The sequence below is a fragment of the Neovison vison genome, chromosome 10, assembly GCF_020171115.1.
Source record: "Neovison vison isolate M4711 chromosome 10, ASM_NN_V1, whole genome shotgun sequence".
Taxonomy (NCBI): domain Eukaryota; kingdom Metazoa; phylum Chordata; class Mammalia; order Carnivora; family Mustelidae; genus Neogale; species Neogale vison.
The window spans coordinates 7299500-7371588 of record NC_058100.1 but is presented as its reverse complement, the minus strand read 5'-3'; the positions used below and the strand labels follow the sequence as shown (position 1 = coordinate 7371588).

The 72089-nt window shown below is 41.6% G+C and overlaps 1 protein-coding gene and 1 long non-coding RNA gene across 5 annotated transcripts; one reads left to right on the top strand and one right to left on the bottom strand.

Moving 5' to 3' along the window:
* Positions 1 to 14860: 14860 nt before the first annotated feature.
* Positions 14861 to 43420, bottom strand: NUF2 (NUF2 component of NDC80 kinetochore complex). Of its 4 annotated transcripts, none has more exons than XM_044266770.1 (14): positions 43298 to 43420; positions 39658 to 39795; positions 38352 to 38426; positions 37667 to 37743; positions 37101 to 37162; positions 33359 to 33456; positions 32098 to 32171; positions 30690 to 30786; positions 29185 to 29247; positions 26498 to 26635; positions 24188 to 24328; positions 23055 to 23230; positions 21993 to 22128; positions 14861 to 15259 (listed from the first exon to the last, which is right to left on the bottom strand). In XM_044266770.1, exons 2-14 carry the CDS (start codon positions 39778 to 39780, stop codon positions 15125 to 15127), a joined length of 1395 nt encoding a protein of 464 aa, XP_044122705.1. In that variant the 5' UTR covers positions 39781 to 39795; positions 43298 to 43420; the 3' UTR covers positions 14861 to 15124. The 4 variants fall into 4 exon arrangements, with proteins under 4 accessions (XP_044122705.1, XP_044122704.1, XP_044122706.1 ...); XM_044266769.1 differs by having other exon boundaries at positions 39658 to 39792; XM_044266771.1 differs by lacking the exon at positions 43298 to 43420 and adding an exon at positions 42893 to 43174.
* Positions 43421 to 43618: 198 nt separating this feature from the next.
* Positions 43619 to 45871, top strand: LOC122918396. Its single transcript, XR_006386591.1, has 2 exons — positions 43619 to 43738; positions 43970 to 45871. It is a non-coding gene; the product is annotated as an uncharacterized LOC122918396 (long non-coding RNA).
* Positions 45872 to 72089: the final 26218 nt, after the last annotated feature.

The following is a 72089-nucleotide window of genomic DNA, read 5'->3' as shown; positions in this document are numbered from 1 at the left end:
CAAAGGCCCTTCTTCAGAGAAACAGCGGGACTCTGAATGGACACGAGAGAATCCAGGTGGGAGGCCAGGTGTTGGAGTCAGCACAGCTATGGAGGAATTCCTGGTCTCCCCGAGCCCCCGCTGGATACTCTTTCCTCACAACACCCTGGTGCGCTTTGGTTGGGCAAGTCATTTCAGGGATTTCATTATCTTCCAAATGACTCCATTGAATTTTATGTAGCTTACCCGGAGAGAAATAAGCTTCTTTAAGCAAAACTATCTAATCTGCTGAGTTGAGAGCCAGAAGTTTGACTGTTGGAGTCACCGTAGCAGCTACCCAGTCCAAATGCACGAGGATATTGGAGTTCAGGAAAAAATGAGGACTTAAACCCTGAAGTATGAATAGCAACTGAACGTACTCACTTGGAAAGAAGTGAACGTCAGAGGAAGGACCCCCTGTAATCAGCCGGAGCAACCATAAAATAGGACTTGGAACCTCCTCTGCAGTTCCTTCCTCATTAAGAAGTTAGAAAAAAGGGGCATTTGGGTGGCTCAGTAGGTTAAGCGTCTGCCTTCTGCTCAGGTCATGATCCCAGGGCCCTGGGATTGAGCCCCACATTGGGCTACCCCTGCTCAGCGGGGAGCCTGTTTCCTCCCTCTCCCTCTGCCTGCCACTCTCCCTGCTTGTGCTCTCTCTCTCTGTGTCAAATACATAAATAAAATCTTAAAAAAAAATACCCTTCAGCTCTACGTGGCCAAGAGAAACAAAAACAATAACAACAAAACCCTCTGTTCTGGCAACAGCCAAATTCCTCTCTCATGTAGCCCTAATTTTGGAGACTCTGCCATATATTATATTCTGTCCTCACTCCCACACTGGTCTTTCTAGAGGGATGGTCCCAAATAACAAGGTCCTCGTGGCTCTGTGAAGATTTTTCTTAGTGACTGTCTGCCGTTGGGTCTTGTTTGTTCTCAGCTCTAAATCCTGAGTATTTTCCAAGAGTACTACGAAGGATGTTTGCTCCTTCCAATACATTCCTCCTTCCAACACACTCTGCCAAATGTGTGCTAATTACTTTCCACCCTAGGAATAGTTTCTGTGTCTGTCTGCTTGGTATGGAGCTCAGCGTTCTGCCCCATTGGGTCATCAGCATGCTGCGGTGACAGGGGACGTTTGTCCCCCCTCTTGGGAAAAAGCACCGTTTTTTATTTGGGGTCTGATCTGAAAATAAATTCCGACATTGACTTCATTCATGCATTTTTTTCACAAATTATTGCTGAGCCCTGATTATGTGCCAGGAACTACACAAGGCCATGGGAATAGAAATGAGAAAGAGAGGAAGGAAGGAAGGAATAAAGAAAGATAGAAAGAAAGATGTCCCCTATAGTCTAATACAGAAGGCAGATATTTAGTAATAATTTCAATAATGTTGAGTGTTTTGATAGGATGGTATATGTATATGTATATGGTATATGTGAGGATGCCACGGGAGGCTTAATCTCAATTAGGTTCTCTTTTCTTTTTTGTCTTGTGCAACTGGGTAGTTGGTGGTACCATCTGCTAAGAAGGGGAGATGAAAATGATGGATTATATTTTGGATGTGTTGGAATGGGGTCCCTATAGTACATCTAAGTAAGGGGGCTCAGAAGAAAGGTACATGCATAGGTCTGGGCTTAGAAGAAAGGTCTGGCACATGCAGCTATCGGAATAGCAGACTACAGAGCTGAGGGAAAGGGTAGACCTTGCATGGGGGACCTCAGACACAGCCCTGAGGACAGCCAGCTATAGTCACTCAGGAGCATGGCCATTTCCCATGTCCAATATTATGCCTGTAAGCTGGACGACCTCAGAACGTCTCCTGGCAGTTGTCCAAAGGCCTGGCACAGCTCAGGATGATGTTAATTTTGCAAAACTTATTATATACCTAGCATGATCAATGTCCTTTGTGAAACATGGTACAACACAGTAAATGTACCTCTTGGTAAGAATTGTGTATAGGAGGCCAGGGATGTGGGGTGACTCCCCCACCCTCCATATTGGTAATAACAGCAGTCATGAGTCATGGAGTGTTTCTACACCAGTCATGGTGCTGGATGTTGGAGATCAAACAGTGAATGGGCCCAAAAGCTCACAGATGGAGGTGGAGTTACTCATGTAGGAAAACAACAAGAAACCACTGTGACGCACAAAAAGATAGGGAAAGGATATTGTGGGACACAGAAGAGGGAGGGGTTAGTGGTGGTCTGGAACACAAAGGAGAGGTGGCATTGCACCTGACCCGTGGTTGTGGCCAAATGCCTAATACTAGGATGGAGAGATGGTACCAGGTAATGGTCATAGTCCTTATCAGGACTCGCAGAGATAAAGCCCTTAAAACTCTTGATGGTTCCTAAAATGCTTGTGGGCTGGTAGGCATTTTTTACCTATTTTCAAACATACCAAAAATGAAAGCCTCTATGGCAAAATGGTTGGATTGAATATCACCTGGTCCATACCTGGTCACTGATGGGGTCTAAAGAAGGAAAAACGGAGGCTGCTGTCGGGAACTGTTGGCAATTTTCTTCCTGCGTGTGGGCTACATACAAGACGTTTGGGATATCAAACTTCTCGGACCCTAAGTTCCTTCATCTGTAATCTAGGTGGGGGCACAGAGGAAGCATATGAAACACTCTCCACATAAGGACGATGTCATGATGTCCTCGAATCAGGCCACCCCCTTGGGAAGTGGCCCAGGATGTCCCAACTCTTCTAGTTACACCCGATAACACTGATTGATATTTCTAGATGTATCTTCAGTACAGGTATCGCATCTGAAGGACCTGGGTGTTGAATGTTGGGATTTCCCTTGATGCACTCAAGCAGCAACACTATCTATGCCTTACTTACTGAATTGAAAATATACGGACTATAGAAAACAGAATGAGCAAAACCACAGTACTGGGAGAGCAAGTCAGACTCTCCATGTGACTGATGTGGATTAAGAAAAACAATCTACAGAACAGGACCCAAATTGCCTGAAGTTGGGCTTAAATAGCAGAGATGATCCAGAATCGGGTGATAAGGTTGCAACTGCTCCAGGGTTAAGAGTTGCTGCTAATCCTAACAATGTCATTTTATTTAGAGTCCGTAGCAATGTTGGCTGAAGCCATCGTTTAAATGCTCACTATGTCCTCCACATTAATTTTTCAGTCTAGACTTTCCAAATTAATAAGAGCATTTGTTGATTAACCTCCCATTAATTTTTAGTTATTTTTGCTGTGTTAATGGTCTGCTCAAATCCATGGTTTTAGTCACAAGGACTAGGCACAGGGAAGGAGGTAATGGCAGCTTTGAGTGAGCTGGAAGGGTGACAAGGGACCAGCCGGCTGGTCGTGGTGCCCAGAAGTGAGCCAAGGGGAAGAATTTGAGACCAGAAGCTGTGGCTTTAGGTGACAAGTCTAGCAGACATTTGGGATCTGAGGGCTGGACCCTGCTCTGGTAGCCCCATCCAGGTGTCCATTGCAGCAACCGCCATGGTAGAGACGTGAATATTCTGTGATCTTTCAGCAGAAGGTGCACAGATCCAACGGGTCTGTCCCGGGGAGTGAAAGCAGGGTGTGGAGGTGTCTAGATAGTCTTCCTCACTGTCCAGCCTCTTGGGAAGATCTTCAGGAAGCAGTGGAAATCATGCAGAAAGATTTCATTTCCCCTGAGCATTGGGCTGATTTTCTCCTCCGGCTGCCTTCTCATGAGCCAGGAATTCGGATAAACGGTGGTGTATGTCTTGTTCTAACAGGTTAGTAATGTAAACCTCCAGCAGCCACACGGAACATTGTATCCAGTACAAAAATGAATCAGAGCATTTCACAACAACACTCTGTTCTCCTTTAAGGAAGGTGTTTATCTTTCAGAAATATGTCATGTTGCTACATCATGAATAATAATGGACATAGCTGTTACCATCACCAACGAAGAAAGGAAGCATTAGCAATCCAGCCAAGCCTTTACTCTAGCCCTCCGTGAGAACAAGGTACCTCACCATTCTCCAGTAATCACTAACCTGAAAGTGACTGAAGTTTAAAATGGAAAGAGGAGCCTCTGCCCCTGCGAGTCTTGGACGTGGTGTGAGAACTTCCAAGGCAGCCATAGCTCTGGGATGCGGTTTTCCAGAAGCCCAGGCCCCCTGAAGGCTGGTGAGATTCCCTCCCACCACCCCACAAATCCCTGTTGCCAAAGAATGCCAGGAAACTTTAAAACTGCAGCAAGCAAGTAGGGTTTAGTACATTTTTAAAAAATTCAAATTCATTACCATAAAAATGAGCCTCTTCTCTGTCACCGTTTGCAATTCTCTCTGACATTCAATTGACTGATCAGCAGACCTGTGCTTTATAGCAGGAGACTTCTTGCATTCCTCTTTGATCTGATTTCCCCCTATTTAATAGACAATTATAGGCTCTTTAAATCCCAAAGGTTCAGAGACAGCAAATAATTACCAGTAACAATTTTAGAATAAAGCCAATCTAAATGAGTTCAGTTAAATTATGCAATACTAAGTAGTGGCGTTTTTTATTTTAAATAAGGACAGCAAATCCAAACCCCAAACAATCCTTACAGTGCTTCAAATTCCTCCTGACAGCTGCCTGTTAAACTTCTGACCTGTTTGTAAAAATCTGCACACCATCTACCAAAGGGATATACACATGATTGCAAACTTCTGTTCTAAGGACATTAAATAAATTATTTCTTTAAGATCATATGGCAGATCTATAATTAATTAAACCCACCATAATATTACGGCAAAATAATTTAGCTTTTCTAAAAAGGTAAATGTAATTTGCCGATCCGGTATTTGGAAGAATGCTTTGCCCAAAATCAATCCCTTTAGTTTCTAGAGAATAGGAACTAGAGGCAATCTCATTTTAATTATATCTCTTTATTGCTAACAAAGGAATGATTTATGCAATTAAATTAACTGGCTAGAAAATTATTCTCAGCTGGGCTGTCCTAATTCTTTGCTTTCTGAATTGCAGGCTCTCACACTTTCCTACGTAGATTAATTTTCCTGATATGCAAACAATGCTTCTGTGTTCATCTTGTCCTTTTTTTTTCTTTTTTTAATTCAGAAGTACCCTTTTCTTCTTGCCAACGACATGAGTAATATTTGTTGAACTGCCGGGCTTTGACTAGTATTTTTTTAATGTTAAAAAGATGAAAAAGATCTTTTCTTTCCAATCTCATTATTACAGAACAGAGAGAGGTTTGAGGGTTTCTTATCTGGGGTGCTGGAAGAGCAGAAAAGACACGGAAAAATTGCAGAAATGTCAAAGGCTGCAAAATCTGAAAGTAGTTTCAGCAGCCCCAGAAGTTGTAAATTAGCAAATGCTTTCAGGAGGATCATTCTTCATTGCTTACCTCTGTCTCTCTGCCCCCTCCATACTCCCTCCCCACCCCCCCTTGGTCCCCTCTGTCTGCCCCAATTATTTCCTACAAAGTGCAACCAGGTAAATAACGTGCTATAATATCAGCAGCCCTAAGTCCTCATTTATGGAGCAATTTCCCTGCGCCCAGCACTGACTGCGGTGGGGCTGGGGGGGGGGGGCGCAGAGGGCTGGTGCTGGGAGGCAGGCAGGGGAGGGAGAGTGACAAAGGAATTCAAAGACACTTTCTCACTTCCTAAGTAGTTGGTGACAATGGAGGCAACTTTTGGTAGAAATTTTTAGGAAACAATAACCATTTCTGTATTGGAAGTTTGAAGATAGAATGATGGCATTGTTGAGGACCAACATTCATTTAGATTATTTTTATTTTATTTTTTAAAAGATTTTGTTTATTTATTTGAGAGAGAGAGAGAGAGATCACGAGTGGGGGGAGTGCCAGAGGGAGAGAGAGATGCAGACTCTGTTCTGAAGTGGAGCCTTCTGTGGGGGCTCCATCCCAGGACCCTCAGATCACGACCAGAGCCAAAATTAAGAGTCAGATGCTTAACCGACTAAGCCACCTAGGTGCCCCTAGATTATTTTAAAATATTCTGTATATTTTGTTATTGAGCTTTTAAAATAGGATGAGGTGAGGAGTTGTGACACACACACTACATACATAGGCTGGCGAGGTTGGGAAAGCGACGGAAGAGATTAGGTGCACTTTTTCTTTTGAAGGCGTGAGTGTGTGATCATCACATTCTTTCCATTACATCACCTTTATCTGCTGGATCAGGGGTTACAAGGGTCCTCTGTAAAGGGCCACATAATGGAGTCCAAGCTTGTCCTGCTCACCCCACAACAGGCCAGTAAGTTAAGAAGCAAGGTCAAGTTGGGGAAGGACAGCAACCTTACTGGGAAAGCCCGCAAACAGGGAACATGGTAGATCATTGTCCCAAAGAGCATCTTCCCTGGGCATGAAATTTGAGATTCTTTTATGTCAGGGGAAAGATTCTTTTATGACAGGAGGAGTTGGCCTCAACATGTGACTGACCTCTGTAGACACCAGAGGAAGATTGTGACCCCTTTGTCCTTGGTCAGTTGACCTTCATATGGGAATCTGGTCATGTCGTTCCCATAAATCTAGACATGCTTAGTCTTTTCTGCACCCACCTCCTTATCTCCTCAAGAGGTAGTTATGGGTAAAAAGTTGATTTTGCAAATCGCAGCTATAACATGCAAATGTGCAGGGCTCAGCGGAAGTTTCTAAGCTCTAGGTCACAGCAGCAAGGGAAAAAGAAGCAATATGGAGTCAGAAACACGAAGTTTCTCCCTGGTACAGCCAGACATTAAATATTTTTGGCCCCGTGGCCCTTGCGGTCTCTATCCCCACTACTGAATTCTGCCACAGTAACAAGAGAGCAGCCATAGATAATCTATAAGCAATGAGTATGACTGTGTTCTAATATAACTATTTCCAAAAGCCGGGAGCAGTGTGGTCTGGCCCATGGGCTGTGGTTTACCAAACCCTGGACTACTCCCTACTTGCTGATTTCATTCTGTCTGAGGGCAGAGCCCTATCCATTTCAAAAATCAAAATCAAAAGTATTTACTGGGCCCCAGTACGTACAAGGCACCACGAATGATAGGAACCATGGCTTCAAGAACTCCACAATGTGGTGGCTGAGATATTTTTAATGGATTTAATGGATGTAATGGATTTTAAAATTACAGCTCAGGGACACCTGGGTGGCTCAGTGGATTAAACCTCTGCCTTCAGCTCAGGTCATGATCCCAGGGTCCTGGGGTCAAGCCCTGCATCGGGCTCTCTGCTCAGCAGGGAGCTTCCTTCCCCCTCTCTCTCTGCCTGCCTCTCTGCCTACTTGTGATCTCTGCCAAATAAGTGCATAAAATCTTTAAAAAAAAATTACAGCTCAATGTAATAAGTACTACAGTGCAAGATTTTAAAAAATACTACGGGGAGAAGAAAATGAAAAGACAAGCCACAAATGGAATAAGACATTCGTAAAGCTGACAAAGGCTGGTACCCAGAATTAAAAATACATATATTCTTGAAAGCAGTATGGGGAAAAAAAATAAATAACCAAAGAGAAAAGTGGTCAAAAAATATGAACAGGTAATTCGCCAAAGAAGAAATCCAAATGGTCAATAAACATATGAGAAGATGTTTATCCTCAACAACAAACAGGAAGATAAAAAATGAAAACCACAGTGAAATATCATTTCACATCTCAATGGCCAACATAATTCTGATTATACCTAGTGTGAAAAACAAAGGAAATCTCCAGAATGCACAAAAATCACTGGCACGAAGATAAAATGGCAGCCCATTTCGGGGAGTCCATCATTCTACTGCTTGATGTATATTCCAGAAATGTCACTATGTGCATAGGAAGGTGAACAAATTTTCATAGTGCATAGCATGTCTATAATAGCAAAAAAAAAAAAAAAAAAAAAGGAAATGCTCTAACTGTGCCCTTCGATAGGAGTATACAATAGAACCAGGCAGTGAAATACTACACAGAAGTAAAAGTGAAACAAGAGCTATCCATATAAATAGTTCAAGAATGTAATGCTGATTCGGTCCAGGAAGACTTGAGTGTCCGCTGTGTTCGCTGTTTTGGGCACAAAGTTTTAGGTGCTGTGGATATAACAGTGAACAAAACAGAGCCATCCCTTGTAAGTCATTCCCAGTAAGTGAAAAAAAAAAACAAATTGCAGAAGAACATATAAAACATGATATTCAACATTAGGCCCGTGTATTGTTAGGGATGTTTCCTATTACTAGTAAAAGTATAAAGAAATTCATGGAAATAATAAACTACAATTTCAAGATAATGGTTACCTGAGAGCAGCGAGGGGGTTTGTTATCATGGGGCTTTAGTTGCATTTGTGCTCTCTCTTTAAAATTAGGGGACGCTACAGGGAAGTTTATTATTATTCGCCATGTAGTAGCCTTGTCTATTTCTGAAATACAATACCTTTCTTTTAGGATAACAGAAGTGTCTTCGCATTCAATCATTATGTAAAGATTTTGATTATTAAGTGTCACAACCAAACATTTTAAACACTAAAGAGTCTGCCTGATATTCTGACTATCCAGAATAGCTTCAACTAGCTCTTGAGAAAGTAACATTCTAGAGTTTTCATTACTTTGAAACTAGTGCTGTGATTTGGTAGCAATAGACATTAAATTGTAACCTGTTGTATCAGGGTTTCTGGGCTAGGACGCCATGTCTGATATTTATAAATAGAAATTCCCTTGTAACCAGGAAGAAAAAGGAAAAAAAAAAAAAAAAAAAAGATGGTAGCCTTCAGGGAAGTAGAAAATGAGGAGTAATTTGATCTGTAAGAGTTGGGGAAAACTTCTCAGTGGGTGCTCCAAGCCTGACCTGGATTCTTAGCCCTGTTTCATTTACAGCAGTGTTATCTGTCCATGCTTGCCAACGATCTACTTCAAAGACTTCAAGGAGACATTTCTCCTGGGGTTGACAGAGGCAGAACTGACTTAGGGGGCCTGTTTTATCCTGAAACCACCTTTGGAAAGTAAGTCAACTATCTGGGACATGCTATGTAACTGTCAAATCACTGGGACTAGGGCAGGATGGACTGGTCTTGAGTGTCAAAGGAAAACTGAAGTGACCCAAGATACATATGGGGCAGGGGGTTAGTGGTAACCTCCGAGGGCCGTGATAGAAACGGAAGTTGGAAAAGAGCCGTATTTGTATTTCTTATAAGGGAACCCCAACTCGGGAGCCAAACAGTGCTTCCCAGAATCTATATATCTATATCTCCAGAATCATACCTGGCTGTAGTTTATCCTCCAGGCTCCAAAATTCTGGAAATATGGCTAATAGATTCCTGATTTCTTCTGTTAAAAGTTTAAAAATGTCGGATCCTATATGGAAGAAAATAGTTTTTTCAAATAATTAAATCTTTAATATCTTTATATGTTTAATTGCAGATAAAGAGAAATTAGAGTTGCATGACAGAATCCTAGAACACTACCAGCTTTCAAGACATGAGGTACATCGATGCGTAGTTAAAAAGTCACAGCAGGAGGGAGACTCTCTAGCTAAAATTCCAATGTTTGCTTCTTTTTTTCCTTTCCATTTGCTTAAGAAAGGGGGGCAGCTAGGATGTGTTGCCAGGGCTGGGAGGACTCTGACAGGAGCTTTTTCCTTGAATGCCTAGATCCCACAGATAGACGGGTGTGAGGGAGCACGGCGGTGTACCTCTAGGCATACGCTCTGTAGGGTGGGAGGGCATGTGGGGCCCTGACTTTGCTTCTGGGCAGTTGGAAAAAGAATCTTCACTCATAGGAACTTTAGCAGTTTCCCTTTCCCTGAATATAAAACTTGAGCAAAAAAAGTCATCCTTCTCTGCATTGGCAGAGGATGGCCTTGCTCTCTCCCAGAGAATCTGGGGCCTTGTGACCTAAGGTGTTACAGAGCCATGGATCACTAACACAAGGATTGGAGCAAAAAGAAGACTAGCAACATTTGGATGGAGATCAAGTCTTTAAGAGTTGACAATATCGGATGCCTGGGTGGCACAGTCAGTTAAGTGTCTGATTCTTGATTTTAACTCAGGTCATGATCTCAGGGGCATGAGATTGAGCCCCATGTTGGGCTCCATGCTCAGCGCAGAGTCTGCTTGAAATTCTCTCTCTCCTTCTGCCCCCCATCCACCTCCTGCTTTCTTCCTCTCTCTAAAAAAAAAGTGAATAACATCTTTTTTTTTTTTTAGATAGATAAATAAAATCTTTAAAAAAAAGTTGACAATATCCATGGACACTTCTGGAGAGCAGAAATTATGCTTTCACTTCTCTCCAGGCGCCCGGTTTAGACCTGTTGTATCACAGATTCTTGGTAGCTGTCGCTTGAATTATTGAGCAAAGGTGGGGGACTAAACTTTGTGCAAATAAAGAGAGCCCGACCACGGAGGGGAGCCTGGGGTGAATAGGACTTCATGGATAAGAAATGTCTAGGGAGACCAACCATCTTGGCTTGCCTAGAATGCAGGCGTTCCCTGAATGTGGGACATGAGCACTGAAACTGTAACAGAGGGAGCCCCGTTAGAGGAACCTTCCAGGGAAAGCAGAGAGTTCATGTAAGAACCTACTGAGGGGCAGCCTACTATGCCTTTGAAGACGGTGAAGTCTCTTCACCAAATATTATTTCGCTTCCTTTATGCTCTAGGTTCTGACGATGAAAACATGAATCCTAGCCTCCGAAAGAGAACTGATAGGAAGTTGCCTTGGTTACACGGAACAGCTTCGCCCTCCTGGAAAAACGCAGTTGATTTCTGAGAACTTTTTAGAAGATATTAATGTCCCCGTGACATTATTTTTTCCTTCCGATCTCGTCAAAAGGATGGCTTTCAGCATCTCCATAGTTCCCGAATCCCCTCTCCTTTGCCTGGCAACAGAGCCCATAGCCATAAACAAACACTGGTGCGGGTAGAGGGTGTCACAATCCCGAGTCAGAATCCCACAAACAGTGAGGCTTGTTCTTCCGCTTGGATTCTCTTTCTTTCCAGCTGTAAGAGCTCACCGGGGGCCACAGCCAGTTTGGTCAACTCAGTGTCTCCAGCTTTACCAGTAACAACAGCCATTTACAAAGGGTGCTACGTAGTCCGCATTTATTATCTGATTTAATCCTTAGAGCAGCTTAAAGACACTATAATTTCCGACTCACACGCGAGAAACCCAAGGCTCAGCGCCGTTCCCTAACGCGCCGCGTTCTCTGGGCTGGTCATCGGGAAGCCCGGATTTCCAAGGTCTTTCCAAAACCCGCGCCCTGACCTGCTGGGCTGCATTCCAACGATGTACAAGGGGGGCCACATGGCGGGTCTTCACGACCACGAGCGCACGTCGTGTGTGACCAGGGCCTGGCCGTTGCGCCAAAGGCTTCGCGCGCATCAGCTCAGCCTCGAAGGGCCCAGAACCGGCAGCAGGAGGAATCAACGACAAGAGGCTGTTAATGTCCTATTTCAAGTGTGGCCCAGCGGCGCCCGGATCGTCTGCGAGCTCTGTAGGATGCAGGTTATGGTTATGTCTCACCCAGACCGACCACGTGAGCATTTCCACCTTCACAAGACGCTGGGGGACCTGAACACACCGGAGACCTGTAAAAACCCCAATCCGGCTGTGGGTGGCTTCCCCTAAAGCTTTAACTGGGACCCCGAATCAGCAACATCAGCTTCTCCTGGGAACTTGACTGAAAGGCACGTTCTAGAGCCTCACCCCGGCCCTTCTGAACCAGAAGCTCCGGGTCTGGGGCGGGAAGCTGGTGTGGAGCGCGCAGGTGGCTCAGTGAGGCGACCTCCGCACCTCGGCTCTACCTGGAAAGAAGAGCGAGCAGCGACACCCTGTGGACTCCGGGGAGGTTTGCATCTTCTCAGAAATGCACCTGCAGCTTTTCCCGGGTAAGGTAAGGTGACACTGTCCTGAGGTTTGTTCTTTGTACCAAAAATACAAAACTGATGTCTTCCCCGAGAACTGTTTGCTTTGGGATCTTGTGCCCATTGTGATCGAGCAAATTGGATCCTTTAGTTCAGAGAACATTTACTCATTCATCACCAACTGGGTGTCAGGGCTTGCCGTGGAGGTCGTGCAGAAGGTAGAAAGCCTGTCAGATCGGTCCCCGGAGCAGTGCACTAACAATCGTATTTGTAAGGGCACCTGCTTCCCCTGGAATACTGGCCATGTGGCAGGCACTGTGCTAATTGTTTTCCCAAACTCCCTCAGTCCTTACGAGCTAGAGATGCAGCTACTTTTGCCATTTTATAATAAAGAGAGTAACGTGAGGGCTGGTTCTGAGGCCAAGTGCTTGATCACCTAGAAGCACTTCTTAAAGTGATCCCAGAGGATCAAGGTTCTGAGAGCCACTTAGTGAGCTTGTCTTACGTGTAGGTTCCCAGGGACCCGACACATCAAGGCACGTGTGACAAGTACCCCAGGCAAAAGTTAAGACTCCCCCAGTCTGAGCTGCACTGAACTCCCTCCATCGCAACCTTGTCCTTCCAAGGGCTGTGGACTGTTCCCAGAATGGGAACGGAATGGGAAAAGCAGTCAGGGAGAGATGACCAAAGGGACCTCCAAACGGAGATCTATGGGGTGGCGGTAGGGATGGATTAGAGAAGGATGTGGTGGTAGAGACTGATTTAATCATCCTATAAGAAAAAAAGGATGTCCCCAGAGTCCTCAATGCCGGTGGCTATCGAGCGTCGTTTCCTAAGTCACTTGCTTATCCTCGAATGGGGTGTCTCAAATTCTTGTCTCAGGGAAACTCTATTTTAATACTTGCATGAAATCTGAGCCAGAAATCCAGCACCAAGCATTAGAAGGATGATTTAGATAAAATAAGCTTAAAAAGATAATAAAATTGGGTCTGAAATTGGTGAGCAAAATTTTAAGTAATTTTAAGTTACCTCTTAAAACCCATTTTGAGTGTAAATAGATTGTCTCCGGATTCTTTCTGACACTTTTTTTTTTTTTTTGAGCTGTAACTATCCCTTTAAATTTTCTAGCTTCCAAATCTTAAAATCAAGTTATTCTGGCATTGGTCATGCAAGCTCTGTTATGCCCCCTGGTGGCAATATGGGTAGGAAGATGAGAGGCCGGTTTCAATCAAAGGGAGAGAGCAGACTTAATTGAAGTCGGTGGCGGGCCCTGAATTTGAAATGGAATTTCATATGAAACTTTTCTGGTCTTACTAAAAATAGGAAACATCCCGTTAAGTTAAAATCAGATGTATTAACTTCAGCCTGCAAGGTGCATATTTCAATTTCCCTTGCTTTGTCATAAAATGGATTAGTTCCTTGAAATATGCCAGTTGAATATGAAATTAAATATTTGCTCTACATATAGCTACGAGCCGGACTCATAAAAGATGCCTACAGTCTAAATATGGGGAGAAGTTCCTTCGCGATCAGGCCTCAGCCTATGTCACATACACATTGGTCTCTCCTTTCATTCAGGACAGTCATTGCCCTGTTAATATGGTTTTTAAAAAGCTATACGGCCCAAGGACGTCATATATATTCAAGGAGACTTTGGGGAAAAAATTCAAATTTTGTAGTGTAGTCTTCAACTGAAACAGCCACGTATAGGTTTAAATGTAGATTATACTGAGGGCTTCTTGAATGTGGCTTTTTATGTATCTGGGTGGGGAGAGGGAAATTTGGAAATTCTTTCACTGTGCCCCTTGTCCAAAAAAAAACAACAAACACTCAATAGTTCCATCATTAAGTAGTTAGATTAAAACAGTGTAATGGGCATTTCTGTTCTAACAATGTGTGTTTAAGAAAAATAACACAAAAACTGCAGGTATTTTTATTCTACTCTTAAATAACCAATTAATTGGATGTCACCACCCTCATTTCTTATTCCCTAAGAACATGATACTTATCACAGCAAACGCCAGAAACCCACTTCATCAAGATGTTTTCATTGAAAGGAATGCAGCGCGATCTAACTGAAACGGTGAGCTACCCTGGGCTAGCAGTTTGCAACGGCGTCCAATAAAGCCACTATCTCTATGCTTCCCTTACAAATTTCAACTATGCCCTGTGGGGTCACCACAGCATCCCAGCAGCAGTTTGAAAATCCAAAACACTTTGTACAAATCACTGACATAATCTAACTTGCAAGTTTAGAATGCCCCAATGCCTTTGTAGGGTGGGTAGAGACCGGCAGCCTGGTGAGATCAGCGTAAGCTTCTCAGGCAGGAAAGGACAATGCAAACTGCGGCATGGGGGAAGCACGGGGGAAGACACGAGAAGGGGCAGAGCTGGGTACCTCGGTCCACAGTTCTGCTAACTGAATGTTACAAAGGAGTGAGGTGCACAGAGGGAAAGTGGAAGGTTTCCGACTAAGTGTAGTGAGCCATACTATTTGGCAGAACATGCGTTAAGTATCTTGACAATCTTGTTTGAATCTCATTGGTTCCCCTTACAATCCTGTATTTCATTTCATGCATGAAAAACATGCATGAGACTATCCATTAGGCTCCAACAGAATGCCAAAAGGTTAAAAACATCTACTGACTATTGACATGCAAGTGTGAAATTCAAGACAAAAAGGCAAAATGTAATTGCATGTACTCAATGCAGAAAAAGTTGCATGGATGTCTCGGTGATTGGAGCTGTGGGTGTAGATACAAGTTTTCAAGCCGAGTCAGAGGTTGAGGATCAAGGGCAGAAGCCCACACTCAAACTTTCTTTCAAATGATACGTGAGAAAGCGTGATGTAGGGGGCATGTTCCCGGCTCCAGCATCATGCAGAGCACCGTGTAAGCTCAGGACCCTCACGGCTTCTTCACCCATAAAGCAGTAATAAAAGTGTGTACCCAGAGTGCACCAAGAAGGATCAAATGAGATCCCCACCGCAATGCTCAGGAACACGACACTGCTTGATGGCCACGAACAAAGCCCGACAGCCAGGACAACAACAGGAAAATTGCATCTTCCAAATGCACCTCTTCTGGCTTTATTCCGACTACGTACAGCGGTGGAGATATGAATGGCTACACAAGTTATTTGAATTACAAGTTAATAAACGTCTACATTAAATGCATTATCTTACAAAAGAACAGCCTATGAGAGTATACAGAACATTATGTGTTGCTTCTGATACTTCTGTTGACTTCAGTTTAACTCTTCCCTTTCCAAAGGTGAAATGAAGGCGGTGAGCTGTTCACAGGAAGACAAGTGACTGCGCCCGTCAGGCCGACGTCCTGAACATCCTCTTCCGCAGTTCAGCCGTCTTCTGCTCTAGCTGAGCACCGCAGTCCTCCGTGGCCTTTTCAATGCCTTCATGGTATTTCTCCAGAGCAGCTTTCAAACTCAGAAATATTTCCTAAGTGGAAAATGAAATGGAGTAAGAATTATCCCATGCATCATCCTAAACTAATAAGAGTTACAAGAATTCTAATCATCTCTTTAAGACTTCTTAATATTTTAAAGCCTAAACAATCTCACATGCACTCCCGACACCCCCCCCCCCCGACACCCACATGTGCCTGTTCATTTCTAAAGTTCCTTCTTTAGGTGGTACAGGCACATCGAAGTCTGCTATTTAGAAGGAGCAGAGCAGAGACATGTAACAATGACTTGGATTCAAAACGTGAAGAACGTATTTGTAATTGCCATGGAAAAGCTTTTATTTTGGAACTTTTCGTGTCCAGACAAGTCTCTGGGTTACTGCAGACTCCTAGACCCTCTGCGTCTGGCCCCGGTCACCACTGAAAGATAGGTCAACAGATGTGCTAAGTCATCTGTACGACCAAAAAATACATGTGAGAGACATTTTAGTAAACCCACTGGGTAATTCTACTATAAGCAATGATGAGTTTTCATAGGAACCTATGTGAATGTGCTAAGAATGAAGGAAAAAATGAAAGAACCACGTTTACAGATGGACTAGAGTAACAGAAGAAGCCTGCAAACACTTTCTTCTATCATCCTCATCCAGTGCAATTTTGATCCTTGTATTATTCATTTTTCTTGAACAAAATAACTCTCAAATCTAGACACAAGAAGAAGTGGTACTCTTAAGTTGATCGGTTTTTTTATCACTGAAATAAAACAGCAGTTCTCTTCCAGTGGGAGGAAGGAGCAGTAAATGAGTATAATGTCCTCAATTTTAATTGTCCCTGCCATTAAATTTTTCTTAAAACCTATAGTTTGGCTACTACTTACCTTAGTTTAAATTTTAGTGTAGATATTTTCCGATTTTGAACAACTTACAGAGATTATAATTTATTACAATTCATAGTGTTTCAAAAAAAGAACCAAACTATTTCCAGACTCGCATGTATGCAAGTTTGAGAGCTATTGCTTAAGATTCAGCAAATATAAATAGATGCTTAAGGCTAGACACTCTCCAAAAATCCAGACACAGATCGTTATTAAGTCCTGATATAAAAATACAAGAGTCTATTTAGATTTCTAAGATCTGATTGGGCATCACATTACTACAACAATGATGGAGTACGAATTATTAAGAAAATAAATCAAACATTTTTGAAAGCTTTATTTCTTCAATCTTAAAAGAAAAACAAGGAGAATTAGTTGCTAACTTGTATAAACACCATTAAAAAAAAAAACAAAAACTCGGCACATTCAGCAGCTATAGATCAATTTAACTTCCTAGTTCCAGGAACTGTATGTTTATTCTTACTAAAAAGGATGCTGAGTAAATTTGGCAGAAGATAGTACGTCTAAGAAACTGTTAAAACTCAGTGTGGTTAGATAAAGATACACAATCTCAACACCTAACCAGCCACTTCAACACACCTAAAGAAACCATTTCCTTCCACGAACAAAGACACTCTCGTGGAGGAACCAAACCCAACAGGTAGAGCCACCAGATGCGACAAGTGGAAGCCCACTCCGGAGGCACCTGGATGGCTCAGGGAGATAAGCATCTGACTCTTGATCTCACCTCAGGTTCTGATCTCAGGGTCGGGCGCTTGAGCCCCACGCTGAACTGCACACCAGACATGGAGCCGACTTAAGGAAAAAAAGCAAAGCCCACTCCAGGGCACATCAACAGAAAGAAGCAAGCGCACATTTGAAGTTACAAGCAACCTTCGAGGACGTTAGCGGGAACAAGCACAGCCCTCACAAATGCTATTTCAGGTTCCCGTTAAATTCCGTATCCAAGTGGAACTTTACATTTTTAATCCACAAAACAAATCCACCTTACGGTGATGACTTCACTAGACTGAAATACTTTTAAAATCCAAGTCTGGTTCTGTGGTGTCTGTGTGGTACCCGCCGGGTGCTTGTGGCTAGAAAACGGACATTTTAAGACCTCCAGGCCCCTGGGCTGCACTAACCCCACATCAGCTCCTCCGCAGACACAGGGACCCAGTGGCTGCCGTACTGAGCAGGACAGAAGAGTATCCCCATCACTGCACAAAGGTCCACCGGACTGCACCAGTCCGGGGAACTTCCTCACTTTGGCATCAGATAAATTTAAGAGGACAGTTGACCCTTGAGCAACATGGGTTTGAACTGCATGGGTCGTCCACGCATACACGGATTTTGTACAGTATCGGATTAGAACAGTATTTTCTCTTCCTCATGATTTTCTTTCTAACATTTTCTTTGCTATGGCCTCCATAATGTCAGGATACAGTACACAATACATATAGCATACAGAACACGTGTTAATTGGCTGTTTGTGTTACTAGTAGACTATTAGTCAACAGCAGGCTATTAATAGCTAAGGTTTTAGCAAGTAAGAAGTTACATGTGGATTTTCAACTGCATGCTGTTGGCACCCCGAGTCCCTGGGTTGTTCAAGGTTCAATTGTATATAATATACATGGGGTTTTACAGCTAGTCATTACCCTACAAGTACGTATTTAATTCATCAACCAAATACATTACTGAGTACCTTCTAGAAGTAGCACTGTGCCTAAGTACACTAGAAAATGCAGATGTGCTTTTTACCCTGAAAGAACATATAATCCAGACCAGACTGGATACCAAGAGCTTAAAGGATGGCTAAAATTATGTACTAAATTTTAAATTTCAGTATTTTTTCATTACAATTAATTTAAATGTAAAGGCAAATAGCCATATGCTGCCAGTAGCTACAAACTGGACAGCACAAACCCAGATTATCTAGAATCAACTAAAAGCACTCTAGGAGTATTTGAGGGAGGAGAGAGATCGAAGATATGTCATAGTAATCGAGAAAGTTATACAGAGGCTATCCTTTCTAGTAAATTGTAAATAATGGAAATGATTAAGCCTAGATCTAAAGCTTTAAAAGCCTAGAAGGCAGGGATCATGCCTTCCTTATTCACTACTAACTCCAAGTCAGGGGGCGCCCAGAAGGTGCACAGGCCATAGGTGAACGAGGGACAGAGTGAGTGCTCTACAGGGAAACCGGGAGCTCCCATTTTAAGCAGGAAAGTACAGCAACAGGGATAGTTTAGTAGGATAAATCTGGCAGCCCTTAGCATTCAGAGCAGATGTGATGCACAGAATCTTGGGTCAAGAAGAAATTTAGCAAGTTTTTGCCACAATCCATGAGCATTACAAAATTAGGTGACAGGAGTAGAACAGAAAGGGGTCGTGGTGCACAGGATCAACGGCGTTTAAGAAAATCCGAACACTAACCTGGTGCTTGTCTGGATGTCAGGATTATCTACAGAAAGTCCAAAATATCAACTCTTTGTGATGGACAAATGACGATGCCATCGAAGCATAAGAAGAAATTTGTGAAGAAGGGCAGTAAAAGGGGAAGAGAGAAAGGAGAGCGAGGAGGAGAGACGCTGGAAGCTGCTGGAAGCCAGTCTCTAAATGCTATTCTGTCGCGAGAACGAGCACAGTGACAGCATCCGACAGGCGGCTCCACCAAGGAGAAGAGTTGGGGTGAGCAGACAGAACAGGACACCAATTTAGAAGCCGATCTAAATAAAGGTGTTAACGGAAAGCAGTAGAGATAAGGATCTCTGGGAAAGAATATTTAAGGAGAGAAGGGGTGTGAAGATCATTAGGATTTCACAGAAACTGCACCCAGAACAAATGGGCAACTGTAGCCCATCTTTTCCTTCCCATGGAGGGGGATGAGGAAGGAAGCTAAAAGGAACTCTTGAGAAAAATGCATCATGATTCACTACAGTAATTTTAGACTCTCCCACGCTGTCAGGACACACGGGTATCACAATGCAGACTGGGAAAAGTTACAACTTAGCAACTTCCAACAACTGTATCCAAAGTTCTACTCAGTGCTCTAAGTCAGTCTGAAGGAAGACATGCCTACTGTATCCAAGGGCCCAATTCTACTCAACACTTTTATTTTGGAGAAAAAGGCAGGTTAATCAAATGTGCAAGTGACGCTAAGCCATGAAATATCATTAATGTGAATGATACAAAGATTTAGAATGACCTTGATACTTTGAAATCCACACAGAAGTAAACAGATGAAGCCTTAGAGAAATACTAGTAAAATTCTGATTTAAAAGTCCCAAGAAATGGCTGCATTCAAGTATGGTGAAGCAATTTAACCAGGCAGAACTACATGTGGAACGGATCAGGGTCATTTAATTGATCACCAGCTCAATATGAGCCAAGGGCGAGATGTTGCTGCTAAAACTCCAAGCCAGTATTACACTTCATTAACAGAAGCACAGCGCTTTGGGACTGGTCACAGCATTATCTGGAAGGCTATGTTTAGTACTGGGTCCTACATTTTAAACAGAATAATGACAAACAGGAAACAGAGGGGAGAAGACAGTAAACAGGATAGTAATGAATCTGAAAATTAAGCTATATAAAGAATGGCTGGGAAACTGGGGCTCATTAACCCAGATGAGAAGGCTGGAGGAACCCATGATCATTATCCTCGAGTGTCTGAAGTGATATTAAGCAGAGGACGATACAGATTTGTTCCAGAGAGATCTTGGTTCACTTGAGTACAGAAATTATATTTTAAATTCGAAATAAGAAATAACATTTTCACCACTAAAGCGGTCCTAGCAGAACAGCCTGGGTGGTTATGAGCTCGATGATATTGAAAACAATGAAGCAGAACGTATCAATGGTTCTCAAAAGCCACAGTAAAAAATTCCGGTTCATGAACCCCGTTGCTGATGATCCTAATTCAGGACATTTGGGGCGGGCGGCTGTTTGTTCATTTCTGAATTCTAATATGTAGATGACCATCCAAGTTTACAAATACTGATGAAAAACATACTACACATAAGGAGCCATTCCAGGCATGGTCTGACAGGACATACTACTGTAGCCAAGTACATGATCACTACTGTTGAGAAACTGAACATGTTCTTGGTGAGACAGACAGATCCAGCACAGTGAGGGAAGGCCGGCAGGGGTGCCTTTACGACTGACAGGCCAGAAGTGCTGAGGCACATGGTAGCAGGTTCACGAGCTAAGCCTGACCACGTGATAACAAATAAATATTAACTTATTTATTACTTTGATTAAGAAGTAGGATTAAATATCTCCCATGATCTTTCTAACCCACATTCTAGAGATAAACAGAGAGCTGGGCCTTGGGGAATATCCAGTTCAGGGGCAGGAAAAAGTAGTTGAAATGTGGAAAGAAAGGGAAGAACACAAAAAGTCAGGACAGCAGATTGGGTCAACCACGGCAGGAAAGACAGTCCTTCACTTCTGTTTTCCTTTGTTCCGTCCATCCTTCCTTTGTCCCTTTCTCACAGCCTCGAGACAGCGCTCAGGTATGTCTACGCAGCTTCCATGGGCACAGGCAGCGATGCCAGCTCTGGAGGGGATACAAGTTCCAGAGAATGGGCGAGGGGATGGGGTGCGGTGGCTTTTAGTATCAGGACTACTCGCAAATTGGATGTGGATGGTGGACAGTAGAGACAGCAAGTACTTAAATATTTCCCAGGTATCAGGGTTTTAGGAAACCTGGATCCAATATGTTAACAAAGGGAAGGGGAAAAAGAATGAGGGGGAAGAAAAGAGGCCATGGGATTTCACCCAATAAAGGGCTGTTTTTAGTGATTTCTAGTAGAGCATTTTGGGATAATCTGGAAAATATAGGCCAAACTTCAAAAGTTCAGAGAAAATGAGATATAACACACACATCAGGAGCAGACTTCTTGGAGACACGGTGGTTAAGAAAAAGATAGAAAGAGGTCAACACTTATGTTTGGTGCTGTCCTGACATTCTGGAAGGACACAAATGTGGGCGTCTGTCCTCATTAAACTTAGGACTGCTTATGAAACGATAAAATATATTGAAACAAGGCAAGAATAAAAGCAGTAACATTAGGCAATTACAATAAAGAGATCATGGAAGGTCTCATCACATAGGGACTGCCCTCAGCTGCTCTGTTTCAGGTAACAACTCAAAGATATTTAACACTGATGGTGACAAATTTTTTTTTTTAATATTTTATTTATTTATTTGTCAGAGAGAGAGAGAGAGCACAAGCAGGGAAAGCAGCAGAGGGAGAAGGAGAAGCAGACTCCCCGCTGAGCAGAGGGCCTGATGCAGGGCTCGATCCCAGAACCCTGGGATCATGACCTGAACAGAAGGGAGATGCTTAACTGACTGAGCTACCCAGGAACCTCTAGAAATACTTTTGAGATCCTTTTATCGGGACCAAAAAAACCCCCAAAACTGCAGAAACTTTTCAGAGGACATTACTTAAAAATCGCTATCCAAGTTCATCTACCAAAGAAGCTCAGAATGAGCACAGGGTATTATATAAGACTGACGAATCACTGACCTCTACCTCTGAAACCAATAATACATTATACGTTAATTAACTGAATGGAAGTTAAAAAAATAAAATTAATTAAAAACAAAAGCTCAGGATCCTTCTGGAGCACCGCACTCTTACTGCAGAGCACGATGCTTGGCTAAGTCAGGGGAAGGACGTGGAGGGGAAAATGTAAGGAGGAGGCATACATCCCAACGAACACTGGTAATGGAAAAGGGGCTGTAAATGCAATCAGAACCAAGGCCCTGGGGGTCCATCTCTACCTCAGAGAGCCGGCAGTGTCCTGAGTGAGGCTGGCAGAGTCGCCGCCGTGAGCTGCTGAGACCACCAGAACCGCCCCTGTGGCCACCCACTCACCTGAGACTTCAGCCTCTCCCTCTCAGTGGCATCTTTCAGTTGCTGGATTCCGAATTTGATTTTTTGAATTTCTTGATTAATTGTGGTTACTCGCTCGTAGACAGCTCCTCTTTTTTCTTGAACTTTATTGCAATCTCTAAAGGAAAACAGACAGCTAAATTTTAATTCCGCTCAAGCATCTGAAAAGGAAAACATGAAACTCTTAATTTTGGTTCCAAAGAGATCACATATGTTTGTTTGACAAGCCTAAACTCCTTCTCGGACATTAAAAACCAAGAGCTGAGAACCCCAGTGGGTGCTGTGGCCGAGGGTTGTCATTTACACCGGAGACTTGAAGGTTGAAGGTGCACTCCCCCAGCCAAGCTCACGAGTGTACTACTGGGCATGAGGGGGCGGGGAGTGGATGTGACTCGGACAACTTGTCTGCGAGGCGGTTTGGCAGCAAATACAAAATCCGCCAATTCTGCCCTTTGTCTTCATCTGCATGAGCCAGAACAAAGGAAATCTTCATGACGTGCAGGCTGAAACACGGACATTTCATACACTATCTGGGGAGTGTATTCTAAAAATACATTCTTAGAACTGACAGGAAGAAGGCTCTACCACAGGAATACCCCAGCATGCTGGCTAACAACGTCCATAAAACACTTAGTGAAATATTACTTGTTACCTGGATTTTAAAAAAAAAGGACCTTTTCTCAGTACACAGATACTATAATGCCAGAGCCCAGCTATACGCATAAGATGGACAGGTTAACTCCTCCGCTGCAGCCCCAGCCCACTCCCCTAAATGCGCTGAAACAGGCAGGGGCACCAGAACCCTTCTGGGGAATCCTGCAAAGGATCTGGAAGGGTGGTATCTGGACAGGGAAAAATCGAGAACTGAAAACAGCTCTAAATCTCGACCTAACATTGTAAGATTCATAATTAATTAATCTTTTCTAGTCACCTAAAGGTGGAATACCTTGTTGAAATTATAGGAGTTTTGGGATCCTAGGGGAGAAAGTGGACTAGCTTTTCCCAATTACTGTCTAACACATTAAACTGAAAACAAGTTCATACTCAATCACTGTGCGTTTGTACTGCTTGACATCCTCGTGCTTCTTATTTATTTTGAATTGTGCTGTGGCGAGTTTTTCCTTCTTCACAATCATCAGTCTTTTGAAGGAATTTTCTTCTGTCTTCAACTTCTTCAACTCTGACTCATCACTCTCAATTTGGTCCTCCAAGTTCAGGCTCTATAGTTGACGGGAAGTATTTAAAGTTGATACAACCAATTAGGATCTAAAAACAAAACGAACATCTATTCCCTGGGATGAGCTATACGGAGATACAGTTTGAAAGTGAGATAAAACCATTTAAGCCCTAAAGCTGAGCAGGAGAAGACAATGTCAGGAAGAGAACAGAGCAGGACGCTGGGGACGCTGGGAAAGCTACACAAAGAGGGTTCGGGTCTGAACTAAGGTAGGAGGAGTAAAAGAGAAAAGGAGAAATCCTAGAACCATTAAAAGCAACCTTTTGCTGACTCAGGATGGCAGACAAGGGAGTGTAGATTGGGATAGAGTATCTCAGACCACCTCACCTTCTAACCCCTACTTTCTCAAAAAAAAAGAAAGAAATCCTTTGTCAAATGCACTGTTAGTGATCCTGGGGATAATGTGGGTTACTATGATAAAGTGAAGAAGCAGAGAAGGATTTTCAAGCTTTCGGCCTGGGAAAATGAGCATTGGCACTGGCTCTCTATCTTCAAGGCAGGCACTAAGCATAAACTTAAATCCCAGGAATGGTGTGAGGCCGTGAGTTGGGACTTGGGGCTTACTGGTGGAAGATCATTTCCAACTGTTAGAACAGGTTTAAAATTCCGTGACCTTCCTCCAAAATACACACGGCAACATGCCATGTTAATTAATCATTCATTTCATCTGAAGGTTAACACAGGTCTTACCACTGCTGTGTTTAAGAAGAGAGATGTTTCCTGCTCAGCGTGTACTGCCACATCTGTTATACTCTCGCAGGATTTTGCCTTCCTTTCAGCAAACAGTAACACAAAGTAAAAGCAAAGCCACGGAACTACAGTAAACCTATTTATTATTCTACAGTAAACCTATTTACTTACTATTTGTTTACTACAGTAAACCTATTTATTATTTTTATTATTCCATAATAAAAACATTGAAATTCCACATAACACAAACCTCCTTTAAGATGCTGGCTAACTTTTCCCGGTTATCCGCCAGGTCCCGTATTTTCTTCTGATATAACTGCACCTCCAACTGACATGAAGGCAAACAGTCCACAGAGTCTCTGTAGATCTCATACTTTTCCATCACTTCTTGCTTTCAAAGAAAGAAACATAAAAACCAGTTTGATAGTCTCCTTCATAAAACTGCAGTCCTGTCAGTTTGTTTGCTCTTAAATAATTTCTGCACTTAATACTGAAAGCTTAAGAGCAGAGAACAATTAAGTTTCTAGGTCACTAAGAAAGCGCTATTACTGACATGTGTCTAAGTACATATAATTATGCTTCTTAATTGCCAAATATCCTTACACAAAGGAAAACTGCCACAATTTTACTAAATCACTCACTGAAGTACCTTCCACGGATTATTCACAATGATTTGAAAAGCGTTCGTGTCTGCTAATACTCAAACTGCTCCTAATTGCTCCTGGGCAATTGTATTTCCAATTATGATCTTCCTATTCATCTGTATAATAACTATTCCTATGGCTGATTTTTTTTTAAAAGATTAATTCCTCTTCTAAAATTAGAAAATGAATGTGTTCCCCACAACCACTGTAACAATACGGACTTACTTTTCTTCTCCCCACCAGCCTATCCCTCCGCCCACCTTCTTAATCAATTGGATTTTGTCTTCAGTGAAGTCCTTACTCATACCATTGCTCATTTTTGTTGTCCTTTTCTTACCAATCGGTAACCACTCTTTGCATCTTTGCACGTCATGGATATAATCCCTTTCCCTCTCATATGCCTTATGAACATGTTCCATTGATCTCCTTTTCTCTATATTAATTTTTTTAAAGATTTTATTTATTTATTTGACAGAGAGAGATCACAAGTAGGCAGAGAGGCAGGCAGAGAGAGGGGGGAAGCAGGCTCCCCGCCGAGCAGAGAGCCCGATGTGGGGCTCGATCCCAGGACCCTGGGATCACGACCTGAGCTCAAGGCAGAGGCTTTAACCCACTGAGCCACCCAGGTGCCCCTCTCTATATTAATTAAAAAAAAAAAATTATCCCAGTTCAAGATTATACAAACATTATCCTAAAATTTCTAAAATTGTTCAACTCACATAAATTTTTTGGTAAATGGTGCAAGATGTAGACCCAGCTCCCTTTTCTTCTAAGTGAACAGCCAATTGAACCAAAACTGTTTTTTATTAAATAAACTATACTTTTCTCATAAATACTCAGATATAGTTTTTGACTCTCATTTCTGTTCTGGTAATCTTTGTCTATTCCTGGGTGATAATTCTTAATTATTAGAAATGACTAGAACAGCAAATTCAGGAATAAACCAGAAAAGTTCTAGTAATTGATGGTTTAAAAGCCCTGCCCCACCAAGGATGCTAACTTATCTGCCCACTTCTACTTCTGTCCCACTGAGCCTCCATCCATCTCCCACAGACACCCATCATCTTGTTAAACATAAATTGTATCACGTTCCAACATCCCCCTTTTAAACTAAACAGCAGTGTACCCTTGCTCCTAAAGTAAAACCCAGAGCACCCTGAATAATCTGTCCATGGCTTATTTTCCTATGGTCACCTCATGCCACTCCCCTTCTTATGCATGAGGCTTTGTTCCTAGAATATACTTCGCTTCCTTCTCCCTCGAAGAATTTGCACATGCTGTTTCTCTGCCTCCAAGGGTCTTCCATGCACAAATTTAGGAGGATAACCAATTTATTCTTCAGATGTCAACATCAATTTCTACTTCCTTCCCCTTCCCACCCCCAGATTTCCAAAACATTAAATTAGGCTACCCTCATTACATTATTTCAAAGAAGTCTATACTTTTTTTTATTTCTTTTTGGTGCTTTTTAAAAAAATATTTTTAGAGCAGTTTTAAATTCACAGCAGAACTGAACAGAAGGTACAGGGATTTCCCATGTACTTCCGATCCCAACATGTACACACCCTATATATTTTAATAATATATACCTGTAATTATATAATTAATTATAAACTTAAAACTTTTCTCCCTTATATAAAGTAAGCCTCAGGAGAACAGAGAATTTTTGTTCTGATCACTCAGGGCAAAGTCCCCCAAACTTTTTGCATCATTGGACAAATGTCTCAAAATTATACTTCTTTTCCATACACCTGCTTTCCAGGAGAGCTACATATCAGCGACAAGGGCAAAAATCTTAAGAGGAAAAGAAGTATAGATAAACTGGAAATCACAAAATGAACACACAATTAAACAGAAGTTGCTAAAAAGAAAAAAAATATATAGAAAAGCATTAAAATCAAAAAAAGGAAATTCACCCTGGAATTTTTAAGTTTCTGGACTGTATCTTTCATTTTTTCTTTATAATTCTTTAGCTTCTCTGGAGAATCCACAATTTTTGTTTTCAAACTCTCTTGTACTTCTTTCAAAGAAACTACTGACAATTTTAGTTCATTCTGTTGAGAAAACATATTTACATATTAGATACAATAACAAAATTGTTCACTTACCATTATAATAATGGAAAAGAACAAAGAAACTGGGCCTGTGCTCGTTGTAGTGGGGGAAAAATTTAGATCCCCTGTTTATTTGCTCCCTTTTGTCTATGGGCCAAAGACCGAGCCCCTTAGCAGAACATTCAAGGTCCTTCATTGTGTACTCCTCTTGTCCTCACGGGGTCCTCTGCTGCCAGTGCCCTCTGTACCTACAGCCTGCTAATACCAGTCCTGGGTTTGAGCAGGTGCAAGCGATCTCTCTGATCAGGACGGTCCTCCTGAACACCATCATGTCACCCCTGTACCACCCCTGAGTTTCATTAATCCTTGGAAATCCTGCTTCCACTTCCTCTGCGGTCCTTCTATGAACAGTACAATCACTGTACATGCAATGCTATAATTATGTACTTAATCTGTGTGACTGAATTTGACTGCACAGCTTGGAGTGCTGAGAAGTTATCTTTGTTCTCCCAGAACACAGACAAAGCCATGGCACTGAGGAGGCACTTAGTACGTGCCGGCTGAATTAAAACCCATTTTCCCTTACTCTCCTGAATTTAAACCATTCGGGGAATTGAAGTGAAGGGCATCAGAGAATTTGGTGAAAACTTTTTTATAAATCTAAAATTATATAAAAAGATTAAAAAATATTCATATGAACATCCTCCCTAAGTATTAGCTGATGAATTGTGTTTACTTTATTTTGAGATACTATGTATCAATATGGGAAAATTTCCAGGAAATATTAAGTGAAAGAATCAGTTACAGATCAACAAACAACACAAGCCCATTTCTAGGAACTAAATAATGAAACAGCAAGATAACTGCATGAGTCTGCATTAGAGCACATAATGTCATGGAAAGGATGGGAGGGAGGAGCCTACGGGGGAAGCAGGCCTAGGGAAGAGGCCTTCTGTGTCTGACTCCCTCTCTCACTATACATACACCTACGCATACACAAAGGTATGTCATTGAGTATTTTATAACAGGACTATGTTACTGGACGGCTTCTGTAATTTGTCCGCCGATGATTTTCAACCAAAGAATCACAAATGATCTTACATTTTGATCAGCTAACACTGAGGCCAAAATTGAACGTTTGACACAACTTATCTGTAATTTCAACAAATGGCCATACGTGTTTCATCGTCTACAAAACCAGAGGTCACCCTCCTTACAACTGATGTTGACTTTCATTACGTTTCTTCACTTTATAAGAAGCCTAAACCTGATATTGTAATCAGAAAATGATTTTGTTTAACAGTAGATTTAGGTGGGACAGAAAGAAATGAATAAAAACATTGTCAGTACTACTCAGGTGAAAGCATTTGCTAATCAAACGAGAGACAGAAAAATAAGGACTATATTACATCAAAGTAAATTTCTGGTGGTTCTAGAGCGTAAGTGTTAATAGGGAAGACATAACAGTACAATGGGGCTAAAAACATGAGAAATAGGACATGTATAGAATTAAAGCCACAAACCATAAAGGCCCTGTTTATAAATTTTACATTAAAAACCTAAGCCTTCTAATGAAAAAAAAAAATCATGAATTTAAAAGAGAAGTAGTTAATATCCCCAATTCATAAAGTTCCTTAAAAAAAACCAAAAGAAGCCAGGAATACAGGGAGTTTACAAAATAAGACATAACCACAAACCATTGAATAAGATGTCATAATCATTAAGAAGCAAAAAAATCAAAATGAAAATTAGGGTTTTTTTTTTCCCCCTATAAAAGCAATAGAGAAAGCAAACTACAAACCTCCCATTTTGGCAAGACGGTGGGGAAAAGAACACTCATACTGTGTTGGTAGGAATGTAAACGGGTATCTTTTTAGAAGTCAGTTTGGCAAAGTGGGTCAGTTTTAAATGTGTATTCCCTTTGACCCAGAAATCCTACAAGTACGAATATGGCCTAAGAAAAAAAGCAGCCCCGTACACAGATCTCAGGGTGTGTGTGTGTGTGTGTGTGTGTGTGTGTGTGTACAGCACACACACTGCTGCTGTCCAGTAGCAGAAACATCAGAAGCCAGTGCGTGTCCACCAACAGGACACCGGAAAGATCGACCTCAGTGTGACGCACAACCATAAGCACAACCATAAGCAGCCGATAAGACAATGAGTGTCTCCGGTGGCGTGTGAGCATTTATGCTCTTTTGGGTTCAGTGAAAAAAGACAGGTGTGAGACATGAAGAGTCACGCTCTGACGTTACATTGCACCTGGCTCTGCATAGAGAAATGTCGTCTACGCACATCTCAGACCATGTGGTGAGCCTTCAGGTGATTTTCACTCTCCTACACATTTCTGTGTTTCCATTAAAAAAAAAAAAACACACACACACAAAAAAACAGTAGTCAGCTATTATATTTAACCTGAAAAAAAGTTAAACTAGATTCATTTTAAGGAAAAAGGAAGGAAGAAACTTTGACTGTAACAACGCACACAGTTAACATACTCCGCCACAGAAAATATTCAAAACGTAAATCTGGTTATATGAAAAGATGCTTACCAAACGCTTGGTTTTCTCTGAAATATCAGACTTCTTTTGGGAATTTCCATCCTGGAGCACTATCTAAGGAAAAAAGCCCACAACTGTTTTCTGTGATGATCCAAAACAAATTTAAATTTAGCCTCTCAGTGCTTTCTCATAAAATAAAGGTAAGGAAGTAGAGGAGTTAAATGGATTAGAGCAGATATTCTCAAACTTTCTGTTTACGACGCCCCAGGCCACAAGAAATACCTAAAGATTCCTTTAGTAAGCAGTGGAGTCCTAGTACGGTGTAAGTCCTGAGTCCTAACAACTTAGTAGCTCTTTGAAAACGTCATGCATACAAATTGGGAAAAAATAATGCTTATTTCATTCTTAAATAACCACAACTACTTCTAAATTGGATGGGTACCTATTGGGCACTGCACTAATTCACAAAGGTTGGATTCGGACTGGACAAAGACTTCCTCATTTCCTGTTCTGTGAGGTTGTTCAGGTACTGGTTCTTCACCAGGACAAATGCCAGAACCCAGGTTTACAAAGACACGGATGGAAGGCGCCTGAGCTGCTGGAACTGTGGACTGCCTTGAACCAGGAGTTCAAGCAGAGTACGACGTGCTGACCTTCAGTTTCCCATGAAATTCCGAAATATCCTGCAGTGCCCCCCCACCACCCCGCAGGGTTTCCTGCCAAGTCCAGGGTGCTCCCTTACAGTTTGGGAACAGCAAGTTTAGAAAATGGCAAATCCTAAAAAATTCCAGTCAACAAGACAGCACAGGACTTGGGCAACACAAATAGATAACCACGCTTGACAGAAGTTCGTATCTGTGACAAGGAGCACAAATGGGCACAGCAACATACCCTAGAGCTTTCGTAACTAAAAGTAAGGAACGTGCTCTTACCGCTCCCATCCACCCCCCCCCCAAAAAAAGTTTGTTTTTTTAAGCAAACAACACGCACATGGAGTGGAGAGGCCAGGAGGGGGAGCTCTCACCCTGCAGTAGGCCCAGTGGATGCCAAAGGGCCTCACCAACTAGGTCCCCCGCGCAGGGCAAGAGGTCCCCCATGTCTCTACAGGACAGCCACTACCCCTGCGGCTTCCCCAGTGAGAAACCGTCACCATCCTGTGCTAGGTTAGTCTTTTCAGAGCCCAAGAAAGGTGGTTCTCTGAGCGTTCTCCAAGTTCTAGCATAGCAATTACTTTGTCGTGCTTTCTGCTCGTGTTCCCTAGCTTTGAGCAAAAACAAAGTGTCTGAAGGGAAGAATTTTTTTTGTGATATAATGAATCAGACTCTGTGTTTGGACTGTTGCTTTTCTTCCAAGGACTCTGATTCCAAGCAACCCCTCCTAACCTCCTCCTCCTCCTTCATAAAATAACATCTCTCTCCTTTGTTTGTTGGACTCGTCTATGATTTTTCCTACAGCTCACTTGTACCAAATTGCAATCCTCTGCTATTCCCAAATAAACCCATTTTTGCTGATAAGATAGCTGGCTGTTTAATTTTTAAGGTCAACACAGCTGATACCGTTTTTTGACGAAATTCTTGATTCAGTGACTGCTGCAGCTCCTGAATGTCATCCGAAAGCTGCTTGAACTCTGCCTGCTCTTCAACTGGAACAGAACTAAACATAGCAAAACAGATGAAAATAACATATATCGGGTCCTTAACTCTGCAAGGCCAAAATAGTCTCTGTCCTCAAATGACTCAAGTTAAAAAAAAAAAAAACCAGAAAACTATCTTTCATGTTTCTGAATTCTCACCCTTCCATGTGACAGAGATTTAAAATAGATGACCTGGCCTCCGCAACACAGAAAATAAAGATCCGATGAGCTCCTTCCACCAGCGAGTCGGCGTACGGACTCATCTGCATTCGTACCTGCCTTTTCTAACTTGGCTCCTAATAAAAGCAGTGGGACGTTCCCTTCCCTGTCCAGTGCCAGCTCCCGCCTGGCTCCTCGCCTCGCCTCCCTCGCCCAGATCAGCCACTCCCTTCGCTCTGCCCATCCATCTTAACAGCCCCTATCTGTGTAAAAGTTTCTGCCGTGCACATGGTTCTCAACTTGTTTTGAGACATGGCATAGAATTATGCTTTTAATGATCATTTCCCTGACTGCTAATAAGTTTAATAATCTTTACCTATTTTTAATTATCTATTTGTAGTCATTCTTCTATAAATCCCCTGTTCTTAGCCTTTGTGCATTTTTCTATTATCCTTTTGTCCTTGGTTTGTAGGAGTTCTCCACGTGTTAGGAATATTACTCAGGCTTTCTCACTAGGGATGGTGCTGCTCTGCTGCGTAGGCTACAAATACCCACACCCCAGTTTGTCATTTATCTCTTAACCTTATTTACATTAAATTTTCCTGTGAGATTTTAGTATCTGCCTCCTGTTCCCAGTCTTTGCAGCCTACTGCTGTCTCTGAGACACTCTATACCAGGGCAGGTTAGGAAAGTTCTCCAGTCAAACAAAGAAACTCAGAGCCAGCAAGAAAGTACAAAAAATAGAAAATCCTTCTGCTCAAAATCGATCTGTCTGGCCAAGAACTCATAACTACAATGGGACCAATGAGGCAAAACAAAACAAAGCTCTCTTAACAGAATTAACTGGCTTTAAGAAAGAAAGAAAGTCCACTTAATTACTGCTCACCTATACAAGATAACTACTTCCAGACATAACTTAGGAGGTAAGTTAATGGCTTTAAACATCTCATGCTAATTCACTAATAACAAGAATAAAGTAAAAGAACATATACACTAACAGAAAGAAGGAGAACGAGTTTTTCTTTCTCTGGAAAAGATAAACTTAAATAGTCTGCTCTTTAGTGAGGAAGGAGAAGGAGACTTGAGGTATCCTGCAGGGTTGTCAAATACTATTCATGATTCATTCTGCATCTTGAAATTATACTCATTTAATTTGTAAAACTCCTACTTACTCAAGTCTCTCCAATTTCATTAACGCTTCCTGGTGTGCAGTATTTAACTGGTGCATTTTGTCCAGAGAAGATTTCTATGAAAGCAATTTTCATATTAGTGCTTTTCAACACAAACACAACATGTGTTTAAAAAAAAGAGAGAAAACTACCGGTACACACTGAAAAATGCTTAGTCCTAAGCTTTCACCATCAGAATTAAGACATGTTTAAGAGACAACAGGCATCTGTGACGAGTGAATGAAAAATTTCTTTATTCGCACATAAATGCTGAGACCTTACCATGGTCAGGTACTGGGCTAAGTGCCAAGAATAATACCCAAGAAGTAGTAGTTATAGTTGGGACTTAAGTAGCACATTCTCCTCGAAGGGTCAGATACATGCATGTAAGTCCACAAACCAACTTGCTACAGGACTAAAGATAACGACACCAGCCAGCCAGGGTCATGGCTGGGGAGGAACATCAAGGGACGCTTCGTGAATATGATAGACTCTGAGCTGTGTCTTAAAAGAATGAGGAAAAATGAGCCAAGCAAAACTGTATGTTTCTGTGTGTGTGTTAGCAAATCCACATGAAGCTTTGGAGAGTATGTGATATTTGAGAAGTTTAAGCTTGACATGATTTGTACAAGGAAGTTTCTATCTATACAACTCAGTGTTGCTGGAGGGGAAGTTCTAATAGTCTGGTGTTACTTTGGCACTTTCCTAAGAATATGATAACCCAAGACTGGGACAGACGGAAACAAATCACATGGATGACCCGTAATCTTTCCAAATTCTCTAAATTGTTGATGAAATGAGTTTCCATCTGTTAAAGTGATTTACTTGGACTGGATCTTATAATGCAATGTTGGGCCAGCATGATAAACAAAACATCATTTTAGGCCGTTCTTTAGAAAGCAAACATAAACCTCAAATATCTCAATTAAATAAAGAACACTACAGTATAACTCCAAAGCAAAAAACATGCATTTGTCACTATTTCTCCCCTTACATAACCTAATATAGGAAAAGGTTCCTCAGCTATAAGATTAGAACAAAAAACCCCAGCCTTTCCCTAATGTTATCCAATAGCGATGAAAATCTCATTCTGATACATGCTTTCCATTAACAAAAATCTGCAACTTACATAAATATTAAAATAAATGATTCTAACAGCCATATGACAATTAGTTATCTATGACTACTATTTCAAAATAGTTTAGTAGTTCATTAGTGATATTACTAATCTGGTATGTGACTCAAAAATATATTTAAATCTTACATATTGCCAAAGAAATTCCATATATGTCTCACGGCATGCTTCTCTGAAGTGAATGAAGTTGATAATGCCACTTAAAAACCGACTTGTCCGTTTTGCCTCTAAAACAGAAAGCAAGACTTCTTAAGTAAATCTTTGAAACAATGTAAAAATAAAAATTCATCCTCTCCCACGATATACTTTGCTCATGTCGCATAGAACAAAACTGCACACATGCTATAATTAACCAAAGCACAAAAAATGTGCTCTATTATAAAGATCAGAATTATCTTTGCATTAATAACTTTAAAAAATAAATAAATAAGTAAATAAATAAAATAAATAAAAATAAATCATTTTTGGTCAAGAGAGAATAATAAGGAACAGACTTATTCTCCCATCTTAAACAACAAGAAAACCAGATAAAATACACAAAGTTAAAAATTTTAGACACCAGACAACGGGCAATACAGGACAGCGATCCATAAGAGAAACAAATGAGGTGATCTTTGGCTAGTGATAACCCTGGAACAACTGCCAACAGCAGAAAGTATCCCAGGAGGGATGTGGCCTCAACCCCAGGAGCAGAAGATCACAGGGCTACCCTGCTGAAGACAAGATTACATTTATAATCCAAAGGCATGTGGGCATATGCATCCACACATACAGAAGAAACAATCGGTCCTCAGTTTGTGGGATGCAGCTAAAGCTGACAAAAGGGAAATTTATAGCATTAAACACCTGTATTAGGAAAGAAGAAAAGTCAAATGAGTTCAGCTTCTACCTAAAAAAAAGGGGTGGGGAGAGAGGAAACAGTAAATCCAAACTATACGTGAAAGAAAGGAATAGCAATATAAGCACAGAAAACAAGAGAACAAAAACATAAATAAAATACAGAAAAACCAATGAAACCAAAAGCCGTTCTTTGAAAGGATAAACAAAATTGATAAGCCTCTGGCCAGACTGGTCTGGGAAAACTACAAGAGTGAAAAAACAAATGAAAAACATCAGAATGAAAGAGGGGACATCACTACTGAACCCCAAAACTGTTAAAAAAGATACAGGAAGGGGTGCATGGGTGGCTCAGTGGGTTAAGCCTCTGCCTTCGGCTCAGGTCATGATCTCAGGGTCCTGGGATCGAGCCCAGCATCAGGTTCTCTGCTCAGCAGGGAACCTGTTTCCCCCTCTCTCACTCTGCCTACTTCTCTGCCTACTCATGATCTCTCTCTCTAATAAATAAAATATTTAAAAAGAAAGATACAGGAAAATTATGAACAACTTTATGTTAATAACTTGCCAACTGAAAAGAAGTGGATAAATTCCCTGAAAAAAGGAAACACCACAGCTCACTCAGGAGCGCTGGCAGTAAACCGCCAGCATTTGATACTATCAGTGTTTGGATGTGTGCTAGTCTAATAGGTGTGTGGTGGTTGGTCAATTGATTTTTGACAAAACTGCCACAGTAATTCAATGGGAAAAAAAAGAATCTTTTCAATAAGTGATGCTGAAATAATTTGATAACTCTATGCAAAAAAGAAAAAAAAAAAACTATAAAAAAGAAAGACCCTGACCTTGTATCATATATAAAAATCCAAGTGTTAAATAACAAAAGCCAGAACAATATGCTTGGGGCACCTGGGTGGTTCAGTCAGTTAAGCGTCCAACACTCAATTTTGGCTCAGGTCATGATCTCAGCGTTGTGAGATTGAACCCAACGAACCTCAAGGAGATTCTCCCTCCATCCCTCCCTTCCCCGCTTCGCATACACACTCTCGCTCGCTCTTTCTCATAAGTGAATAAATAATAAATCAATAAAACTATGATACGCTTAAAACATATGAGTAAAATCTTAGCATCTCTGAGGCCAAGATTTCTTAATAGTACACACCAAAAATGGTCTAATGAATCATTTTTATGAAAACAAAAAACAATGATTAGAACCTTCAAAATGGAAATATATTTTGCTCTTCAAAGGACACTGTTACAATATTCAAAAGGCAAGTAATAGACTGGGAGTAAACATCTGCATAATACCTATCTGATAAACTATGTGTTTTTATAACATCTGAAGAAGACTTATAATTCAATAATAAGACAAACAATTCCAAAAACACAACAGCAACAACACTAGGGTGCCTGGCTGCCTCAGTCGGGGGAGCATGTGACTCTTAATCTCAGGGTTATGGGTTTTAGCCCCACACTGGGTGCAGAGATTACTTTAAAAAAAAAAAAACAAAATCTTAAAAAAATGATTCAAAAAGACAATTCACCAAAGAAAATATACAGATAGCAAATAAGCATATGGAAATATGCTGCTTTTAGTCATCAGGGAAATAAAAATTAAAACCATGAGATACAGTGATACAGCCACTAGAATGGCTAAAATTAAAACTTTCCAATATCAGTGCAGGGGAGGACGTGGAGCAATTGAACTTAACAGATGCCGTGGATGGTATGAGGCAGCCATGTGAGAAAACAGTTCGGCAGTTTCTTAAAACATTAAGAATATACTGAACACATGAGCCAGTATTTCTACTGCTAGGTAGAAATGAAAACACATGACCTCAGGAAGACTTGTAACCTATGTTCAGAGCAGCCTTGTTCACAATGGCCAGAATGTGGAAACAGTGCAAATGTCTACCAATTGGCCACCAGGTAAATAAATCGCAGTTTTTATTTACAATAGAATACTATTCCAGGGGCGCCTGGGTGGCTCAGTGGGTTAAAGCCTCTGCCTTCGGCTCAGGTCGTGATCTCAGGGTCCTGGGATCGAGCCCCGCATCGGGCTCTCTGCTCAGCGGGGAGCCTGCTTCCTCCTCCTCTCTCTCTCTGCTTGCTTGTGCTCTCTCTCTCTCAAATAAATGAATAAATAAAATATTAAAAAAAAAAAGAATACCATTCCAAAATAAAAAGAAATGGATTACTGATAAATGCAACGAACACGGATGAATCTCAGAAGCATTCGGCTAAGACGCCAGACACAAAAGAATACGGACTATTATTTCATTTACATCAAATATCAGACAAGTCAAGAAACAACAGTGACAGAAAGCAGGTCAGTGGTTGCCAGGGAAGAGGGCTCGGTCAGAAGTAATCAGCTGCGAGGGGACCCGAGGGAACTTTTATAGGGCCATCGAAACTTCTACACAGGATCGTGGCAGTGGCTATACAACCATGTACCTCTGTTAAAATTCATTGAGTTACACATTTAAAATTGTTGAAATTTTATTTTGTGTAAATTATAGATCAATAAACAAAACGAAAAGATAGATGAGAAAGAGGAAAAAAACATTTTTAAATAGCAAACTGAATCTCTTGCAACAGAAAATAACTTGATGCATAAATATGAGTCAAAAGAATTAAGGGACATTTAAATAAAGTTAAGACAAATTGATATGTTAATATCATATCAAGACTCTTCTTATCACTGTTAAAAGATATTTTCTTCAGAGTAAAAAGTAATTGCTACACTGGAGAAAATTGTATGATGAATCCACAATTCAGCTTGCATATTACTCACATTCATGCTTTCAAATTTACAGAATGTCCCTTAAATGTGAGGAGTTAAGACAAATGGATCAGAAAAACAGCTTTCCTATGGACCTTCAAAGGAAAACAATTCAGTAAGAGGATATGAAAAAACTCATACTTAAAATTGACTTTCTAACGCCAATTACCTGTAGTTTGTTACTTTTTTCTACATTTATTGATGGAGAAGTAAAATATTAAAGTCAGATATTAAAAATTGTTTTGAATTCTCACTTACTTGGATACAGAATATCAGCAATCTCAAAGTCATTCACCCGACAGATGGGCAGAAAGGAGTCCCTTAAAGATGAAGTGGACAAAGAATATTTTAAGTTATATATAAACCATTTGATATAAACATTTTATTTTCCAAGAGATTCCTGGATATGTTTCCCAATGTCCAAAGACCAAGTCAGAAGTCTACGACCATGCGAAACTCTGTAGCACAGAAATCTATGTTATCTGTACCCTATGCCAGTATTCAAGCAATGCCAAGGTATAGTTATAAATTCTAATAAGCGACACACGATTTTGGAGGTACTAGGACTCTTTAAAAACTCAAAACCTCCAAAGCAATTTTAGATTCACAACATCTTAAAATTCCACTGAAAGCGGAATTTAAAGTGCCACAGAGGGAAGCAATTAGTTCTATTTGAAGGAAGTCTACAATTTTCAGTGTACTGATGGAGTGGAGAGGGAGTTGACAGAAATTCTTTCTCCAAGAAAATCCTGACATTAAGGAAGCTTAATGCAAAGAAAACAATGAATGTTTATAGTCTCGGAAAAATAAAACCCCTTACTCACAGATGAATAAATAAGTTGCTGACTGGTAAGAAGCCTTCCATGATATGTGGATACATGACTTCTAAGTTCACCGGCATCTAAATGTAATATCACAAGATCTAAGTTACACATTGATTAGAAAAAATGAGAAAAATTTTCAACCTCAAAATTACCTTCTCTTCCCCTTAAGTAGGCTCCCTAAATTCATGGCCCTTAAATCAAGAGTCATACGCTCCCCGGAGCACCCCCTGTTAATCATAAATTAAGATCAAAATAACATTTATCATTAAATGTTGAAAACTTAGTTAACAATAAAGATCCTAGCACAGAACTAGAGTCGTTACTAATAATGCTAGGTTCACAGTACATGCTCAGTAAGGTTTTTTTAAGTGAATGAACAAAGGGGTAAAGTCAGCATCTACTACGTCAGGAACTATGTTGAGAATTTTACATGTATTCTTCTTTTATTTTCATAACTAACCTAAAACACTGTGTCACTTAAGTCTTTTAGTACTGTTGTCTTACTAAAGCTATCAATATATGCCACTATTACGCCTAAGATTTTTCTGCAAATGACATTAATTTTACATAAGCCTTTTGATTTTGTTAAAAATAAAGTCGAGAACTTCCTATCCTGAAACCAGTATGCCATGTGAACAAGGGAAATGCAGCAAAACAAAGTAATTTTGCCTCATCTGAAACGCACCATGTAAAAATGCTCCAGCCGAATTCCATATACTATTTGCAAGGCTCTCATGTAGATCATGTGCAAGACTTCAGGCTACAACAGAAAAACAACCTTTTAATACTCCGATGCAGGACTCTCCAGCTGAATCACCGTCAGCTGCCACTGTAGACAATGGATGCAAAGAATAGAGTAATAAAATTACTCTATTTCTCTTGAAATATTTTATTTTTCCAAATTTTAGAATACCTGTGTACTTACCAGTTTGCTCAGGTGTAACAAGTGCTCAGTAAGATCAACCGTTTAAGCTTACATGCAGAATGAGAGCCAGTATACCCAAAACCAATCCAAGCAATCCCTCCGCATCAGGGAAGACGGTTTAGTCTTTCAAAATAGATTGCAGGTATGAGGCAGACATAATGGCACGCTGAGAGTGTTTTTGTTTTTGTTTTCATTTTTTTTTTTTGGTTTTTCTTTTTTAAGATCATGGGCAAACTTATTTCATGCTTTAGATGTTAAGGTTTCCTGAGATGTTAAAGTTTAAGTGAACACTATAATCCTAGGGATATAAATTTAATAGAGTAGCAAGGCATTTTCAAAAGTTTTCTCTTTTAATTCAGGAGCTCCTAAATACTGGCCTGTAGAACTTGCTCTGATCCATATGCAAGTTCATTTATTTTGAGATTATTCCTTCCATTGTAAAGAATTAAAAAGGGACTGAGATCAAAAAGTTTGAGTTCTATACCATTAAATCAGGTTTTATTATGTTATCACTTCAAGATGAGCACAGGAAAATGGAAGGAGACTTTGGGATTTTCTGTGACATATAAATAGTTCATTTTTGCATTTAATAACTAAAGAAATAAGAATGACTTGTCAAAACAAGTCAATCCCCCCTTGGGGCATAATGCAAGAAAATTAATCTGTAAGCTTCCAAAGAGAATTGTTTCAAAGCACTTTTTATGGTTGGAAACCACTTGGAATAGGTTCCTTCAAGCCCTACCAATAAATGATACACTCAGACCACCACTCCAATAGTAATAAAAAATTTAATATACTTTAATACATCTATGATTAAGAAGTGTTCTTTTTTTTAAAGAAAACAACCATATTAAGGAATCGAATTCCTAATGGAAATGTAGATGTCACCTCACACATAAACTTAACATTATTTTAAAATTACATTTGGTGAGAGATTGCTTCTGGATTAAAATGACTGGCCCACATCAAGTAGTAGGGTACATGCCCTTCTGCAAATACTATAGGCCGAGTAGTTTCATTTCTCTTTAAATACCATCATCCACATGCAAACACAACCACTTCATACCTTTGGATTTGGATAAAGATCATTCTTGGAGAGGTTTTTACCATCAGCTCCTGTTAAGATTTTGTTGCGAATATGAATCACGATCTCAGCTACATTATATCTGGGGAAAGACAAAGTTTCCATCTTGGGAATCTCCTGCTGGTTGGAAGGAAGAAAAAGCAAAGGTCAGAAACATGGCACAACTAGCTGTCCTCTTTCCCTGGAAGCTGATAAACAGAAGCAAAACTAACAAGCCAATGTCGAACCATTCATAGTCGTGTTAACTATCAGCAAACACCCTCATAAGATAACATAAAGCACATACATGTGTATATCCTAAATTATAAGAGTGTGTGTGTATTTGTGTGTGTGTGTGTGTGTATCTGTCCTGAAATATCTTTTATTCTGAAATGGCTCAGTCATTCTCTAATTTCCTAATGCTATTCTCTTTCATATGGGAAAGAGGACTTTGCTTGAATATATGTGAAAATTCCCGTTTTTTTTTTCCTTTGTTAAATTTGGGGGACTTAGGGTTTAACAAGATTGGTCCTGAGAATTAATCCTCAAGGCAAGATATATAGGCAATACTATCAGCAGAAGTGTTACATATAAAGAGTATCAACATAAGGATAATAAAACTGTACTCTGATCTAACATCCTATTTGATGTATACATAGTGAGATGGGTAATAAGATTTAAGATGCATATGGGAGGAGAGAGGTGAAAAAATATAGTAAAAACAGAATGCTGTAATTGGTGGGAATTGCAGTCACCAGAAAGAGAACTTAAAACAACCACCACCACCACTTTCCCCTAATGTCCTCAGATGTGAGCTACTCCCATCTGTGTCCCCCTACAGCAGTTGTTCTCACAATTTCGCACCTCCCCTCCCAGGTGGGGAGACATCTTTGGGGGTCAGGACTGGAATGGGTGCTACTAGAATCTAGTGGTAAGTGTCCCAACATGCTGCTGAACAACGTACAACACACAGAAGTGCCCCCCCCACCTCCACTGCAGCAAAGAATTATTCAGTCCAAATGTCAATAATGCTGAGGTTAAGAAATCATGTCCTAGAGCCTTGCATTTAACTGCTATAATGCCTGCCACAGTGTATTGTGATGTTTCTAGAACTGTGACACTACACTTTGAGCCCCCAGAAGCTGACACCTTTTTGTTTTCTTATTTCTAGCTGTGCCCAGCAGAACAGCGGTGGTGGCAAGAGCAGGAGGAGCACCGGCCACAGCCGCACCGCCTCTGCCTCTCAGTGAACAAGATCGGGTTTATTACATACAGATCCCTACTCAGTGAGGAAGTAGCGTAATTCAAAAGACCCAGTGTGAATACATTCAACTTTGCAAACAAACTGAAATGACCCCAAATTCCGGAAATCCATTTCTTTAGGTGCCTAATGTTTCATAGACTATTACAGCTAAAAGAAGTTTCGACAATTTCCCTAACCTCTGATAAATGCGGAAAGCCACTCTGAAAGATGACTGACAAACAACTTTGCACTTCTCTGTGACCACGTGCAAACATCACAAAATTCACTAACTCCCAAGGCAACTTTTTTCCACTTCAGTGTGGTTCTCACGATTAGATAACTCTTCCTCACACTGTGTAGACATCTGTTTGCTGTAATCTTTACCCACTGGTCCTATTTGCCGTCAAGGCAGCTACAAACAATGTATTAACTTGTTTACATGACACCACTTTTAAAAATGTGAAGAAAGATATCACACCTCTGCTTAGCCATCTCTTCTCAAAGGTTAAGTATAATTTAAGTAGAGCCACTGCTTACATGATATTATTTTAGAAACTACCATTCTACTCACTTTCCTCTAAAACAATTTTGTCTATGTCTTCTTAAAACGTAATGCTCAAACGGAACGCAGGTTCAGATACAGGTTGCAGGCAGAGTATTAATATAAGTAGACATTGGCCACTGCTAATCTAGTCTACGACTGTAGCACGTACTCTGTCTCGGTCACTGTCTCTCTCTCTTTCGTACACTCACACAATTAAAGAAAACTCCCGGAACTCCTTCAGTGTGACCCACTGATATCAAGCCAGGACTTCCCCATGTTTTTCTTACATAATTATTTGAACCGTAAGCAAGGATCTGCCTTCCCATTACTGAATTTTATAATTTCACAGTTTCATTCCATAGTCAGCATCTTTCTGACTCCAGATCCTCACACCTCACATATTAAATGTCCTTTTCAGCATAAACACGCATTCCTCAATTTCATCTAAATCACAGATTTAAAAACCACTGACAGAAATACTTGGCCAAAAGATTGTAGAAAAAGTCACTTTTCCAAAACAAGCTACATCCGGATAGAAGATTATCACAATAGAGGGGCAGTCAAGCAACAGACTCCCGGTTTTGGAACTGGGGATGATCTCGGGTCATGAGATGGAGCCCCAGGCCAGGCTCTGCGTTCAGCATGACGTCTGCTTGGGATTTCCCTCTCCCTCTGCTCTGCCCCTCCCATTCATGCTCTCTCTCTCTCTCTCTCAAATAAATAAACAAATCTTTAAAAGAATTATCACGAGAGAGAAAGAGGAGGTGTAAAATGCCTTCATAATCACTACTGCACATCCTTCTCTAATGTGTCTTGCACACTCTATCAGATCAATCCTTACAAACACCAAATGCACCATGTAACATCTTTACAAAAATACTCCAGTAACCCTACCCTCCACATCAAATTCAATTTTTTTCTGTTGGTTTCGAAAACACTCCAATATTTAATAAATCAATGAATTTTCTGTTTCCAGTTAGTCTCCTCCAAGATGTTTCCCAAACTCCCAGGGTTCCTTTTTGGAATCATCTCCCATATCCAATTTCTTTCTTTCTGTGATAGTACAATTTCCGTTCCAAGGCATTTTGGGGAGGTGAGGGAAAATGCCTTCCAGCTGAACGGTAGGAGGTCTCTAGTGGCATAAAGCACATAAACAACCTAGTCATATACTAGGGTGACCCTCAGCCCGCCTGGCAAGTGGGTGGTACCAACGGCTCGTTATCCCTCTGGTTTCTGCATACTCGCAGCCCCCAGCAGCTGCACGGAGTGGATGCTGACAGAAACCTGTTCAATCCTACACTCTTCGTTTTGCTAAAACAAGTTAGTTCATGAAATCAAAATTCCGGGAGGCAAAGACTAAACAAAACGACCTTAATAAATCAAGTAAAAAGTTCCCTGAACTCGTTCAGGGAAAATGAAGGTGCTATGCGCGCAGAGGGCCGTACACACACCGCCCTTTTCCTTCGAATCTTGGGTTGATCTAAGTGCGGCCGAGCGATGCGTGCGCAGCGGAGACGTGTGCGAAGCTGCCGAGCGCCTCGATCCCGCCGCCTTCCAGATCAATGGGCTCAAAACATAGGAACACAAGCTTCGACGGGCCAGCTTCAGCTCGAGTTTCTGCTCACACGGTCTACGGGGCAACAAACACTCGTCGTTTCGCGGGAACTAAGCTCGGGCTGTTTCTGGGACCGACACCAAACTGAAGAACCGCATCTCCCGGGGCCGGCTCCGCCAGACCCCCCAGCGCTGCGCGCCCCCGAGACGCTGCCAGGCCCGGGTGTGGGCTCCTGCCCGCGCCTCCGGAGGGACGGCGCCCTCCGGCTCCCGTCCTCCCGCGTCTGCTCGCGTTCCCTCACCGCGCCAGCCGGCCGCCCGCCGGAGGACGAAGAGCTCCGGCGCTGCCGCAGGCCCGGTCAGAAGTCAACAGACATCCACCACCGACGGTTGTCTCTTTTCAAACTTGCCGCCGCCTTCTGGAAGTCCCGCCCCCTCCGCCCAGCCCACTTCCTCCTCGGCTGCCGCGCCGGGTGCCGGTAAGGCTCAATAGACTCGAGGCGCGTGGGGCTTGTGCCGCGAGAGAGGGCGCCGGGCTGGGGCCGGAACCGTTTTTCGCGGCGTCGGCGTCTAGTCGGACCTGGATTCCACCGGAAGTGGGAGTGCCGCGGCTGGCAGGAAGGGCTGGGAAGTCAGAGGGTATGGCCGCCGCCCGCTTCTTCCGCACCACGGAGCCCGTCTGGGGCCCGAGGTTGGGAGCAAAAGCAGATGGACAGTTTGTAGAGACTTGAGCGAAGCTCAGGGTGAGAAGGGAGAGCGGATGAGGGGCCCCCAAGCAGCACCACCGCTATCAGACCCCAGTCCCCGTACTCTGCGTGGGGAAGCACGGCCGGGAGAGGCGAAAGGAAGCTGAGGCTCTTCGGCGGACGGGGCTGGAAGGGGTTTGTTCGCGGCTTGTAGGAGCCGCCCTGTTGGGCGTAGAAGCCAGGCCTCCTCATTGTTAGCTTCTCCCTGCCTCCGGCGTCTCTCCACAGCAGCCGGCCCGGCAGGTGCTTCCCGACGCCGACGGTGCCCCAGACGTGCACGTCCCCGGGTGAAAGGTGCTTCATACGTGACCCCAGTCCGCCTTCTGCCGCGCAAGGCGGGAGCGGACGAGCGTCGGTGGAGCGCTCGTGAGGTTTCCTTGGGTTTGGGGCTTTGGAGGCCAGAGTGGGAGTCGCGTCCGACTGCGGGAGCTGGTGGAGGTCCTGTGTTGGATGGGGCCTCTGGACTGGAGAAAGTGAAACGTCACGTTAGAAAAATTGTGTTGGAAGTAGACAAATGCTGGTGCTTTTTAGTGAGTATTGATAGAGAAGTGGACGCCCGTGTCTAACAAAAATACGGTTCCTATTAAGTGGTTTAGGGCTTCTTTTTCCTTAAGTCCGTGTACTTAGGTTAAGTCTCAAAGTCACAATGTAGTAAAAACTCAAAAAGAGGTGAGGACAGTCGACTTTTAAAGATCTCAGAGAGTCAGTGAGGAAAGGAGGGGGGGGGAAGACCTTTTATTGGCAGTTGCCGAATCAAATGTGTTACTTGTGCTCACTTACCCTCCCCTGGAGCACATCTTGGAGGCAGGGAAAGGGGAGACACCTAAGGGTGGAGGCCACGGCTCTGGAATCGGTAGCTGGGTTTGAATTTCAGGACACACTACTTACTGCCGATGTGGACTCAGGCAATGGTTTCACCTAAGTGGCTTTCCACCTCTGCGAAATGGAGATAATGCTCTTACGTCATCCGTAGGTTGTCATGAAGATTAAATGAATTTGTTCGTGTTAAGTGCCCAACAGAACTGTGAGCACTCCGTAAGAATTAGCTGTTATTTTGATTATTATTTGTATTTGGTCCCTGTGCATGTGGTAAGGACTCAACAAATATCGGAACTGTTGAGAATCCAGACAAGACAAGAGCGACCTGTATGTGGCCCGCGAATAGAATGGACCCGATGGGAAGAAAAACAAGACAACTTTACAATATAATGGTTTGATTGGGGGATGATTTTACCATAGGTGTGGCAATTTTGATAGCTCTATTAGAATTAAAAGTATGAAAGGGCTAATGGGTGTTGACATTATCTAAGGATAAATATGACTTTTTAAAAAATACAGTTGCCTGTCACTGGGTAGTGTGAGGTAGTGGAGGGTGGAATGGCAGAAACCTCAACTTAGACTTTCTAGAGTTTTAATCGTCCTCCATAAAGACACTACCCATGGCAGAATATTGAACCTAGTATTCTTTATGACTGTGGCGTCTTGGTTTTCTGCACCCGGACACCCTCACATGATCTGTATCTGCTCTTCTATTTCGTTTTCCCTGTCAGTGCTCAGGCCATTGCCTCCCTTCCCAGCCTAGACAGCAGGGTTTATCAGCATCCAAACTCCCTGTGTCTAAGGCCTCTGACCCAGGTGCCTGTCAAAACTGTGGCTCCGAATGCATCCCACAAGTCCCGAGCTCGGCTCCCTGAAGGAAACAGTAAACAGGGGCATATGACACATTTGTGGTCTCCAGCTTCGGCTCACCTCCTGCTTCTTGACAGTCTGGTTTCCTCAGAGCTTTCAGTGCCTTCTCACAAACTACCCCTTCCCAGCCCCAACTCCCGTCTTTATGAGAAGGTGACTAGTGTAGTCCGAAAGGTATTTTTAAGCCCGTAACACATTCACAAGCATCTACAGTTTTTATACCTGTTTCTGATCTCAGTTTAATTCCATGTTCCCTTTCCAGATTGCACTTTCCAGGCTGGATGACAGACCTGCAAGGACTGAGCAGACCTTCGAGTGACATGATGGGGGTGCTCAGTGAGACGGCGACAGCCTGCAGCTGGGACCTCCCCGTTAGTGCAGGTGGTGCTCAGTGGTAGCTTCTACTTTAGGTTAAAATAAACAGATCTCTTTTTAAAGTGAGGCGTTCCAAATTGTCGCTTCTGCTTTGTTTTTAGCAGATCAGTAAGGCCAAAAACTTGGTTCACTTAATCTAGGGTGGTAGAAATGGGCAAAAATACGAAGCTGGATTCTACTCCCTGCTTGCCGTCGGGCACCCATGGATTGGAACAGAGGCTCTCCAGGGGCCACACACATGTCCAGTAGTCGCCTTGTTTCAGGTTAACTGAGAAAGTTCAAGCCGTTATGCAACACACACCTTAAGGTCCTGCGTCCCCGTGTCCGTCCCTGCCTCGCGTACCTTCCTCTTACTCATTTGCCTGGGCTGCTGATCAGTGGTTCTCTTTCTAGGCCTCTCAGCTGTATTACTACCACTGATCAGTCCCTCCTTGAAACCTAACTCCCTTTGCTTTGCTCCTTTTTCTTCTTGCTACTTCATACTAATTAGCTGGCTCTTTCTCTCCTCTCTTTAAATAGTGTGAATTCCAACATCATTATCATCGTCATCATTGTTACTATTATTTTGTCTGTGTTTTCTCCTTGGGAGTATCATCCACTCACTGTTTTAATCCGTTTGTTCACGAAGCCTAAAACTACTGTTGTTCCGGACTTCTCCCTTGAGATTCAGGCTTTCACTTCTATGGGTTGACAAGTTCCTTGGGGCCTTCCTAGATGTATTCTGAAACCAGGCCCATAGTTGGACGGCAGGGCAAGGCAAAAGAAAGAGGTAGGCCATGCTGGATTGGTAGGTAGCGGGTTGGATAAGCAAAGGAACTTCTATACACGACTTGTCTTGGGTGGCTGCAAGAGGAGATCTCCTGACTTGCCTGCCAAATCTTGAAAGTTTATATCTTTCAGTCACGTATACAATCCAGATGGGTCTCAACAGTACATCACTATCTCAAGGCTGTGTCCTTGGAGCAGCCTCTGGGTGCAGAGAAGTCAAGCTGGACACCCATTCCTAGAACGGGGGATGGAGTGAGGAGCCTCCAGCTGCCAGTGTCCAGCTTACAGGTCAACCAGTGGTCATGTCCTCTTGGTGACTCCAATAATTTCCTTGACTTCTAGATAGATCCACTTGGGAGGGTGCATGAACCACTCCATCTTTAGTTTATCCCTTTCATTTCCATTACCTTAGTGCTGTTTCTAGCTTTACCACCCCTGCCCATACCCCCAAAATCATCTTGTAAGTAGGAGCCATAATGATCAGTCCTAAATGTAAATCTAAACGTTTCACTTGTCTACATATATTTCTTCCATCCATCTTTCTTATCACCTCCAAGGCAAAGTCTTAACTTCATAGCCTGCTATGCTAAGAACTTCATGATCTTGTCACTGTTTCCAACCTGACCTCCCACCACACCCACTTCCGGGTCATGAGGCTGTTTTATACTTTGAGACCTTATTTTTGTTGACTGTCTGGGCTATCCTGATTTTCTTTGCCCAACTTTTAGTTATCCTTACTTATTTTTTGGAGGGCCTTTCAAGAAGTTTTTACCCAATCTACAGTCTGAATTAGTCGACTTTCCTCCTGGCTTTTAGTGGCAATCATCTTTTCATTCAAAAAACTTTATAAAGTCCCTAATTTTGTGCCAGATGCTGAGCTACATACTAGGAACATAATAGTGAACAGATTGATAGAAACCCATCCAACAATGGACCTGACAGTCTCATAGGGAAGGGTAGCAGGTAATAAAAATACGTTTTAAAAGAATGCAGTTCCGCCTGATCGGCTCCATGCTTGAGAATATCTGGGAATTGGCCAGCTTTAACAGATGGGGGCGGGGGGAGAGAAGGGAGGCGAGACAGGTGCTGCAGGTAGAGCTGTTGAAGGCCCTTTCAGGAGAGGAGAGCACAGTCTAGGAACACAGATTCCAGATACAGGGCTGAGGAGGTATACAGGGACCAGATCATGGATATTCTAGTCATGTTAAGGATTCTTACTAAAGATGATAGAAAGCTTGAAGGATTTTGACATGACCAGGTTTATATTTTAGGTGATGATTCTGGCTAGTCTGAGAAAAATGGAATTCAGGAGTGGCAAGGAAACAAGTTCAAGAGGGAGAGAAACCAGCTGGGACATCATTATAGTAATCCAGAGGAATGAAGACAGCAGCCTGTACCAGGGTATTGCCAGTGTGAAGGGAACAGATCCCAAAGGTATTTAAGAAGTAGAAGTGGTGGGGACACCTGGGTGGCTCAGTCGCTAAGCATCTGCCTTCGGCTCAGGTCATGATCCCAGGGACCTGAGGTTGAGTCCAGCTATCATATATTTATAGCCTAGTACAGGTCCTTAAGGGTAGGTGCTTGATAAATGTCGTTCCGTGAGAGTTTTCTGACTCCAGCACCCAGACAAATGGGGTGTCATTCTGATTTATAGAGGGAAACTCATTTGGTGGTGAGCGGTGGTTGAGGTTTAGGCATGTCAAACTCAAGACGCGCCTGTGGGAGATACACATGAAAATGTCCAGATCCACGGCATTTGGAAGAGATCCGTGGATTCTTTGTATACATAGAAATAAGTAAATAAATAAAAGTTTCTATTATACTGAAATGATCTGTTTCATGTCTGTCTCAATGACTGTCCAGGGCTATTCTTAATGACTTGATTCCCAAGCACCTAACACCACGTCTGGCACAAACGGAGCACCCAGTTAATGTTGGTTGTTCAAAGGAGCTACTTTTAAAAAATGGTTCATCTAAAAAAAAAAAAGGTTCATCTAACACGAGAAAACAGTAATAGTAGCCTCTAAGGAGGGAAAAGGGGAGGCTGGGTCAGAGTAAAAGGAGATTCTGATTATATATACTTATGGTCCCCCCTCTATGTGCTTACATTTCTTAGGAAAAATAAAAGGATGGCCAAAAAAGTGTTCTACTCAACTTTTCTGAACATTAGACTGAAAACCACACTCTGACTACGGTCTGGTCAGTGTAAGCTAGGATGGTAATGTTCTCTGAAATCATGACAGCATTTTTGACCACATCACACGAACTGATTCACAGATTTGTTGCATCACTGATGCCATTATTTAAATCACTTAATAATATTTATTCAGTTCTTTAAAATGATGACTAATCATGAGTAGCCCACTGAAGTAAAATTATGAAAGGCTTCAGACAATATTTGAAGCTACATATCCAGAGATGTAGATAACACCTAGTGCAAAGGAGTGTCGTAGTTTTATGCCTCCCTAACATTTCATAAGAGAGAAAACAATGTTATCTAACATCTATTTCTCAGCAACATTACAGGTTATATCTGATATGCAAAACCCTTTGCACAAGTGTTGGAATATCCTTTGCACATTTTAACCATAGTTAATTAAAATGAATAACTAAAAATATACAATGCTTTTATAGATTTTTGAATTCTGTTTTGTGTATAATTTGATATAAAAGTTTGGGGCTATAGAGCTACTGAAAATGTGTGAATATTTAAAGAAAATAGCAAATTCGAGTAACATTTCTGTATGCATGGCATGTTCACTGGGTGGCGTGGTTGTATTAACGTTAACCTTGTGCCCCTTGAAAGTCAACGGAAGTAGAATGATAAACATCAAACACAATGTTCTAGGGGGAAAAATTAGATTCTAAATTTATTGACTTTAAAATACATGTGCAGAGTTCAGGCTTAAGAAAAACAGCATTGAAGTCAAAGTAGCTGTCTGCTTTGATTATCTTTTAATCATTCCAGACCCATTGATGTACTTCATCCCTCAGTTGTGTTCATCTTTGTTAGTGGATTTGGGAACTGAACTCTACATTTGCAATGGTTTAAACATAATATTTGTTGTGGATTCAAATGGCATTTTTAGTTTGAAACCATAAAACACATGTCCTCTGCTCATTTTTGATGAGCTCTAAACCAGATCCAAGAGAGAAAACACATGGCATGTTATACTCGAACCCCTCTAGGATCCTCCTCACCACCTTTCACACCAACGTCTTGTTTTAACACAAGACGTTAATATAGATGTTAATATAGAGTACCTTAGGGGTTAATAGCCCAAACTAATGCGACATTGATAAAAATATTTGTTCAATGTGACTTTTTTTTTCCAAATATAATTTTCATGCCTTGGGTATTTCCAGTGTTGTCATTAAAATATCTTGTAGTGTTTCCAGTTATTTCAAGGGAGCTCGTGAGAGTCACGAGAAAGAATATTAATGTTAATCAATTTAAGAAACAAAGTAGACGAGGAGGGGAGGAGAGGCAAACCAGAAAAGAGACTCTCAGTGATAGGAGAACATAATGGAGGGATGTGGGTAGGGGACAGGCTAGATGGGTGATGGGTATTAAGAAGGGCACCTGTTGTGATGAGCCCTGGGTGCTGTATGCAAGGGATGAATCACTGAATTCTACCCCTGAAACTAATATCACACTATGTGTTAAATAACTGGAATTTAAATAAAACATTGAAAAAAATAAAGAATAATAATGTTAAAATTAATCATTCATAACAAATTTTGGAAGAGAAAGTTACAATAAAACCAGTAATGACAGAATAGCACAAATCAGAAAACTCTGGGGATAAACAGCTTTTGTCAAAGTTCTAGTATCACATTGTCATTCCTATGAGTCCCTTAATGCTAGTGACTTCTGTTATTTAGAGTAAGTCTAATATAGACTGTTTAGTGAAGCCTGAGAGGGAAATCACTTCTGAGTTCCCAACATCTTTTCATAGACCCTAATTCTGCTTTCTCTCAAGAGAGAGAAAAATTTTGGTGTAAGAAAAATTTTGGTGTAAGTACGAAATAATAGTATCTAATTTCATCCTTGATATTTAGAAAAATTTCACTGTCAGTTTTCATCCACTACTTATTAAGCAGACTCAACCTGGTAAACAAGAGTTTGGCCACATAGAGTCAAAATTCATACTGAATATTGCTGCTAGGATAGCCCATTATGATATATTTCATTTTTAATATCTTTTGTTTGTGGTGCTTTAATAGTAAGAAATTGCGTTTACAAAAAAATGTCCCAGGTACCAGTTCCTCTGCATGCTAACAGCTGCATGAAGTAGTTTCTATGCCCATTTTCAGATGAAAAACCAAAAGTGAAAATCACCAAAGAAACTAACAATTTACTCATAGTCATATAGCTAGGAAATCAGGGAGCTGAACGTTGAACCCAAGTACTCTCATGGTAGGAGACCTGCCCCGCGCTGCTCCACTGCACCACCTATGAACCCCTGCAGCGTAGCGGTAGGGTCAGGGCCGATTCCTGTAGCCTGTGCAGCAGACCCCTTCTCTTTCCGCTCTGCAGCTGGTATCCCTAGGTACTTGTAGCAAGGCCTGCATCCCTAGATACCTTCTATCCTCTCCCACGTCCCTGCAATATACACACACACACACACAACCAACGAGAGGGGCTATGGGGCATTGAGTGGCTCCTTTCGGGTTTAGTTGATGGATCCTTTCACCCAACTTCTTGGCCTCTTTGTGTTGTTCCAGGGATCATGACCCTCTGAAGGCGTTGTTGGTGGGTTGGGAGCCTCACAAGAAGATTCTAGGTCTTCAGCGATGTCCTAGGTAGATATTATCTCATACCTAACCCTCTTCTTCCACAATTTGGCAGCTTCCAAGTCTCCCTGTCTCTCTAGGAATACCATCACTCCAAAGAGAGCAAAGTCCTAGGCTCTCCCGGGCTCTTCCTTTGTCTTAAAAGGAAGCCTCACAGAATCGCCATTTGTTGATTGCCACTTGCTTCTGGTTCTGCTCATTGGCACGCTCTCCTCTCGGGGTTTTTCTCCGGGGATTAATATTAACTAAAACAAAACACATTTAATAAATTCTCCTACTCCAAGAATTGATTTCCTTAAGAAAACCACTATTTGCTTTCCATGAGAAATTCCTAATCATAATGTTTACACAGTTTTGACCTTATTTCTTGGGAACAAACCAACTGTCTTCTGCTAAGGGATTTTTTTACCTTGACTGACAAGGAATTATTTATCTTGAAGTCACTTTATTTCTCCCCTAACCACAGCAAGTGTGTACTCATGTGGGAGAATGTGGACATTCTATTTAACCTCTTATGTTTTCATTTAAGCATGGAGACAGAAAGCAGAGTAGCAAACCACCTGGCTAGAACTAAGCTTCTAACTCCAGGATAAAGCAGACTCAACAAGCATTACAAAGATTTTGTATAGACTATAAATATACTGTGTGTCAGTGGGAATTCATTGAAAACTTGTTTGTGTCTGACGCTATATTTTCAGGACCAAAAATTAGGACATATTACCAGTGCAAAATATTGTTTTAACTTTCTATTCTTTTCTAGGCCAGTGCAAAGGAAAGACTCTGCTTCTCCTCTCAACATTCTATCGCAATTCCAGTCACCAAATGTGTGGGTTTTCCCCCCACACTGACCAATTCTACAATGCCCACTGGGTGACCTACAGTTCGATTCAGTTCTGACACTAACTACCAGGGATTAGCATCAAATCCCACAAGAACCCAGCCCATAAGGCTGCCCCACTTCAGATACCAATCATATAGGTCCAAGGTTTGACACCTGTGCTTCTGACCAATAGCTATAAATTGGGGTTTCCATGACCCCTTCAACAGGTTCAATAATTTGCTAAAATGGCTCAAAGAACTAAGGGGAACGCATTTACCCATTTACTGCGTAATGAAGGATGTGATAAGAGACACACAGAAGGAGGTCTAGGGTGGTCCCAAGTGCAAGAGCTTCTGGCCCCATGAGGTTGGGGTGCCACCTCCTGATGAGTGACTACCGTCACCAAACAGAAGCTCTCGGAATCCCATCGTATAGGAATATTTATGGAGGCTTCATCACATAGGAATGATTGATCATTAACTCGATCCCCATCTCTTCTCCCGGCCCTAAGAATGGGGGAAAGGCTGAAAAGTTCTAAGCTTCTAATCATGACTTGGTCTTTCTGATGACCAGCTCAATTCTGAAGCCATCCAGAGCCCACCCAGAGTCACCTCACTAGAATAAAAGATAACTCCTGTCACCCAAGAAATTCTAAGGAATTTAGGAGCCCCATGTCAGGAACTAGGGTCAAAAACAAGAACAAAAGATGCTCCTAGTGTTTGTACTGCTTAGGATGTTACAAGGTTTTAAAAGCTCTGTGCCAGGAACCAGGGGGTGGAGCGGGTATGGAGAAGAAGAGAGAAACCATATATTTTGCCTATTATTTCTGTTTCCTTCTTAGTGAAATGGAGGCCTTTTCTAGATAGGTTTTTAAAAAAAAGACAAAGATTCTCATTTTTATTTCACAAATAATACTATGAATATTTTATTTATTATGTTCCCAGTTATTTACCGCTTTGCCAATGTAGAATTCTACATTTGAGTTGGGGGAAATAATTTCATTTCAGGGAAAATAAAGGTTTTTTCCTAGATGATGACATCTCTCAGAAAGCAGATGAGGGAGAGAGGTAGCAGGGGCTGGAGAGGTAAGGGTGGGAGGACCACTCATTGGGCAGCCCGGCCACAGACTCCCAGTAGCCCTGCCCTCTGCTTTAGCCTCACCTCCTATGGTGTTTGTTGCTCCCAAATGGGAGGTGAGGGCTCTTGGTATATGAGTTTAGAAATTAAGAGATTAAGAAAAAACGTGTTATGTGTTAGAGCTGTCATAGCTAGTACCATAAACAGGTTGGCTTCAACACCAGAAACTCATTGTCTCACAGTATGGAGACCAGAAGTCCAAGATCAAGGTGTCAACAGTATTGGTTCCTTCTCAGGTTATGAAGAAGGGTCCATTCTGTGCCTCTCCCCAGAGGCTGACGGTTTGCTGCCGTGTCTGGTTTTTCTTGGCTTGTAGATGTACCACCCCAATCTCTGCCTTTATCTTCGCATGACATTCTTTGTGTATGTGCGTCCGTGTCCCAGTTTCCCATTCTTTCACGGACACCAGTCATATAGGAGTAAGGGCCACTCTAATGATCTCATTTAACTTGGTTGTGCCCAGAAAGACCCTGTTTCCAAAGAAGGTCACATTCTGAGATTTTTGTGGATGTGGACGTCAATACACCTCTTTTGGAGAACACAATTTAACCCATAGAAGATGGATCACAACATCATGAACGAAAAGCCTTCCTGCGCAAGGTCTATAAATAGCCTGAAGGCTCAAGCCAGGACAAATGTGCCAGCTCCCCTCGGAGCACAGTACAGTTCCTGGATTCATACTTTGGAAAACTGAGCGCTAATTACTTATTATTTTTATATTACTAATGCTCTTTGAGTGCAACATGCTGAATCCGTATGATCCACTTTATTTTTCTTAGAAACTGTGCTCTTAAAAAGCAGTCTGGATAACTTCAGAATGAACAAACAGAAAGTTAATTGAACTGGTGACTCTTTGGATCTCTTTCATGGAAGAAAAAGAATGGGGTTTTATGCAACCGAGCCTGGAGGATTACTTTAAATTTCCCCAGGACTGACAGTGTCTGTGAATTCTAAACTAGGCACTTGGTGAATACACAGGGAGCCCTGTGACAGAGTCCACCTTAGTTAGCTCTGCAGGCAGTTCTAGACCAGCACTGGGGGTGCCACGTCCAGTGATGCCAGTCCAGAGCATCTCTCAGAGCTGACCAGCTGAGGACCAGTGATCCTACTTAAGGAGAGCTGCCTGAGAGGATGGTCAAGGGGCGTATGCCACAAGAGAATCCCAAGCAAAAATGGAGGTGCCCACCAACAGGAGACTCTGTCTTCTTCTCCCTCGCAGATCTGTAGAACCTGTGGCCCACCATAGAGCTCCCACTGGAGAACAGTAGATCACTGTGGGGAGAGAACCCTTAGGACAACCTGACAAGGAATCCAGAGTAAGAACATGTTTGTAACATGGCAGAAAGTGCCTATTTCTTTTGTAGACATTATGAATACGGAAGGTACGCTGGTGTAGCCTGTACCTGCAGGGCTCAACAGCACCGAAATAAATTCCTGGGAAGAGAACCCATGATATGAAATCTGAGGCTCCAAATGAAAGGATAGAGTGTTTGGGTCGGGGGCAGGATCTTTAGAGCAGCTTAAGCAGCCATAGGACCAAGGCAGGGAGCCCTCATCCTCCCAAAAATATTACATCAGAGGTGGAGTTAGTCTAGCCTGAGGACAACTGAACACCTCTCCAAGAAACTAAGTGTTCCTTCCTTACAGAGACCACCACATCCACAGAAACCACCAGCAAAGGAGAGCCACTTCAAACCAGGGGGATTCCAGAAATGCCTTCCATGTTGGTCCAGAATACAGCTGGTTTTGTAGGATGAACTCTGAGTCTCTTGTCCCTCCTTCCTGCCTTCAGCTTCAAAGAAAATGGGCTTAGAAAGAAGAGAGGGGGGTAGGGGTAGAGCTTCACTTTCTCTCCTCCTGTTTTGAATTGGTAAATCTATGTTTTAATGATTGAAAGTGGCCCAAAAGTTGTGGAATCTGCCAAGATGCGATTAAAGAAACAAAAGAGAGAGATTCAAAATAGCATAGTTGGAGGCAATAATTTAAAGAAACAAAACAGTTTAGGATTTATAGTGCTTGGCATTGTAAACACTCCTGAGCCAGTAATGATCCTATTCTTAGAAGGAATCTCAAGGCCTGACTGCTAGACATAACTGAAGACGGCTTGTTAAAACATGAGACCAAAATAAGTTGTCTTTTGTGGCTGTTTTCAGTGTTTGAGCTTCTAATCATTAAAGAGTCATTATACTGGCTGTTCTAGACGTAGGTATCCCATTTCCATAAATTTATCAAAATATTTATCTAACAAATGTATATTGATTGCCTAGTATTAGATGGACGTTGTATTAGATGTGGGCAGTATAAGTGTGTAGAAGATATGGTCCATGTCCTTGAAGAGGTCATTGTGTGTGTGTGTGTGTGTGTGTGTGCGCGCGCGCATGCGCGCGCACGCACGTGTGCCTCTGGGCACGTGCATGTTTATGAACGGCTAATTATACCTCAACTAGAGAAGAAGGATACCAGAGGGCTGATAGGTGGTGACAGGGGCAGCTGGGTAGCTCAGTCATTAAGCATCTGCCTTCAGCTCAGTTCTTGATTCCAGGGTCCAGGAATCAAGCCCCGCATCAGGCTCCCTGCTTGGCGAGAAGCCTGCATCTCCCTCTGCCACTCCTCCTGCTTGTGTTCCCTTTGTCCCTCTCTGTCAAATAAATACATAAAATCAGAAAGAAAGAGAGGAAGGAAGGAAGGAAGGAAGGAAGGAAGGAATGTGATGACAGCTCCCAGGAGGAAGCAGGGAATCTCCAGGGGAATCAATAGTCTTCACACAAAGCAGGACATTTAAGCTGATCCTGGGAGGAGGAGCCCATTAAGCCCGCTAAATCCATATTCAGATGAGTTTGTCAGGTTCTTTTTTCCGCCTGGCAGTTAAGAGAAAGCAGGAGGGCTCTGAAGGGAGGAAGAAGTGCTGGAGGGAGGGAGGAGGCCCACCAAGGACAGAAGCCGGGTGGGCTGGGCTGAGTCTCCAAAGGGCAGGGAGAGAGGGAGGAGGTGCTGCCAGAGTGGGAGGGGCCGAAACGAGGGCCTGATCACTTTACTGAGGTTCGTCCCCATTCTCTTGATGTCTATCTGGGGTCTTCTCATAACTCTATTCAATTTAGCAGGCAGGTTTGACCAGTGACCAGACAGACAGGACGGTCCCTGAATCTTAAGACTTTGCAGTTTGAAACAACGTGCAAATGTGTAGAGACGTAAAGATCAGTAAAACAGGGGCTAAAACAGTTGTAAATGGAAGATCCCAAAGGAGCCACTGAGCACGTACAGACATGAGGTTCAAGTTCTCTCCATCCTTAGCTCTCTCCGAAACTTTGGTGATCTATTCCAGTTTCCATGACGTGTACACAAGAACATCAGTTAGTTGCATGATTTGGAGCAAGTCTTGGAGAGATCCCATTTTTTAAAATAATCCTAAAACAAGAAGGTCGAGCTCAATTACCATCATGATCCTTTCCAAATATATCAGTTATGACTCTCTGAGCTTAGTTTAGTAAGTGCTAAAGGTACCACAGACTTGGATCACTAGGATGAAATCCATTCATTTAAAAACAATGTGTTGAGCATCTATTAGTAAGGTTCCTCAGTAAAATGCAGGCTACCTACTTATATTTGAATTTCAGATAAAGAATGAAGACTTTTTAAATATAAGGATGTTCCATGAAGTATATTGTGCATATTCAAATATTATACTTAAAAAGGATACTTGATTTGAAATTCAAATTTAGCTAGATGTCCTCTTTAAATATACAGTTCTTCTAAATCTAACATCCTTACAAGGAAAAGCTGAGCTCTATGGATTACGGTGAATCTGGTATAGATCCTACCCTGGCCCTAAAGGGTGAGAGAAGAGTCAAATGTCAGAAATCATATTACAATGTGAAAAGTGATAAGTGTATGCAAAACATACAGACAGAAGGCTATGAACGTTCACGAGAGGGAGAAATTGCTTCCAGCCGTGAGAAGTAAGGGAAGACTCTGAGGAGGGCTGGGCAAAGAGGCAGGAGTGAGGCTGGTGTACATGGAAGGGGGGGGGGAGGGGTCTCCCTGGGAGAGCTGGCGGTTCCAGAAGAGTCTTGGAAGTGGGAGAGCTGAGAATAAGAGAGGACCCTAGTCACTTGGTGGACCTGCGTCCTGCATGCCTGGAGGGAAATCATGACAGAAGGACTGGAAATGTAGGGTTGGGCCGTATCACAGGAAGTTGGCTGGCCAAAGGTAGGATGATGGAGGCTGGAAATCTGAAAAGGCTAAGGGGTTGTACTTGGTGTTTGAGGTTTTCAATCCAGGGTGACACCAGCCACTAGGAGGAGAGAAGGTGAAGGATCATCCCCAGCTAATCACTTCCAAGAAAACATGGCTCCTTCATGTCCTTTCTGTTCATAAAAGAAAATACTTATCTTAATAAACATAGTAAGTGGAGAAGAAACGTGGTAAAGTGGGAGAAAACACAAGCTTGTCAGAAAACACTGTGAGTTCAAATCCACATTCCTCCTCTGTAGGATCTTATTTCCTGTCTCTGAAGCCTGGTTTCCTTATCTATCAATGGGACTAACAACACCATCCTTTGCTTGCATGTCCTGAGTGAGTACCGGTATCTACCTGAAACTCAGGAGGAGCTCATTAAATCTGATAACAACGTGAGCTATTAGTTCACTCACTACTTATTCTCCTCCACCCTCAAGTGTCTTCCTTTATTGTAACAGGCGAACAATAGAAAACTGCCTTTCAAAACATTCATTTTTTTCTCTTTATAAAAAAATACTTTTCTAAAAAATAAAAAACAACATACCCACTTGAACTGAAAAAAAAATAAAAAAGGGAAAAGAAGAAGAAAAACCAAGAAGTCAATATTTGGAATATTGGGGCCGAATATTTGCTCTCAATGTGTTCCCTCAATACTGAAGGAAAGCTAGATTTCTGTCCTAACAAAAGTATCATATAGTTTGAACAGGTATCCTGGGAAGAGCTTACATACTTATTTTGGGTAGTTATTTGGGCAATTATTAACTGAAAGTAGGCATTTCTACTTAAGTATCTGTGGCCTGGCCAGACCGTGCGAAAGTTCTAGGTCAGCTCATGAATCAGGGAGTCTCGGGGTGCTCTGTGCTCAGTGGGGGAACAAAGCCTAGTGTTCATGACCTGTGAGAGCCAGAGAGAAGGGGAACTTGCCCAGGAATAGAATACTTTACTCCTTGTAAGGACTTATTCTAGATAATTCTTCTTGTTTCTAGTTTTGTCCCCTAGAAGTCTATCTCAGTTGTTTACGTAAAACAGGCCACAAAGATGGATGATAAATTTGTTCTCTGAGAAAAGCACCTAGAGGAACAGTGACCCAAAGTATCCTGTCAAAGTCTGACATAGCCACCGTAGCTGAGATTGCATTTACAGATAAAACCTCCGCATCTGGGCACTTTCCTTTCAAAAATGAATTATCACCAGTAGCTACCTTTATTCATATCTTTTCTCCTCAACCTCAGTCCTGCCCCATTGCTGAGCATCTAAAACAGATTTGGGGGGAAGGAAACCTACCCACCCCTTTGTCTTTCCCGCCAAGCCTGCTGTTGGCTTCGAGCTCATTCCTATGAAGGTTTATTCTCATACTTGGTATTTGGGGTCAGTAAACTCAGTTAGTGCACAGCTGTGACACAGGAGGATTCCTACAGGCTTTAAGCACATGTACGTGATTTTATCAGTCCCAGAAGACTGGCCCTTGAGCTATTTGCTTGGGTGACATTCTTGGCAGAGCTTCTTTCTTTGTTTTTAATAACGTTCTGGGTTCGTGTTTGGGAGACTCTCACATTTATTTCCAACTAGATAAAGGTGACCCTCCCTTTCTCCAAGCTGTGTCTCCCATGAGACTCATGAATCCTGCGGAGGTCTCTCAGAGCTGCCATTAGTTAGCCTTCAGTCCTAAAACAGACTAAGACCACACACTGAGGAAGGACAGAATGGTCAGGCGTATCACACCACATTTTTATCAAATTATTCGGGTTCGCGCTTGAAGACCTGATTTGTGCTTGAACATTGAGAGACGTTTTGAAGTCAAGGTGGAGAAACTGAAGGGAGTGAAGTCACAGAGCTTGGAGTTCGGATGAGTCACATTCAGGATGGAAACATCTTGGGCTCAGTATCTGGGGACGTTGAGAACAGATGGCTTTAGAACTTAGCTCTCCTTTGTCTGGGTGGCCCCCAGGTATGCGTCATCACTCTCTGACCCAGGTGGGGCTGAGGTGGGGGTGACAAGACCACTGGCCTCCATTCCTTCTGTTTGCCAACCCTTCATTCCCACAGGACTCATCAGTGTTAATCTCGCTTTGGGAATGAGCTATCGGAGCAATCCCCTTCTTCCTACTTCTCTTTCTGCCTGTCTAGAACTTTGAAAAACATGAAATTCAAACACAGTAAATGTAAACAGTGGATGATACCAGCATTGGATGCTATAAAGTTGAAAGCAAGACTTGATATTCTGAAGTAAAGTGTGCTCTTTAAGTATGAATTATTTTACAAGGTTCATTCCTGCCACTTCCCTCAAATATTCCCCAAATGATGACAGAGTACAGTTGTAATTTAAAACACTGGAGATGCCCCGGGTAGAAGAAAACACTTGTCTTGCCTTTCAGTTAGGAAAGAATAACACCCAGATCAAAATCGTCGGGTAGTGATGTTTACTCAGAAGATAGCACTGGCCTCTAGGAAACAGAATCCAAACCAGTATTTCTCAAAAATACTCACCCCCATGACCCACAGATAGTTTTCCTACATGAGAAAGCATCTCAGTGTTTGTTGCAGCGTCTCCAGCAGCAAAGAACAGTACGTTGTACATATAACATGCTTCCACATTTTCAAGGCGTTTCGCACGTGCTCCTGAGTCGTACATGACAATACAACCCTGTGCTGGTGTCACTAACCCCATTCCCCAAATGAGGCCACTGAGACAGAGAAGCTAAGGGCCCTGCATAACCTACACGCCTTGTGATCGTCAAGTAGAGACAGACTAAGTCCCAGCCACAACCTTCCTCCATGCGCAAAGGACCTTCCTGAGTTCTTTGGGGTCACTCTTTCATGGTGTGGCAAAGCCCTCCAAAATTGGGAAAGATGTGCAAAAGGAGGGGGGGCCATTCTGCAACTTTTTCCTATAGCCTTTTCCTCTCCAGATGTAAAATCTATAAAGAAAAGAAGACTGAAGACTGGCTTCTAAACACTGAGCTTTGCTCAAAGAGAATCTACTTCTTGGATAGAAAAGGTCTTCAGGGTCATACAACAGCACTGCTTACCTAAATCATATGGTTTCCAGCTCCTTTTCCATCTTTTCAGTGACTACCCCAAGAAAACAGAGAACATTCTACTGGCTTAATAATCTTGTAGGGGCACCAGGGTGTCTCATTCATTAGACAGTTGATGCTCAGTTTCTGCTCAGGTTGTGATCTCAGGGTCAGGGGATTGAGCCCCATGTGGGTCTCCGTGCTCAGTGCCGAGTCTGCTTGTCCCTCTCCCCTCCTTCCCTCTCCCTACGTGCTCTTTCTCTCTCTCAAATAAATAAATAAAATCTTTTAAAAAATGATCTTGTGAAACACAGTGCTTGAATTTCAGAGTAGAGATAAAGGAAACATACAAGCCATCTTGTCGATTTTATGTTTCTATCCCAGAAATGTGAGTGTTCTTTTACAGGAAGAATGATTTTTTTTTCCCTGCCAGAAACCACAAGGTAAGTAACAATCTGCTTGACATGTACACAAGTAACTGTACTTTGGAATTTGTAACTGCAATTTGGAATTCAACCAGTTGTTGCATACATACAAGTATGTCCTTGTCCTGTCACGCCAAATAGAGTGATGTGCACGTTCAATGTGCAATTCATAGCTTTCATGTCCTGTTTCCCCTTCGTTCCCTGCATTGGAATATTTTTAGTACTCAATACATTTTGCCAAATCAATCAGAAATGAGACAAAAGAAATAAAATGTCCCATCTACAAGTCTGTAACAGTCAACAACAGTGGCAGTATTTTTCTTTCAGATAAACAAAACACCAGCTCCAAGCAAAACCAATCTTGGAGATGTGCCTTAATGACTTGGCAATCAATAGTTCCCAGCTCAAAAACTAAACATAAAACAAAACATTACTTTTGTTGTTGCAAACGCCATCAGAATAACTTGCCATCATCAATTCAAGTATGATTAGATTGTATTTTTACAAAACTATTAGGGACTATTTTGTTTTGCTCCTTCCTTGTTCTCAATTACATGTATAGCAAGTTGGAGTTCTCCCTCTCCTTCGTTCCTTTTTCGCTGCTCTGCCCATTTCTGTGGAAAGGGAGAACTGATTAAAACAAACAAACAAACAAACAAACAAACAAAAAAAGATTGACACTTGATGAACATAATACCAATTATTGCCAAGAGGAAGAAGTTTTGTTTTGTCTTGTAACTACCATGCTCTGAAGAATTTAAGAACCAAACGTCTGCTCGATGATTCATAGTCTCAATGTGATGTCATTCATCAAGAACGGAACCAGGATATTTGCTTGAAACCTCAATGCCCGGCGGGTTTACAAAATGGATTTAAGCATGTGAAGGTGGGCAGAAAAGGAAAGAAAAAAAGGGGAGGGAGACCAGAGGGAGCAAGAAAGCAATTTGCTTGTCTCCATCTGGGAAGAGGTAAAGTCCGGTGGTTCATGTCGCCATTCTCCGGAATTGAACAGCAAAAGTTGAATCTATCATCTTGTTAAATAAGAGAACTAATAGTCTGACTTCAAAGAGTTATTTTAAGAATTAGGGCGCCTAGGTGGCTCAGTGGGTTGGGCCTCTGCCTTTGGCTCAGGTCATGATCCCAGGGGCCTGGGATCGAGTCTGGCATCGGGCTCTCTGCTCAGCAGGGAGCCTGCTTCTCCTCATCTCTCTCTGTCTGCCTCTCTGCCTACTACTCTCTCTCTGTCAAATAAATAAATAAAATCTTAAAAAAAAAGAATTAAATGAGTTAATCCATGTAAATTGCTTAGAATAGTGGCTGACAAGTAATCATTTTCTAAATGTTAGTCATTTATATCTGAGTTTGTCTCATTTGAATTGGTGGGGGTTTTGAGAGCTAAAGTGTGCTACTGTTTTGGCCTCTTTTCCGGACTACATATGTATGTTGAATCAGCCTTTGGTTATTATGGTCCTAAGTGACAATCCATTACATTCAGTTTCCAAATTCCCCTTATAGCACAGTAATGCCTTTTCTTTCCCAGCTAACAGGAGACCATCACTATCTCAGAAGATCCCATAGTTCTTCTTGAGGAAATAGCTCAAGCTCCCTGCTTTTTTTCAAACCTACATGATTTGTTTGTTTCTTGAGCTAAGTGCACTAAGGTTAACAGGTTATTTTCCTATTTTTAGTTTGCAGTCACATTTTTTACATAAAATCTTGTGCTTCCTTTTTTTATTCAAAGTGCCATGAAAGGAAATGCTCACAATATACTATCAAATTTTTTTAAAGACAGGACAAAACTCAGTGTGCACAGGATAACCCCAATAGTTTATTGTGGTTGCCTCCAGAGGTAGGCTGATGGGCAACTTCTGTGTACCTTCTTTATAGTCTTGCATATTTTCTGAATTTTCTTAAAATGCTCAGATTCCTTTGACTGACAATGACAACATTAAGTAAAATGTTTATGGAGAAACAAAGCCAAAAAAAAGTGCCCAATTTCCCTTGCATCATATCCTACTGGATTACAACCACGAGTGATTTCACCGCTGACCCAAGATGAAATGATAAAAAAAAAACGGTACCATGAAACAAGATGGGATAGGGAGGGAGACAAACCATAAGTGACTCTTAATCTCACGAAACAAACTGTGGGTTGCTGGGGGGAGGGGGGTTGGGAGAAGGGGGGTAGGGTTATGGACATTGGGGAGGGTATGTGCTTTTGGGTAAATTGGAAGGGGAGATGAACCATGAGAGACTATGGACTCTGAAAAACAATCTGAGGGGTTTGAAGTGGCGGGGGGGTGGGAGGTTGGGGGTACCAGGTGGTGGGTATTATAGAGGGCACAGCTTGCATGGAGCACTGGGTGTGGTGGAATAATAATGAATACTGTTTTTCTGAAAATAAATAAATTGGAAAAATATATATATATATATAAATAAAAAATAAAAAAAAACGGTACCAATATGTTTCAAAGATTGCTTCATCAGGAGCGCCTCAGCGACCCAGTCAGTTAAGCATCTGCCTTCAGTTCAGGTCATGCTCCCAGATACTGGGGTCGAGTCCCACTTCAGGCTCTCTGCTCAGTGGGGAGTCTGCTTCTCCTTCTCCCTCTGCTGCTCCCCTTGCTTGTATGTGCACTTGCTCCCTCTATCAAATAAATAAACAAATCTTAAAAAATATAAGATTGCTTTATCAGAATAATGTGGCTGATGGAACCCAAACACATGGCATTTTCTCTCTCCTTGATACTATTTAGTCCGCATCACAAAGAACCTATGTATCACTCCCACAAATAAGATGGCTAGTCTACGTTAGAGCTATTGAGAATTCCAGGCTTTTTAGAATTAAAAAGGAGGAAGGAAGTAGAAAAGATTTTGTCCAACCCTAAATGCTATGTATAACATCAAAACCATTTCCATTTGGTTTTAAAAAGTAAATCCAATAATGAAGTTACTCTAGAGACTTGACATGAGGTAGCAAAGTTGTTTCGGTTCAACCAAAACAAAATTTTTTTTTTTTAAATGGCCTGGTTTCTCCTTCTCAAAATGCATGTCCCAATGCTACTGTAGCATTGGGATCTGTATGGTATCAAAAGAAGTCTTTTGATTCATTTAGTTAACTCAGCAAAATTCATGGAGTGAGAGAACAACAGAATTTTACTCAACTCTAATGTTACTTGATTTATTAAATTCCTGTGGTTACCACTTAAAGCATGATTTTGGCCTTTTTCTCCCTAATACTAAGCCCAAAGAATTCTATTCAAGTGCTACTTATTATATCAACCATGTTTAGGACTGTATTTCACTGTGAGTAAAAAATTTCAAATCGGGCCTATCTCACATAACATCCTTTACTTAGTGAAGATGTGAGAAGAAAAATTGAGAGAAATGCTTTCTTTGATATTTAAAAGGCTTATTTTTTTTTCTCTTCCAGCTACGGAAGTCCTAAAATTCTGAAATCCTTAAAAGCTTCATGTATTTTTCTCTGTATGAGCTTCAAGTGTTTTCTGGACAAGATACTTGAATATGGACTTTTTTTTTGGCATGAGAGAGATGAATATAAAATTAATATGGTATATTGATATAAAGCATAATTAGATTATCATAAAGAGACATCTCTGTAAATACACTGAGATGGCTTAGTCAAGACATTTTGCACAACAGCTCTGGCCAGACCTATGCAGGAGGAGATAACAGTCCAATGTTGTTTGTGAGATTAAATATGAAATAGGGTATAGTTGCACTGAGCCAGAAGGTAATAGAATCATGTGATCAGAATTTTAGATCAGGAGGAGACCTAAGAAATCAACTAACCCAACGCTAGCATTTTAAAGTATGAAAAATAATGTTCAGAAAGATGGACTTTTCCAAGGTCAGAGTCAATATCACAATTAAATTTAATGCAACATAATTATAAGAAGCATGTACGAGGCATCAGGCATTTAGAACCCCAGAGAACAAAGATTTTTTAAAAATAAGACAAATCCTCCTTTGATCTGATTAGCCACTCTCTCATTGGAGAACCAGGCAACACTGAGTGTGGTATCGTAATACTATGATAGAGCTGTACAAATTGTCTGACTCACAGTTTCAGAAAAGGCTTTCTAGATGAGATGAGTTAGCCAAGCCAAGAGGGGCAGGAAGAGCATTCCAGGGAAATGCAACTACAGGAGAAAAGGCATAGGGGTATCGTGCGCAGAGGAATTAATGAGGAGAAAAGTGTGGAGGCAGAAGGATGGTGAGAGCTCTTCGAGGTAGCGACAGGTCTTAGAGGAAGACCTTGACAGACAGTTGGACTCTATCCTTTAAAATAGTAATATGGGGCATTCAAAGAGTTTTAAGCCTGAGAATATTAGGAATTCGGATTTACTTCATCTTCTACGTGCAGTGTGGAGGAAGAGTGACCTGTTGGGAAGGGATCAGAGCAGCCGAGGCCAGACATGATGGAGCCACAACCTAGAGCTGAGTCCAACCTTGAGTCTACAGCATAAAAATGCCAACGAGGGGCACGTTCAAAAAATATGAGGAAGTAGAACTTCATTTCTTTTTACTTATTTAATTTTTTTCCAGCTTTATGGAGGGAAAAAATGACAACGTTGTATATCTTTAAAGTGTACAACATGAGGATCTGGCTATAAGTGCATGATGGAGTGGGAACCACAGTCAAGGTCATTAACACATCTACCAGCTCACATGGCTTTTTGCTGTCACTGTGAAGAAGCTTAAGATCTAGTCCTGGAGAATATCAAGTATATGATACTGTATTTTTGGCTACAGTCACTGTGCTGCATATGAGATTTTGAAGTTTATTCATCTTAGAACTAAAAGCTTTCCCCTTTGACCTACCTCCCCCCATTTTCCCATCCTCCCCCTCCAAATCCCTGGTACCCACCATTCTCCTCTCTGTTTCTACAAAGTTCTGTTATACACTACAGTATGGGTAGATCTTAAACATTCAATGCTAAGAAAGAAGCAAGACACAAAAGGCCACATATTATATGATTGTGTTTATGTCAAATGTCCAAAATAGGGAAATCCTTGGAATCAACAGTAGACTTAATGATTAAAAGAGGCTGAGGGGATGGGGAAGTAGGAAATGCCTGCCAGTGAGTATAGAGGGTTTTGTTGGTGTGAAATGAAGGTTCTGGGGTTAGATCGTGGTGACTGGTAGAAAACTTTGTCAATATACTAAAATGACCACTCTGTGCAGTTTCAAATGATGAACTTTGTGGAGACTTAGTTGTATTTCAGTAAAGCTGTATTGAGAAGAAAACCATTTTTTTTTTTTTTTTTTTGCAGGGCACCTGAGTGGCTTACCTGGTTGAGCATCTGACTCTTGATTTTGGCTCAGGTCACAATCTCAGGGTCGTGAGACTGAGATTCACATTGGGCTCTGCATTGGGCTCTGCACTGGGTGTGGAGTCTGCTTAAGCTTCTTTCTCTCTCCCTCTCCCCCCCTCCCCACTGCTAACGTTTGTGCTTTCTCGCTCTCTCGATCTCTGTCAAAGAAAAAGAAGAAGAAGAAGGAGGAGGAGAAGGAAGAGGAGGGGGAGGGGGGAAAGAGAGAGAGGGAGGAAGAAGGAGAAGGAGAAAAATATTAAAAATATGTAGAAGTAGAATTGTCAAGGATTAGAAGACCATGTTTGCTTTCAGATTTCTGACTGGTATAGCTGCATAGATGATGATGCCCAAGGACTTGCACAGGAGACTTTTGTGTTTGGAAGAAAAAATGAATTCAGTTTTGAGCACAGTAAGTTGGCGGTACCAACTTACAACCAAGTTAGTTGGTGGAACATCCAGGTTGATATGTCCAAAAAGATATGTGAGTCTGCAGTTCAGGATACAGTCACACTGGGGTAGTTTATGTAAGAGTTGTCACCCTACAGGTCTTAGTCAAAATGATGAGTGTGGATGAGATAACGAAAGAGTAAATAACCAAGACTATTGATTGAAAACCTGTAAGACACACACAAACACAGCTATCACGAAATGATCAGAGAAGAAAAGGGGAGAGTCGACGGAGTGTTCTGATAGATGCTAAAGGAGACAGTTGAATCTCAAGAAGCATATGGTGGCACAATGTCGAATGCCACTTCACTAGACAGGGAAGCCTGCAAAGATAAGTCTCGAAAAGGATTACTGGATTTGGGTCATGTCTGGCAATCTTTGCCAAGCATGGTGTTGGAAATCACATTATGTAACATTACAACAAATGGCTGAAGTTACTCCCAGCCCAGGGCTGTTCCCCCTCTAGAACATGCAACACAACTTTAAACTCCCTCTCTCTCACTCTCTCCCAAGTATTCAAAATTCATGTGCAGATACTGGGTACTTACCCTAAAGATACAAACGTAGTGATCCAAAGGGGCACATGCACCCGAATGTTTATAGCAGCAATGTCCACAATAGCCAAACTCTGGAAAGAACCTAGATGTCCATCAACAGATGAATGGATAAAGAAGATGTGGTATATATACACGATGGAATACTATGCAGCCATCAAAAGAAATGAAATCTTGCCATTTGCGACAACATGGATGGAACTAGAGCGTATCATGCTTAGCGAAATAAGTCAAGCGGAGAAAGACAACTATCATATGATCTCCCTGATATGAGGAAGTGGTGATGCTACATGGGGGCTTAAGTGGGTAGGAGAAGAATCAATGAAACAAGATGGGATTGGGAGGGAGACAAACCATAAGTGACTCTTAATCTCACAAAACAAACTGAGGGTTGCTGGGGGGAGAGGGGTTAGGAGAAGGGGGGTGGGGTTATGGACATTGGGGAGGGTAGGTGCTTTGGTGAGTGCTGTGAAGTGTGTAAACCTGGCGATTCACAGACCTGTACCCCTGGGGATAAAAATATATGTTTATAAAAAATAAAAAAATTTAAAAAATTCATGTGCAGATTACTATTTTGCGTGTTTTGTTTAAATGCTGTAGAGATCTGTGGAATGTAACTTTAGGACTATTGGCTCAGCCAGTCCAATATTGGAACTAAATTTATAGGTTCTACTGTATCTGTTACTAGAAAAGAAAGTGAAAAATCATTAGAGAAATAATGTGCTTTTAAATGTATCTAGTTTCTAAAGGAAACATTTCATCCAGTTTTGGGTTTTATGGTTTAAAAGGTGCTCAATTATCAGGATGATCAGAAAAGATTAAAGATAGGTATAGGTTTAGGACTTCAAGTTACAATGACACCCTAAAGGATTTCCTTCAAGAAATACATTGAATATGAAAAACAAGTTTTAGAATAAAACTTGTACCTCAATAAAGCTATTTTTAAGAAAAGTCTCGAAAAAACCAGGAGGAAGGGCAAAGACCATGGTCTCTGGTCAAGTCTGGCTTTGTATATTTAGACAAAGACTGAACTGCACAATGATTATTTTTCTTTCTCATCGTCTGACTTGGTTAACTCTGCTTTCAGTAGTAAAAGTTTATGGGAAATTTAAATGCTTAATTCCCTAGAGGACCTTTGACTTTTCTGTTATCCTCAGAGGAAAAACATCCAAATAACAGATGCAAGAATTTCATTAATGATGAAAACGGTAGAGTTTCTAAACGTTGTGGTTTTTTTATTTTTGAGAAAGATTACCAGTAGTTTTATTTATTTGCCTAAGAATCCTTTTTCTCAACAAATAAGTTCACTTTCGGAAGTCCCTGCAGATGAAATTAACTATAGGGCTATGTCTTAGCCAGTTCCGGCTGCTGTCACAAACTCGCTAGACTGGGTGACTTAAACAACTCTACTGGAGGCTGGGAAGTTGATCAAACGCTGAACAATTCAGTTCCTAGTAAGAGCCCTCTCCCTGGTTTGCAGATGGCCACCTTCTTGCTGTATCCTCATAGGGCAGACAGACAGAGTTTATCTCTCCCGTGTCTCTTCTTATAAGGGCACTAATATCATTTGGTGGTGGGGGGGTGCTCCTTCATGATCTAATTAAGTCCCACAGGCCCCATCAACAAATACTATCCCACTGGGAATTAGGGATTCAATATATGAATTTGGGAGGAATTTAAACATTCAGTTTATAGCAGACTGTCATGTCCTTATGAATTCTGTAGGCAAAGAAAAAAAAACTGTTAAAAATTCAAAAAAAATTCAAATATCTCTGAGCAATTAAAGTCTATACATGCTGACTTTATACATTCATATAATTGTAAATACTGTGAACCCTTGAACAACATGGGTTTAACCTGTGCTAGTCCACTTATCTGCAGATTTTTACAGTATAGTGCTGTTAATGTATTTTTCTCTTCCTTATGATTTTCTTTCTTTCATTTTTTTAAGTACGCTTCACGCCCAGCATGGAGCCCAAAGCAGGGCTTGGATGCGTAATCCTGAGATCCAGACCTGATGGAATCAAGAGTCAGACTCTCAACTGACAGAGCATCCAGGCACCCCTTCCTTACGATTTTCTTTCTTTTTTTTTTATTCATTTATTTTCAGAAAAACATTATTCATTATTTTTTCACCACACCCAGTGCTCCATGCAAGCCGTGCCCTCTATAATACCCACCACCTGGTACCCCAACCTTCCACACCCCCGCCACTTCAAACCCCTCAGATTGTTTTTCAGAGTCCATAGTCTCTCGTGGTTCACCTCCCCTTCCAATTTACCCAAATTCCCTACTCCTCTCTAACGCCCCTTGTCCTCCATGCTATTTGTTATGCTCCACAAATAAGTGAAACCGTATGATAATTGACTCTCTCTGCTTGACTTATTTCACTCAGCATAATCTCTTCCAGTCCCGTCCATGTTGCTACAAAAGTTGGGTATTCATCCTTTCTGATGGAAGCATAATACTCCATAGTGTATATGGACCACATCTTCCTTATCCATTCATCCGTTGAAGGGCATCTTGGTTCTTTCCATAGTTTGGCGACTGTGGCCATTGCTGCTATAAACATTGGGGTACAGATGGCCCTTCTTTTCTCGACATCTGTATCTTTGGGGTAAATACCCAGGAGTGTAATTGCAGGGTCATAGGGAAGCTCTATTTTTAATTTCTTGAGGAATTTCCACACTGTTCTCCAAAGAGGCTGCACCAACTTGCATTCCCACCAACAGTGTAAGAGGGTTCCCCTTTCTTAATAACATTTTCTTTTCTTTAGCTCACTTCATTGTAAGAATACCACATATAATAAATACAACATACAAAATATGTGTTAATTGACTATTTATGTTATCAGTAAAGCTTCTGGGTTTGTTTGTTTTTTTAAAGATTTTATTTATTTATTTGACAGACAAAGATCACAAGTAGGCAGAGAGGCAGCCAGAGAGAGCGGGGGGAAGCAGGTTTCCTGCTGAGCAGAGAGCCCGATGCGGGGCTTGATCCCAGGATCCTGAGATCATGACCTGAGCCAAAGGCAGAGGCTTTAACCCACTGAGCCACCCAGGAACCCCATCAGTAAGGCTTCTTGTCAACAGTAGGCTATTAGTAGTTGAGTTTTGGAGGTGTCAAAGTTATATGTGGCTTTTTACTGTGCAGTTATGACTATACATGTTATAACTACAGTTACATACTAGTAAATAGTTACTCTTTCAAGTACTGTAATATAGATCTCCTATTTATTTGCTATATTTGAATTTTTGTCCCCTTTTCCAGTTAGACTTGACAGTGGACATTTCATTCACTCAATTCATTCAGAGGAAAAAAGATCATTCTAGGGAAGTAATAAAGGCAAGTCAGTTTTGTATACATGCAGATTAGCAATTAAATAACCTTCTTATCTCCCAAACAATACTGCAAAAATGACATGAAACACTTGGCATAATACATTCTAGGTCTATCCATATTATTGTAACTGGCAAAGTCTCATTCTTTTTTATGGCTGAGTAATAATCCATTAGGGATAAAAATGACACATCTTCTTTATCCATCCGTCTATTGATGGACACTTGGGCTGCTTCCGTGTCTTGGCTATTCTAAATAAAACTTCTGTAAACATAAATCATAGAGATGGAAAGTACAGCATAAGGAATATAGTCAACAGTACTGTGATAACGTATGGTGACAGATGATGACTATGTTTGTCACCATGAACACTGAGTAATATATAGAATAGTTGAATCAATATGTTGCCTGAAATGAATAAAACATCATATGTCTATTACACTTGAGTAATTTTTTTTAAAAAGCATTTTGATAAACAATAGCAACAACATGTAATGGAGGCCAAGGGTAGACCAGAAAACTGAGGCTATTTTCTGTTTTGTTACTTATAACTATGATTTGGGGCATTTTAAATCTTTACTTTTCTTTTTTCTCATACATTAAATGGAGTTAATGATAACATAGTAGTTGCATGCTGCTGTAATGATAAATGAGAAAATTAATAGGTAATTTTAACTAGCATATCCCTTGGCCCTATAGCCCTATAGTGCACAAATAAGGTGATATTAATATTAATAATTCAAGTCTCCCTGCCTTGAAGTCCCAAACTGACTTAGGACCATCAGCCTCCAACTCAGTCAAGGAATCTCTATCTTATGAATGCTTGGGAATGTGTTCATACACCCTTTTTTCTGTCCTCACATCATTCTTGTCTGTCACTTGAGAGGGACTGCTCTTTCCTGCCTTGGTTACTCGTCTCCTCTGCTTTCAATATCGCAAGACCTTCATGTGTCCCAAAGCCCTGTTCCCCTTAGTTTCCCTGGTATTCCTAAAACGTGGGCTTCTTCAGAGGCAGAGGGGAAAGTTATTTCCCCTGGATCTCTGCCTCTCTTTGTTCTGACTTGAGCCATAAGGCAGCACTCTGTGGTCCTCGATTTTCACTGTGTGATTTTCATGTAGAGTTTTTTAGTGCTCATCTTACTCTTTTGTTGCTGAAGGGTGTCAAATCTTCTCCCCGAGCCTGGTTAGGAAATAGACACCACCCATTTCCTCTGGTGTGAAGCCCACAAGCAGCACTTCAGGCCTCTCTTACCCCATGCATATCAACTCATGCAGAGAGATATTTGGGTGTCTTCATTCCCATTTGAACATCAACCAACCAACCTGATTTCTAGTGTAAGCTCAGATGTGGCTCTGTCACATGACACACTGACTATTTATACGAAATATGTGAAACTGTTGCTT

Bases quoted from the DNA above. Each gene is read 5' to 3' on its own strand.
- NUF2 (XM_044266770.1), bottom strand. From the start codon at position 39,780: ATGGAAACTTTGTCTTTCCCCAGATATAATGTAGCTGAGATCGTGATT. The intron at 30,787-32,097 runs GTAAGTAGGAGT...TGCTATGTTTAG, and splicing joins ATGAAATTGGAGAGACTTGA to TTCTGTTCCAGTTGAAGAGC. The intron at 26,636-29,184 runs GTAAGCATCTTT...TTTTCTCAACAG, and splicing joins CAGAGAAAACCAAGCGTTTG to AATGAACTAAAATTGTCAGT.